Raw genomic sequence first — 70,965 nt, forward strand, 5'->3', positions numbered from 1 at the left:
GTGTTGTGCCATGCGCTTGTGAAGTGGCTGTTTGGTCTCTCCAATGTAGAGGTCAATGGTCAATGGTAACTTTATTGTCCCTGATGGGAAATTGATTCGCAGTATGTCAAAACAAACAACAAACATACAACCAACACATCACGTACACTCATTAAAAAAATAAAAAATAAATAAAAAATGCTGCACTGTACAGCAAACACCACATTGTTAAGTCTGTGTTTTGGCGTTTTGTCTTTCGGGTGAACCAGTTTCTGTCTGAGTGTGTTGCTGGGTCTGAAATGCACCGGGATGTCGTGCTTGGAGAAAACTCTCCTAAGTATTTCTGATACACCGGCTACATAGGGGATGACAATGTTGTTGCGTCTGTCCTTCTTATCCTCCCTCGCTGGTGTCTGGTCTTCTTTTCTGTGCCTCTTTGCTGACTTTAAGAACGCCCATTTAGGATAGCCGCACGTTTTGAGTGCTTCCTTTACATGTGTGTGTTCCTTCTTTTTTCCTTCAGGCTTAGAGGGAACATGTTCTGCCCGGTGGTGTAGGGTCCTAATTACTCCAAGTTCCTTAGAACTGAAGAAGCTTCTCGGATGAGAGGTGAAACGTCTTCAAGCAACTTAAAGAAGTCCAGACGCTTTTCTTTGCAAGCTCCTTTGACTACAATGACCTGGATGACTGAGAACCTTCACAGACTTAATAATCATATTTTTCTTTAATATTTTTCAGGTATTGGTGAGGTAGAGTAGTCTTTTTTCAGTTCGATTTCATTTAAAAAGCACCAAATCACAACAACAGTAACATCAAGCACTTGGCAATAATGGGAAGGAAAACTTAACAGAAAGAAACCTCGAGCACACCCAGGCTCAGTCAGCCAGGCTGGGGGTGAATAAGGGGGAATAAGACAGGACAAAGACACACGGTGGAAGAGAGCCAGAGATTAAGAATAACTAATAATTAAATGCAGAGAGGTGTGTAGACACAGAGTGAGTGAAAAATTCACAACCACTGGTGCCGTCGTTGATTGGGTATCAATTAATTGACCCCCTCTCCATATGAAAAATGGGGCCAGCCCAGGACTACCAAGGTGTACCTAATGAAGAGGCCAGTGAAGCGAGTGTAAGTCATTCCCTAGTTAAAATGCCAGTTACTCAATTATTGTTCAAAAGGTTGAGTGTGTAGACTACACAAACGGTAAAACAACATTACCCTGAAAGATTTTTGTGAGTTATTGGTTTCAGTGCTATCAAACTCCAACTTCACCATGAAAGATGCAGCGATGTGTTCCCCTGAGTAAGAGACGCTTTTTGTCTTTTCTCTGAGAATTCCTGTTCTTTCTCATCTTTCATTGATCTTCTTAAAATCAAAATTAGAATTAAATTTTAACATCTGCAGGAAGCTCCTGAGGATGTTTTACCAGTCGGTGGTTGCTGGAGTACTTTTCCATGCTGTGGTGTGCTGGGGGAGCAGCACAGTAAAGAAGGACTCATCCAGGCTGGAAAAACTGATCAGGGAGGCTGGCCCTGTGGTCGGCATGAAGCTGGACACTCTGGTGACAGTGGCAGAGAAAAGGACACTAAAAAACTGCTAGAATTATGGGCAATGCTGGGCATCCTCTGCACACAGTCATAAACAACCAGAGGAGTCTGTTCAGTGACAGGTTGCTTCAAAGACAAGAAACAACAGACTTAAAAACTCCTTTGTCCCACACGCCATCAGACTGTTCAACTCCTCTCTGGAGGGGAGGGGAGACAGGGGGACAAAGGAGGGGGGGACAACTAATCTGTACTAAGCTGTAGTGCCTCTTCACAGTGCAATACTTTTTGTTAATAACCAACGGTGTAATAGACTTCAATACTTGAAATGTGCAATTCCCTTGTATTCTTATTCCTATTTATTCTATTTATCCCTTTTGTATTCTCTTTATTTACACATGTCTCTGTATTTATATATGTGGACATATATAATATTCTGCTCACATTCTGTAACTTCTGTTGGTGCTGTGCTATTTGGAAACTGAATTTCCCAGAGGAATCCACCCGAGGGATTAATAAAGTTCTATTTTATTGTAAGCGCCAGACGTCTGCTTTATATTTTTATTTACGATTGAGTTCATGTTTGTTTTATAATTCATAGATTCATTACATAAGACATTTTTTCAGGATTAATAAATGTGAAAATATATGTGTTTACATAAAGTAATTTTAAGTCACTGTTTTGAGACTGGAACCTAAAAGGGGGTACCTCTCACTTTAAGTATGTAAGTGCAATCCGGTCATTCAGTCTGACGTCACTAGCCGTGTCTGGGCCTAAACTCTGCTGCAGGTCCATATATCAAACGATCACTCAGCATTACTGAGAGTTGAAAAACTGTCTAAAGTCTTTCATCTTTAATAAAATGATCAGCGTTCTGCTCTACCAGGTGTAACAATTGAGTTTAACATCCAGGCATCCATGAAAACGGAATTTATGACATTTAACGGAGTTAGAAGTTAGCAGGAAGTTAGCTCGCTAGCTTCTACCTAAATACAATATAGCATGTCCTGACTGCGGGGTTTTGGAAACAAATTAAAACATACAGCTCTGTTATCACTTCCAGCATAAATGAAGACAGAAAACTAAACAGCAGGGACGTTTGTAGGGTTACTGAACTTTGGCTAGCTGGTATATAATGATGTGCTAAGTGACCGCTAGCGACACAGCTATGTTAGCATAATATAAACAAGCTAACTTTTTTTCCACTCGATAAAAGTTAACGTGAGTGTTCTCGGTGGTCAGGAACAAATGTAATCGCATGGCAGGATGCTGTAAAAGGACCAAACTTCAGCCAGGAGAACAACTGAGATAATCCATCCACAATACGAGGTTAGTCATTCATATACTGCTGCATGGGCTGGGCTGTAGTTACATCCTAAGGTTTTAAAAACTGAGCTTAAATAAATGATTAGCGGTAATTAGGGCTGCCACAAACGATTATTTTGATAGTTGACTAGTCACCGATTATTTTTGCGATTATTCGACTAATCAGATCATCATCCATTGGACGTAAAACGTACAGCTTATTGCACCAGCAGCATCTGCTCTTATATAACTATCATTAGCTTACAGCTTTAAGTGTTTAAGGTATGTGCTAACTAAAAATAAAGACAAGATGATAGTTTGTTTCAGTGAAGTTTAATAAACTCCTTGCTATCTAAAATATAACAGGACACCAGAGTAGATTCTCCAGCATCTCACACTTCTGATGATCAGCTGTCTGCTTGACGTTTATTCAGCTGTGTAAAAACTATAACTTTAATCTCATCCAAACAGATTTACTCAGGAACAAATAAAATACTTTAAAAAAAAGCCAAACAATAACATTTTTAAGTTATCTAAGTGACTCATATGTTTAACCTGAGTAGCGAAAGACGGCAGTGGGTTTGAAAACGATTTGCCGGGAGTCCGTGTTCTCACGGCTCTAGTTAGCCTAGCCCCCGGCTAGCTATCGAGCTAGTGGGTAACAGACGTCTCCGAAAACGTCGGAGCGCTTTTGAAAATATGTGGTGTTTTGATAAACTGAGCAGATATTTGAGGTTTCCACAGCTACATTCCCGCCTGAAAATGTGTTAAACGCTTATTTTGTGACCCAGAAAGAATAATAAGAGTAATATTAAAACTAACTAGCTGCCGCCATTGTTGGAAACTGAGCTGGGCCGCGCTATGAATTCTGGGACACAGCTTCTTCTTTGGGGTTTAACGGCAGCTGGCATCCTTGTACATGCAGTGCTGCCATCTTCTGTTTCAATCCGTTATTACACTCTTAAATCCTGCTACTTATTCCTGCGTCTTTTGTGATCTTACAAAGCTTCAAACGAGACATCGACTATTACATCAGTCGTCGACGATTTTGATAGTCGACGTAATCGTGACTAGTCGACTAATCGTGGCAGCCCTAGCGGTAATAAAAGCCGAGGGAGGTCAACAGTGATCACTGACTGTTTTAGGAGCTTTTTGAGATTAAATAGAAGAAAATACAAAACATTAAACATGTTAACAACACAAAAGCCATATTAAACGCAGACTACTTTAGGCCCGGAAGTAGGATTCGTCACGTCATCACTTAACGATCGGATAGTAGCATGAAACCCTGTGTAAGAGGGAAGGGGCGGAGCATGGACAGAGAGGTTAGGAGTCTCACGGTTTTCTGACCGTGTGCACAGGTAGTTCTGGATAACTGTTACATCTTCAGTTTGTAATAAATAGTCTTCAAATCATAATGCAACTGGAAGCATTTCTTTTGGAAACCAGGAACACTCGTCAGCCATAGACTCCCTCTAAAACATCAGTAGTAGTGAGCAAGCTTCTTTATTTTAACGTGGCTCACATCCATGCATGTAAATATAAGACAGTATATATCACAATTTGGTTTAGACAGCCCCCTAGTTGTGAAGCTGAACTAACCCACATAACTCCTATCAACACAATCTTATCTCTCTCTTATCTAAAAAAAGTTTTTCCTAATTTTCAACCACAATCAGAATTTGCATTTTATTCTAATCATAAATCATCATCATAATCTGTCAGATTTGTACCACACGAAACAAATTTCATAACAAAATAATCGGTTTTAACAAAGCTGTGGACAGCTGGACGGTTTTCGCGCTCGCCTTTTTTGTTCCTGGTGGGCTCCCCTCTGTCTCCATGGTAACGCAGGCACCGCCATAGCGCGAGCGTTGTCTTGTTTTTGAGCAGTAGCAGTGCGGTGGGTCCAGAGAAACTGCTTTCTTCCACATTTAGCGATCAAACCTGACAAATGTGAGTTCACCGAAACTCTCCGCGCTCATGTTTGTTACCGAGAGCGCCGTGAACGCGCAGGAGGAGCTTCCGGTCGTTTGTTTCGTTGTAAAACGTCTGTAACGTTTCAGGCTTTTAAATGGTTTTATTAACGGCAGCATCTTCAGTTTAACAGGTAACTGCAGTTAAACTGTAATTGCCAAAACGGATTCATCAGGAATAAAAACGTTTCAGAGCTAACGACACAGAACGAGCTAAAGATGACAGAATAATGTGAAATAAATAAATACATTAAAGAAGTATTGTAAACAAGGAACCAGCCAGAATCCTTTAGAGGGAAACAAAAGAAAAGTAAATGAGATAGAATCAGAACAACAGACAGGGACATCACTCAAAGCTCAGAAACGGCCAGACTTTAATAACAGCGTTAGACTTCCTTCCATTAAATTGGTTTCTGAAGCACTCCAGATTGGTAAAAAGCACTGAGGACAAACCTGGAGCTGATGGGCGTGGCTGCAGACCCGATTTTAACAGGTGGAGAGGTTTAGGAGGAAAAGCGACAGAAACCTCTGAGATAATCCTGTGTGGTTGTAGTGCGCGTGGCTCTCTGATGGGGGTGGCTCCGGCAGCACCCTCGTGTCCACAAACGTAGAAGAGCTGAGCACAGGTTTCTGAAATGCTTGTGGACAAGCCGCGGTGCTTCTGGCAGCTGATTTTCTCTGAAACAGAAGATAACGCAAAGTTTTTCCTGTGTCCTGGTGAAACTTTAAGTCTCTGTGTTTTCCTCAGACACTCCCGAGGCTCCTCTGACTTCAGAAAAACACAATGCCGGTGAGGAACCTTAATCCATTACTTTTTGTCAGAGGACGGCAGGTGTGACGCCTCTTCAGCTCGACTGTGTTTGATGTTCAGTTGGTCTTCTTCTTCAGGTGTTGCCTGTTTGGAGGCTTGCAATCCCTCTACCTGCAGTGCTGATGATCACTGTGAGTCTGTACATGATCGTCCTAGGGATTGGGCTCTGGATCCGATACTGCCTCAAGGTTGGTGCTCTGTTCATGCTTCTTACAGACCAGAAAACTAAGAAATGGTTCCCTGTGAGGTACTTAGCTTTGGTTTGACCCTTGCAGGGACCCGTCTTTGCTCTATGGGCTGTGTTTTACCCACTGTGCTGTCAGCTTTGAACTTATAATAAAATTCTCTGCTGGATTCATGCAGGTATAGGAAAATATACATGAAATGTTTCTATTGTAAAGCTGGCAGTTATCATTTTACAGCTTATGAACACTTTTATATCTCAGTAGTTCTCAGAAACATGCCTGTGTCTGCTTGAGCTGCAGTAGTTAACCCTGTGGGTTTATTCAGGTTGTGGCTGTGCAGGCAGGCATGCACTTTTACTGTTCCCCTGATTCTGAGAGATGCAGTTTATAAAGTGTAACACAGACGACTGGACTCTGGAGAAGATCATCCGACCCAGCTGTGGAAGGGTTATTTATTCAGCATTTAAAGAAGCTTGTATTTGAGGTTACAGCGTGACGTCCGGGGTCTAGCAGGATTCTGACTGAGGTCATGTGACAGATTTTTGCATTTCTGTGTGCCTTTAAGGACTACTGTTCTTTAGAGTGCAGTGAATGCTGTGCAGACCTCTCTGTGTGCGAGCAGTGCATCAGACTGGGTGAAATGTGCGACTGCCGCCTGCCGGCTGTGGGACCATTCCTGGCTGAATCCTGCTCTCCGGCTTCTGTAAGTAAACCAGCAGCACTGGCGGTCACACGAGCTCCGGCACAGAAACCATCAGCTCACGTTTGGAAACACTCTCCTCAATGTTGGTGTAAAATGTGATAAAACACTCAGACACATTCAAACAATGATGCTGATGAGGTGGGCAGAAGGTTCATTTTACAGTGAATAATTATATAAAATAAATCAATGATAGTCATTAAAAGCAGAGCGATTAAAAACTGACGTAAATAAAATGAAGCCTCACTGTTCCTGTAGTGGTCACATCAGGTGCCACTACCCCTAAACCAAATGAGATTACTGGAGACAAACCAGCAACCCTTCACTTTCTCAAACCACTTTGGAGACACTAATCCTGGTGATCTCAGATGTTATCAGTAATGACATGGTGTATTGATAATGTCTGTGAACTGGGAAGCCAGTGACCCCATTCACAGTGAGGTGAACATTTGCTGCAGAGCTGTGTGTCAGCTGTCGCCAGAAAGGAAAGGTTCCTCAGCGGGTGCTGGACCGCCCCACCGTGACTGACAAAGGTTTGCAGATCATGTAAATGTTAAACAACACTGCATTTTCCATATCATGCTGCAACCCACAAAGAATTTGAATCAGCAGGCTGTTAAACCCACAGCTGACCTCTGAACTCTGTGCTGCTGTAGAAAAAGCTGCTTCTTGTTGTTGCCTTATGTGAAGAAAGTGAGCTTACATATGATCAAGATTGTCAGCTGTGTTAGCTGATCAAAGTGTATCATTAATGCAAAATGTATAGTTTGGTTTGCATTAATAAAATCAGGAGGTATGCATCACCACACGCCTCATGATCTAAGTGTTATTGTCAGGGTTATAATGGTAAATTAAAATAATGAATGTGTGTGGGTAAAACAACTTCCTGGCTGCAGGAGAAGTTCACCTGCTGGGACAGGTGAAGCTACACAAGCGTGCTTGTTGGTTTCTGCGGGTTCTTCAGGACACAGCAGGTGCTGCCGTTAAATCCTTGCCCAGAAAGTTAGTCTCCTGTCTGAGCTGCTGTGTTTTTCTTTCCTACAGTGCTCCAGGTGGGACTGTGCCTGTACCTGCCAGGTTCCTGACTGCGACACCTGCAACTGTTTATGCTTCGAGATCAGGATGAAGTAGGAGGCGAGGATGGAGGTGCTCATCCACCGAACTAATTTTATACTTGTTATAGCATTTACAGCGGAGATGGAGGTGGCTACACACAGAACCGGCCTTACACCTTCTCTTCTGAGTCATTCACTGACTTTTTCTCTTTGACTTTTTGAGACTGAACATTTTTCTTTCATTGCCAGAGAATGGGTTGCCTTGCCACTGATAGGCTAACCGGCAGCTGTATGCTGATATATTTCTTCTGTAAATGTGGCTCCATAATCACTATGGTTGGCTGGCCTTTTCTATACACTAATTTCCGCTAATTTAAGAGACTACCCACCACCACCATCACATATCCTCCTCTACATTTACTATAATTACTGCCTTTGGACCATCTGTGTGTTCATCTGAGTAGCTGCATCGATCTTACTCGGATCACACAGAGCTGACTGAATGGGCAGGTTTTCGCTTCCTTCCTGATCAGGGTCCGCCCTTGGTGGATTGTGATAATGTCGACTGTAGGTCTCTAAAACGGTGCTATTATCCCTGAGCAGCGGGTCTTGGATTAAAAGCATCAACGCCAAAAGAGACCTTGTGCCTTATGAAACGGCCTGAGGTCACGCCGAGCTGATGTCTGTTTTGCTGAAAGTTCCTTCAGTACCTTGTTTTTGACGAATGGTTTATTAAATCCACATTTACACCACAGAAGCTTCTTTTTGTTTTATCTCCTCCCACTAAAACCTCCCTCCTCGGGAAGTAGCTACAAAGTTACAGCTGAGTTTGCACACAGTGCCATATGTACATGAGCATGTTCAGGGATTGTACTCCTGTTTATGTTTCCAGGACTACTGCAAACAGGAAGGATTTCCACGTCATCTCAAAGCAATAAAACAGACACATTTTGTGTTTACCCCACAATTTTTTTTATTCTTTCATCCCTCATATCAAACATTTGTTTTCCACATGTAAATTCTTTATTTCATTTTATCTGTTTAGCAGATATTTGCTGACTTCTGCTCACTAACTAAGATTTGTCGTCAACCTCTCCATCAGGTGTTCCAGATGTTTGTGCTGATGATTCGTCCAGCAGAATGTATGATTTGATCCTCCACAGCTTCAACACTGAGCTTTCTTTAGATAACCTGTTAAGAATCAAGTCAAATTTTTGCAGGCACAGCTTTACGACTGAAAGTCTCAAGGTCGAGGCTTGTTCACATTCATTTGTGTCCGCGACATCATGTAAATCAGGTCAGACTCTCTACAGGAAGAGTTGGAGACAAAGGGAGAGGCTGAGGAGGTGGAAGATGGCAAATGTGTAGGCCTGAGCCGGACGACCCCCGCTGGTGTCAAACACACTATTTGAGTCATTTGTAGTGGTGGCCATAGTGGCGGTACAGGTGCTGCTGGTAGAGGTAGTGATGGGGGCATTGGTGGGGTTGGCAGTGGTGTTGGAAGCCGGAGCCAAGCGCATCTCAAGGGTCTCAGTCAGGAAGGAGTTAAAGGAGCTCACTCTGGTGAAGGTTATGACTGAGCTTCGTCTCCTCCTGGCAGAGGAGCTTGGAGCTGTTAACACGACCGCCTGGAACCAAGAGCCGCCCTGCTTACACATCAGTGGGCCGCCAGAATCACCCTGAACAAAGAGACGGGAAGGTTCAAATTTAAAATTCAGAATTATTTGGGTGCCAGGTTGTTCCCTCTAATAAAAAATGTAAAAAGGCTTAAAAATAACACAAAATAGAGAAGCTCTTTAAAATGAAATCTAATTGGCCCATAATGAAGACTGAAACTTCAAAGCTAGATCTGCTTTATGTTTGTACATGTTTCTAAAGATTGTAAGCACTCTGGAAACTCAAGATGATGAACTATCCAAATTCAACATGTGACTGTAATAAACAGCTAAATCCAAATTAAACAACATGTCAGCAGACAGTGTTATAAGAAGAAGAATCCAGTCATTTACCTGCTGCAGTGCAAACATGTCTGTACAGATGCTCTCACTCGATGATGAGTTCCCACAGTTTACCACTGAGGTCTGAAACTGCTGCATAACTTCCTCAGCTAACATCATGAAAGATAAGAAAATCCTGATGTTTGACTAAAGAAACTGTAAGTGCAGTGGTCCACATGTGTAATCTGAGAGATGGACTGGTGCAGAGTCTGGGCAGAACTCTGTCAGCCTTCATGTTGCTGACTCACCTCCTCCTCTTCCAGGACTCCAACCGGCCGCCCAGCACGCCAAGCCCTCGGCGAAGGTTCTCCCGTTGTCCAAGCAGATGGGCTGGATGTAGTCGGTCAGGGTGGGCTGGGCAGATAGACGGAGGATGGCTATGTTGGTCCCGGTCGTGTTGCTCAGAGTGATATTTGTCACATTCAACGTCACCTCAAAGGTTGGACATGTCTGTCTGCTGTGGCTCATCCTGTGCTGTTCCACTGGCTGACAGTTGGTGGCAGTAAAACAAAGTAAATGTAGAAATGTGCCAACAAAGTCTGAGACACAAATTGTATAAAAGGATTGATTTTGATTGAAATAGACTAATATATAGTTTCCAACTGGTTACACATAATCTTTCTTTCTTGTTTTGAATTGTCTCCACAGACTTAACCTTATAGAAGAATATGCTTATTCTAGATACTTGTGAGACAGCACACTTGTTTCCTGCATTAAAGTGATTATTTCTCTAAAACTGAACGGGTGTCTTTATGACCCACCTCCACTTCCTATGTTGCCCCAGCCGGTGACCCAGCTGTTAACACCGCTGTAGAAGGTGCTGTCTGAAGCTGCCAGGCAGACGGGAGAAATGTAGCTGCTGAAAGTCACAGATGAGGAGAGCTGCAGGAGGCAGATGTCGCTGTCATTGGTATCAGAGTTGTAGTCTGGATGTTTGATAAGCTTTTAATAACATTTAGGTTAATGTTTGCATTAGCACCATAAAGTGACAAATCAACCGTTTGGTGGAGCACTTTAAAAAAAAAAAAAATCAAACATTAAATTTCATTCATCTATCACATGTCAAAAAAATATGCCTTCCTAAAATGATTCTCAACCGTTTGGTTTAGCAGGTTGTTAAAGGGTTAAAGAGCCATACTCCCTTCTGCACAGTACCTTTGTCTCAGCAGGTTCTTTGGCTTGTTCTGGCCATCATGTGATCAGTGTATTTTTGGAAACTGTTATGTAAAAGATGATTTCCTGGAACAATGCTTTCATGTCTGTCGGCAAACTGGATCTACCATTAAAAGATTAGAATCAGAATAAGGAACAGTTAAGCACAGGTGAGTTCACAGGTATGCAGAAGTGCAGATTCATGTTTGTAGTGCCAGGAGAGGCCCTGAGGATGAAACAATTCCACTGGTTAAAGGAGACGATAGATGATAAACAAATGAGGTCAACAGAGATTGTATGAGACGTTGTTTACATAAGTAGGTTATTAAAGGCTGCCAAAAAAAAGGTTATTAAAGTGCAAGTGAAGAGCCGGCGCTTGCACACGCGGAGTTTGACACACCTGAAACACACAGCAAGTTTATTGAGATGAAAAAGTAACAACAAAGAATGTAACATACATAAGCAAGTTTCTTAGTAAGAATAAACTTGTTACGGTTTTGTATGTTCACTCGTTTTAGGGGGTTAGTGAGGTAGAGGAGTGTTTATCTGGAATGGAACACAAGGAGGGAAACAAGACGCAAGGGCTCACACAACATATATAAACAGACACACAGGGCAAAGACACAAGAGGGAATCTAATAATCAAGTGAGAAAACTCACAATTGTTATGCCCTTGAGTCAAAAGTCAGCGGTTGGTGTGTGTGCTGATTGAGCCACATAAGCAGAGTGATAAATAAGCTCAGAGTGAGACATCATTTCCACAAGAGATCTTTGTATCCTATGTGCGGAAATGGAGCGAGGGAGCGTCCTGTTCACTAACCTATCTTTGATGTACCCTTTCGTTTATGATGGGAAAAAGTGCTCCGGCAGTTATTAAATAGGGACTAGTTCATGTTCACGCTAAGAGTGCTCTACACGTTCGCACCTCGGAAAACGTTCGTCTTTGTGAGTATTGACATGTGTAGAGACAGTCGTTATGTGTGTTTACATGGAGCGAACTGTATGCTGATGTAATGTACATGTTAAGCTAGGCTAATCGGCAAGTTGTTATTAAGATGTGTGTTAACCAGCGATTCATTTTCATTTTTTCTCATGTTCTAGTTACATAAAAACAAGAAAGTCAAGCCTTGTGTGGAAGACCTCTTCTATTTGTTCGCTAGCTGTCTAACCTCACAGGGTCACGTGTCGTGAGGGCAGCATAGTAAAAAGACGGAGGAAAAGACGCCTACTCAGCGGGTTCAAACATACAGAGCTACTTTAAGCAACATGAGTCTACGCTCAGGAAGAAATTACCTAAAAGACTACGCTGCTGAAGAGCTAGACGAAGCAGCCGGTGGTGAACAGCAACCAGACGTTGCCACTCAACCAGCTACAACGCAGCAACGGTCTCAACCATTCGACACCAAGTCGCAGCAATCCAGAACATCGACAAGGCGTTCTCAACGGACATCCTCATCAACAGCTTCTGCAGCTGCAAGGGCCTACGCCAAAGCTCAAGCAGCACGAGCTCAACTGGCCTTCGCTGAAAAGGAAGCTAATGCAATGAAACAGAGAGCTGAACTGGATGCTCATCTACATGTCCTCCAGTGCCAAAAAGCAATAGCCGCAGCTGAAGCAGAGGCCTCAGCCTATGAAGAAGCAGAGATTCAGAGCGGGGAGCTCTACGGAGAACTTTGTGAGGAAGCTGAGCCCATCAGTACAGTGCACCGCACTAACGAATATGTTCAACAACAATGTGAGTTACTCTACCCAGACACTCAGCACGACTCAGCACAGCCTCCTAAAGGAAATTGCAATGAAGTAGATGCACAAGACAGTACACAAATAACTAATCCTTTTATAACCAACACTCAGACGAAAACACCACCTGTAAATAGAGAAAGGAAACAGGAGCAAACAGTGAACACTGGTGTAGTCGACACGTACTGGTCCAACTCCACAAAGCACACCCCCAACCTTAACAACTGCGTACCTGAATCAAGTGAAATGCAACAGTTTGCAAAATACCTAATTCGCAAAGAACTAGTCAGCACAGGTCTTTTGCAATTTGATGACAAACCTGAAAACTATTGGGCATGGAAAACCTCATTCATCAGCGCAACCAAAGACCTAAATTTGTCTCCAAGAGAGGAATTAGACTTGCTAACAAAATGGTTGGGTCCAACATCATCCGAACAGGCTAAGCGCATTCGTGCTGTACACACCCTCAATCCTGCTGCAGGTGCGAAGATGGTCTGGCAGCGCCTTGAAGAGTGCTACGGCTCACCTGAGGCTATTGAGGACGCACTCTTAAAAAAGGTAGAGGACTTTCCCAAACTCACAAACAAAGACAATGTTAAGCTGCAGGAACTTAGTGACATCTTATTGGAGCTTCAGTGTGCTAAACAAGATGGTGCGCTCCCAGGACTTGCTTACCTGGACACAGCTAGAGGAGTCAGGCAAATAGTGGAAAAACTTCCCTTCAACCTACAGGAAAAGTGGACAACTGTAGGAACACAGTACAAGGAGACTCATAGTGTGTCATTTCCTCCTTTCTCAGTTTTCACACAATTTGTCCAGCGGCAAGCGAAAATGAGGAATGACCCAAGCTTTGCTATGTCCAAGGCCAACACCCATGTCCCTTCTCCCACAGAAAAACTGAGGTCATATAGTCGCAAACCTACTGTGTCAGCACACAAAATGGACATTACGGCAGAGCCGGACCAGAATAATCTCAGTCCAAAGAAAATGGAGGAACCGGATCGCCAGTGCCCAATCCACAAAAAACCACATCCACTCAAAAAGTGTAAGCTCTTTAGAGACAAAACTATTGAAGAAAGACAAGCCTATCTCAAAGAGCACCACATATGCTACAGATGCTGTGGGTCTGTCCAACACATTGCAAAAAACTGTAAAGCAGTGGTTAAGTGTATCGAGTGTGACAGCCTTAAACACTTATCTGCAATGCATCCTGGTCCTACTCCTGCCCCTAAGAGTACTACACCAGGAAACAACGACAATGAAGAGCAAATCGAGAGCTCACCTTCAGTCGAGTCGAAGTGCACAGAGGTATGTGGCCAAGGTGATAGCCCACGTTCATGTTCTAAGATCAGTTTGGTCAAAGTGTATCCCGCAGGCCAAAAAGAGAGAGCTATAAAAATGTATGCAGTAATAGATGATCAGTCCAACAGGTCACTGGTTAAGTCAGAGTTTTTCAGCCTTTTCAAAATCAATGCCAAACCCACTCCATACACCTTAAAGACTTGCTCTGGCAGAGAACAAACCTCAGGTAGGAGAGCTGTAAACTTCTTCCTCGAGTCTTTGGATGGAGAAGTCAACATCCAGCTACCCCCTTTAATTGAATGTGACTCTGTGCCGGACAATAGATCTGAAATACCCTCTCCAGAGATTGCCCAGCATCACCCACATCTTCTTCCAGTGACAGATAACATCCCACCTGTCGACCACCACGCCCCAATCCTTTTACTCCTTGGAAGGGATGTCCTCAGGGTCCATAAGGTACGTGAGCAAATCAACGGACCCAATGATGCACCATACGCCCAAAGGCTAGACCTGGGTTGGGTTATTGTGGGGGAGGTGTGTCTAGGAAAAGTGCACAGTCAGTCAGAGGTCAATGTCTATAAAACACACACCTTAGATAATGGACGTGCATCCTATTTTGAGCCTTGCCCAAACACAATTCACGTTAAAGAGAATTATGGGGTCACTATGAATGCAACCTGCATCACAGACGATTTGGGACACTCTGTGTTTGTTAGATCTGAGGGTGATAACAAACAAGCCATGTCTATCGACGACAGAGCATTCCTGACAATAATGGACAGTGAAGTTTATCAAAACCAAGAGAACAGCTGGGTTGCACCTTTACCCTTTCGCTCACAGAGAAGGAGGCTCCCTGACAACAGAGAACAAGCCCTAAAACGCCTCTGCTCTCTCCGAAAGACTTTGGAAAAGAGACCAGAAATGAAAGATCACTACATCCAATTCATGCAGAAAATGTTGGATAACGACCAAGCCGAGCCTGCCCCTCCTCTGCCACTAAATAAAGAACATTGGTATCTGCCCACGTTTGGGGTATACCACCCACAGAAGCCACAACAAATACGAGTCGTGTTTGATTCAAGTGCAGAATGTGATGGAATTTCGCTCAATCAAGTGCTTCTTGGCGGACCTGATTTGAACAACTCCCTATTGGGAGTGCTGTTGCGCTTCCGCAAAGAGCCCATAGCCCTGACAGCCGATGTGCAGCAAATGTTTTACTGCTTCGTTGTGCGCGAAGACCACAGAGATTATCTGCGTTATCTGTGGTATGAGGACAATGACATTACAAAGAGCATAGTTGAGTTTAGAATGAAGGTCCACGTGTTTGGAAACAGCCCGTCACCCGCTGTTGCCATCTACTGCATGAGACAGGCAGCACAGCAGGGAGAACGAGAACACGGATCTGATGCAAGACAGTTTGTTGAGCGTCAGTTTTATGTTGACGATGGTCTCACATCAGTCGCCACGCCAGAGGAAGCAATCAACCTGCTCACAAGAACGCAAAACATGTTGGCAGAGTCTAACTTGCGCCTCCACAAGGTGGCATCAAACTGCAGTCAAGTCATGGAAGCTTTCCCTGTTGAGGATCGTGCAAAGGACCTGAAAGATTTAGACCTAGGAGTAGACCCTCTTCCAGTTCAGAGAAGCTTGGGACTCTGTTGGAACCTACAATCTGACAGCTTCACTTACCAGGTGTCAAATGAGAGCAAACCATTCACACGGAGGGGAGTATTGTCGACAGTTAATAGCCTCTATGACCCTTTGGGATTTGCTGCTCCCATAATAATGCAGGGCAAAGCATTACTCAGGGAACTGTCATCTGATGGAAAAGACTGGGACACACTCTTACCCCCTGAGAAACAGGAGAGGTGGGACTTATGGAAAGACTCTTTGCAAGCCCTTGAGAACCTCCAAATACCAAGGTGCTACAGCCCAGGTACGTTAAGCACAACGAAAGTGAAAGAACTTTGCATTTTCTGTGATGCCTCCACTGTCGCTATAGGTGCAGTAGTCTATCTGCGTACAGTTGACAGTGAAGGACAGTGTCATACTGGGTTTGTGATGGGGAAGTCTAAACTCGCACCCCGCCCCGCACACACTGTACCACGCCTGGAACTATGTGCTGCTGTGCTCGCAGTGGAAATGTTTGAGCTCATCAGAGACGAGTTAGACATTAAAGTAGACAATGTGACTTTTTACACAGACAGTAGGATTGTGTTGGGGTACATACACAACACCTCCAGACGATTCTACATGTATGTTGCCAACAGGGTTACGCGCATTAGAGCATCCACCCATCCGAGTCAATGGCATTATGTACCAAGTGAGTTAAATCCAGCTGACCAGGCCACTCGGTTCATTCCAGCAGCAGACCTGCAGAACAGTACCTGGTTCTCAGGTCCACCCTTTCTGTACTCTGACCCACACACAGAACCACACACTGGTCCTTTCACGCTCATCGAACCTGAAAAAGACAGAGAGATACATCCGGAAATAAAAGTAATGAAAACTACTGTAGCAGAGCCACAGTTGGGTTCTGACCGTTTCAAAAAGTACTCAAACTGGATCACTCTTTGCAGAGTCATAGCCAGACTCATTCATGTAGTTACATCCTTTGCACAAAAGACAAGTGGGCGAAGGGGATGGAAAGGTTTCAGTGAGACACCGAGCGTCCAAGAACTCACCCGAGCCCAAGCAGTCATTATTCGAGCCGTCCAACAAGAAGCTTACAAAGGGACGCTTGAAAACATTAAAGAAGGAAGGAAGGTCAGTGGCATATTTGATGCACTCAAAAAGCTCAATCCTGTAGTGGACAAAGACAGTCTCTTACGAGTCGGTGGACGTCTTTCCGCTGCCGATCTCACAGAGAATGAAAAGCACCCTCTGATTATCCCATCTACCAGCCACATCGCCATGCTAATTGTAACTCACTATCATGAACGAGTGGCTCATCAAGGAAGACACATAACTGAAGGAGCTATCCGTGGTGCTGGGTACTGGATAATTGGAGGGAAGCGGCTTGTGTCATCTGTCATTCATCGGTGTGTCACATGTCGCAAGTTGCGAGGCAAAATGCAGATCCAGAAAATGGCAGACTTGCCTGCAGACCGAGTCACCCCTGAACCACCCTTTACCACTGTAGGCCTAGATGTATTTGGGCCATGGACTATTGTGACGCGTCGTACAAGAGGTGGTTGTTCCCAGAACAAACGTTGGGCTGTGTTATTCACATGCATGTCAACTAGGGCTGTGCATATCGAACTGATAGAGACTATGTCTGCTGATAGTTTTATCAATGCATTAAGAAGGCTCTTCTCTATTCGGGGCCCGGCCAAGTTTCTGCGCTCGGACAGAGGCACGAATTTTGTGGGCGCTTGTAAGGAATTAGACCTAAACTCAGGAAACAAAGCAGTAGGAAAGTACCTGCAAGAGAGAGGGTGTGTTTGGACTTTCAATCCCCCTCATGCGTCTCATATGGGAGGCTCGTGGGAGCGCCTTATAGGCGTTGCCAGGCGCATTCTGGATGCAATGTTGTTACGAACTGAACAAACACGTCTTACTCATGAAGTGTTGTGCACCTTCATGGCCGAGGTGATGGCAATTATTAATGCAAGGCCTCTTGTTCCCATATCCACCGACCCTGACAGTCCTGCAGTACTCACTCCAGCAGTGCTACTAACGCAGAAGATGAGTGCTGTGTCCGCCCCACTTGGGAACTTCTCATCAGGGCAGCTGTTTGGGAAACAATGGAAACATGTTCAACTCCTCGCTGACACTTTTTGGAAAAGGTGGAAGGGAGAGTATTTATCCACCTTACAAGGTCGTGCAAAATGGACAGAGACTAGACCTAATGTCAAAATAGGAGATGTGGTCCTGCTAAAGGACCTCCAAGCCAGCAGGAACGAATGGCCCATGGGACTAATAGTAAAAACATTCCCCAGCAGCGACAAGAAGGTCCGAAAAGTGGAAGTGCGGACTGTAAAAGATGGGACTGTTAAAATGTTTCTCAGACCAGTTTCAGAGATTGTTGTTTTGCTTGCAGAGACTGAATGAATATTCTTCAATGCTAGATGATGTTTGAATATGTTGTATTGATGTTTATTGTGATATAATGTGTGTATATCAAGCGGGGAGTGTTATGCCCTTGAGTCAAAAGTCAGCGGTTGGTGTGTGTGCTGATTGAGCCACATAAGCAGAGTGATAAATAAGCTCAGAGTGAGACATCATTTCCACAAGAGATCTTTGTATCCTATGTGCGGAAATGGAGCGAGGGAGCGTCCTGTTCACTAACCTATCTTTGATGTACCCTTTCGTTTATGATGGGAAAAAGTGCTCCGGCAGTTATTAAATAGGGACTAGTTCATGTTCACGCTAAGAGTGCTCTACACGTTCGCACCTCGGAAAACGTTCGTCTTTGTGAGTATTGACATGTGTAGAGACAGTCGTTATGTGTGTTTACATGGAGCGAACTGTATGCTGATGTAATGTACATGTTAAGCTAGGCTAATCGGCAAGTTGTTATTAAGATGTGTGTTAACCAGCGATTCATTTTCATTTTTTCTCATGTTCTAGTTACATAAAAACAAGAAAGTCAAGCCTTGTGTGGAAGACCTCTTCTATTTGTTCGCTAGCTGTCTAACCTCACAGGGTCACGTGTCGTGAGGGCAGCATAACAATAAAATACCTAAGATCATAAATGAACCTGAACATAAGCTTCAGAGCCCTTGCTGCTCATGCCTGGTTCAAGCCTTGCTCTGAAACTATGCCTCCCCCGAGCCTGCCGGCAAATGTGGCCACACTGCCTCCAGCGACCCCGCCACCGTCATCCCCTCAAGGATGGAACTCATACCCGGGCCTCGCGAATCTCCCTGGGAATCTCCAAACCAGACACCCGGCAAGTCTTCAGGGTCCACCGCCTCACTTATGCCCATTGTTACGTTTCGGTGTTGTCAGTGTTTTGTTTTTTGCGTGACTGTCATGTATTTCCTGCTTTACTTTGAAAGTCTGTGTTATCTCAGTGTGTTCAGTTTACGTTTCCTTGTCTCGTCAGGTCTAATTTGCCCCAGCTGTGTTTCCCTCCTGTGGTCCATTCCCTGATTGCTCCTTCTATGTATTTAAGCCTTGTGTTTCAGTATGTCATGGTCGCGATCTCCCCCTGTGTTGTAAATAAATAGTTTGTTGTAAATAGCTGTGAATGGATTTGTCAATACTTTCGTTTTGGGATTTTGGTGGAGAGCCTTAGTGTTTTTTTTCTCGTGTGTCTTTTCCTTATTTTTATTTTCTTGCGTTGCACGCCGGTTGCCTAGGCCGGGGTGTAACACCATCGAGCAGATATTTCACGGCTGTAAATACTTGGAGATATGTGGATGTTACCAGTCATCATCGTTCCCCCAGTCAAGTACATTGAGAGAACACACCACTAGTATTTAATCAATCAATCAATCAATCAATCAATCAATCAAAGCTTTATTCGCCACGTGCAGGTTGCACACACACAACACAGACATTACATGGGGATACAGGTCAGAGATCGGTAGCGTTACAGAAAAACACTGAAATATACACTACAATGGGAAAGTACAAGAGGAAAAAAAGAGAGCTCTGCTCATGCTGGGCTCCTGGGAGGACAGCATGAGAACAGAAAACGAAAAAACTCCTCTGCACAAAGAAGCACATAAATGTCCACAGCACAACATTATGGAGCACGCGACCAGCCACAGGGTCGGGTGGGGGGTGAAGAGTAATCCGAAGCAAACACAGCAGCCATCCTGCCCAGCGCTACCATTCCAGCGCGGGCTCAGACTCGCCGTGTTCTCAGGAGGGAACAAGATTCGAAGGCATTTGGAAAGGGAGGGGGGATGAGTGTGTGCATATCACTGTATATGTATGTGTGTGTGTGTGTGTCCATAGTTCAGCTGAGACAGTGTCCTTCGCCCTGCCAGGCTAGGTAAAAACAGTCTTCCAGCCAACCCAGGTGGCCTTGCATGGAATGAGAAGGTACAGACTAAACAGTCGTTATCAGGGTGTTTTTGTTGGGCTCCAGCCTTGAGACCGCAGCTGGCGCCGAATGTATGGCACTTTTTCTATTTGTTCCAGAAATAAGCTCACGAAATTTAAAAAGGGAGATCACGTGAGATTGTCTCAAGTTAGAGGTGTGTTTGATAAACGCTATGAACAGACTTTCACGGATGAAATATTCACTATAGACCAATGCATACCTAGGGATCCTCCGGTTTGTAAAATCAAAGATTACGATGGGGAACTAATTATCTGTGGTTTTTACGAGCATGAGCCACAGAAAATCAATGTGGTTGTGGGTAAGCTGTATCATATAGAGAGCATTCTGACAAAACGTAAACAGAGGGGGCAAATGTATTTCCTGTCAAATGGGGAAACTGGCCTGAAAAGTTTAATAGCTGGATTAAAGCCAGTGACCTTAAAAACCTAAAATAAAAACCTTCCACCTCATTTCATGCTGGTGACATGACTCTCAGGTCTCAAGGCTTTTACGTAACACTACCTTCAAACGCTAGCCTAAATGTATTTAAAAATAACACGAGTAGCAGTTTCCGTGAGGATCTCGCCCAGTATCTCTATCTCGATGGGCCCTGGGAGGTGGCTGTCATTAAAATTTCCTATCCCTATACATGGTTCAATCTTCCAAATGATATGGCATACTTTGAATGGAGGAAAAAGAGTGATGCAGAGCAGAAGCCCGCTGATGTTGATAAGCAAAAAATATTTTTTTATGGTTTTTATGAGGATCCTAACATGCTGAGATCACAGATTGATGATGCCTGCCTTAGACGTATTGAATTTGATATTTTTCTCAAATATAACCCAATTCAGAAAAAGTCTGAATTTTCATCTGGTGGAATATATCATCTCAGAGTTTATCCCCCCCCCCTTGCATATATGCTTGGTGTCACACTAGGGGTCTGGTTAATTTTCGAGCGCAAGTTTGCCCTGTATCCCGCGGATATAACGGCTGGCTGTTACCATTTCTTTTGTTATTCTGACATTGTGACGCCATAGCTTGTTGGTGACATCTATTTGCTTCTGCTGCATGCTGTCAAAATACAGGGTACCTATGGAGATGTCGTTACACTGAGCTTTAACAAACCAGATTACATACCAGTGTCGGAACCATATCGAAAATATTCATATTGAAATCAAAACGGATCAGAAGGAAACTGTGAACTTTACCTACAATAAAACAATAGTTAAGCTACATTTCCGGCCTATTGAGGATCTGTCGTAATTCATAAACAATATGGATAATAATAGATTCATAAAATATTATGAATTTCAGGCTGGTAATGGCATGCCCGGGTTCTCAGGTGCTCCGCTTATTTCTGGGTGCGGGTTAGCATCTATTTTTTCAAAATTCTTCCAATTTGTAACTCCTTTCGTAAAGCGGGGTCTCAGCTGCCAAGAACATACAGTGGCTTACAAAAGTATTCGGCCCCCTTGAACTTTCCCACATTTTGTCACATTACAGCCACAAACATGAATCAATTTTATTGGAATTCCACGTGAAAGACCAACACAAAGTGGTGCACACGTGAGAAGTGGAACGAAAATCATACATGATTCCAAACATTTTCTACAAATAAATAACTGCAAAGTGGGGTGTGCGTAATTATTCAGCCCCCTTTGGTCTGAGTGCAGTCAGTTGCACATAGACGTTGCCTGATGAGTGCTAATGACTAAATAAAGTGCACCTGTGTGTAATCTAATGTCAGTACAAATACAGCTGCTCTGTGACGGCCTCAGAGGTTGTCTAAGAGAATATTGGGAGCAACAACACCATGAAGTCCAAAGAACACACCAGACAGGTCAGGGATAAAGTTATTGAGAAATTTAAGGCAGGCTTAGGCTACAAAAAGATTTCCCAAGCCTTGAACATCCACGATGGAGTGCCCATGTTAGCATGTACATGGTCTGTAATTCTGGCTCTGAGAAAGGCCCTGAGACGGACTTGACAGCCACTTCTAATTGTGATGATAATTCATCAAGTAGAATTTCACGTCCAATTTGATCCTCCACAGCTTCACCACTGAACTCTTAGATAACCAGTTACAAATAAACTCAAAGATTAGCAGACAAAGTTTTAAGCCTGTAAAGTCTCAAAGTCAAGCTTGTTCACATTCATCTGTGTCCATCACATCATGTGAATCAAGTTTGGGTTCTCTAAAGGCAGAGCTGGAGACAAAAGGCGAGGCTGAGGAGATGGATGAAGACAAAGATGAAGGAGTGAGCAGGACGACCCTCGCTGCTGTCAAACAAACAATTCGAGCGAGTTGTGGTGGCCATGGTGGTGGTGGTGACGGAGACATTGGTGGGGTTAGTGATGGTGGTGTTGGAGGCTGGAGACAAGAGTGTCCCCAGCGTCTTCGTCAGGAAGGAGTCAAAGGAGCTCACTCTGGTGAAGGTCATGACTGAGCTTCGTCTCCTCCTGGCAGAGGAGCTTGGAGCTGTTAACACGACCGCCTGGAACCAAGAGCCGCCCTGCTTACACATCAGCGGGCCGCCAGAATCACCCTGAACAAAGAGACGGGAATTCAATTTAAAATCAGAAAATCATATCTAATATTATTTGGTTGCCATGTTTTTCCCTCTAATAATGTTTTTTAAAGGTTTAAAACAAAGATACAGAGACACTCTTAAATTAAATCTAACTGGCCAAAAATGAAAACTGAAATTTCAGAGCTGGAACTTCTTACATGTTTCTAAAGATTGTAAGCACTCTGGAAACTCAAGATGATGAACTATCCAAATTCAACATGTGACTGTAATAAACAGCTAAATCCAAATTAAACAACATGTCAGCAGACAGTGTTATAAGAAGAAGAATCCAGTCATTTACCTGCTGCAGTGCAAACACGTCTGTACAGATGCTCTCACTCGATGATGAGTTCCCACAGTTTACCACCGAGGTCTGAAACTGCTGCATAACTTCCTCAGCTAACATCATGAAAGATAAGAAAATCCTGATGTTTGACTAAAGAAACTGTAAGTGCAGTGGTCCACATGTGTAATCTGAGAGATGGACTGGTGCAGAGTCTGGGCAGAACTCTGTCAGCCTTCATGTTGCTGACTCACCTCCTCCTCTTCCAGGACTCCAACCGGCCGCCCAGCACGCCAAGCCCTCGGCGAAGGTTCTCCCGTTGTCCAAGCAGATGGGCTGGATGTAGTCGGTCAGGGTGGGCTGGGCAGATAGACGGAGGATGGCTATGTTGGTCCCGGTCGTGTTGCTCAGAGTGATATTTGTCACATTCAGCGTCACCTCAAAGGGGTTGGATCCATTTAGCTTCAGACGCCCCAACACGACAGTCCACTCGGACGCTACAGGGGAGCTGTGGGAGGAACGAAGCACACAAACATAAACTTCATCAGCTTCAAACAAGATCTACACCTTTACACTCAACTTCATGGGACCCAAGTTTTACAGATTTGAACCTGGTGACATTCAGGCCTGGTTCTAATTAAAGAGGTATATATTTAACTTCATGAACTCCATGCAGAGCAGAGCAGCATCCATGACCACAGGTGTGACATTACCTCAAGAACAAGGCTGGGAGGGGTTAAAGTGTGGCTTGCCGATCCACCGTAACCACTGGCAAAACACCGGTTAGACATAGTTTGTTTGAGAAAGAAGTCTCCAGAAAATGCTGCCATGAAATGGACCACAACACGCTGAATCAGTTGTAAGAATGAGGACATGTTCAGTTTTAAAAAGATTTACGCCATATATATATATATATATATATATATATATATATATATATATATATATATATATATATATATATATATATATAGGTCCCTCATCCTATTCATGTAGCCCCTTCCGCCGGGGTTAGTTGGACAGCACCAGGGCCCGACATGGTTCATGCCTACTGGCTGAAGAAGCTGACTGCACTCCACGAGCGTCTGGCAGCACAAATGAACCAGCTGCTAGTTAACGAGAGACACCCGGAATGGCTAACTGAAGGCCGGACGGTCCTGATCCCCAAGGACCCCAAGAAGGGACCGGTCCCCTCCAACTACCGACCAATAACCTGCCTCAGTACTACATGGAAGCTCCTATCAGGCATCATATCGGCTAAGATGAACAGGCACATGGGTCAATACATGAGCGGGACACAGAAAGGAATTGGCAAGAATACCAGAGGCGCAAAACACCAGCTACTGGTAGACAGAACAATCAGCCGAGACTGCAAGACCAGACTGACCAACCTGTGCACTGCCTGGATTGACTACAAGAAGGCCTATGACTCAATGCCCCACAGCTGGATACTGGAATGCCTAGAATTGTACAAGATCAATGGGACCCTAAGAGCCTTCATCAGGAACTCAATGGGGATGTGGCGTACAACACTAGAGGCCAACTCCAAGCCCATAGCACAAGTCACCATCAAGTGCGGGATCTACCAAGGAGATGCTCTGTCCCCACTGCTGTTCTGCATAGGCCTGAACCCCCTCAGTGAGATCATTAACAAGACTGGCTACGGATACCGACTACGGAACGGAGCAGTTGTCAGCCACCTCCTGTACATGGATGACATCAAGCTGTATGCCAAGAGTGAACGAGACATCGATTCACTGATCCACACTACCAGGCTATACAGCAATGACATTGGAATGTCGTTCGGACTGGAGAAGTGTAGTCGGATGGTATCAAAGAGAGGGAAGGTAGTCAGAACTGAGGGGATTGAACTACCAGAAGGCAACATTGCAGACATAGAGGACAGTTACAAGTACCTGGGGATCCCGCAGGCAAATGGGAACCATGAAGAGGCCGCTAGAAAGGCTGCAACCACCAAGTACCTGCAGAGGGTCAGGCAAGTCCTGAGGAGTCAGCTGAATGGTAAGAACAAGATCCGGGCCATCAACACGTACGCCCTGCCCGTGATCAGGTACCCTGCTGGGGTAATAGGCTGGCCAAAGGAGGAGATAGAAGCCACTGACATAAAGACAAGAAAGCTCCTTACCATGCATGGAGGGTTTCACCCCAAGTCCAGCACCCTGAGGCTGTACGCTAAGCGGAAGGAAGGGGGCCGGGGACTGGTGAGTGTCAGCACCACAGTCCAGGATGAGACAACGAACATCCAAGAATACATTGGGAAGATGGCCCCAACTGACCGAGTGCTCAGTGAATACCTCAGGCAGCAGAAACCCAAGAAAGAGGAGGGAGACGAGGAACCATCATGGAAGGACAGGCCCCTGCACGGTATGTACCACCGGCAGATAGAGGAGGTGGCTGATATCCAGAAATCCTACCAGTGGCTGGACAAAGCTGGACTGAAAGACAGCACAGAGGCACTAATCATGGCAGCACAAGAACAAGCTCTGAGCACAAGATCCATAGAGGCTGGGGTCTATCACACCAGGCAAGACCCCAGGTGCAGGCTGTGTAAAGATGCCCCAGAGACAATCCAGCACATAACAGCAGGGTGCAAGATGCTAGCAGGCAAGGCATACATGGAACGCCATAACCAAGTGGCCGGCATAGTGTACAGGAACATCTGTGCCGAGTATAACCTGGAAGTCCCGAGGTCAAAATGGGAGATGCCCCCAAGGGTGGTGAAGAATGACCGAGCTAAGATCCTGTGGGACTTCCAGATACAGACGGACAAAATGGTGGTGGCTAACCAACCGGACATAGTGGTGGTAGACAAACAGAAGAAGACGGCCGTAGTGATTGATGTAGCGGTTCCCAATGACAGCAATATCAGGAAGAAGGAACACGAGAAGCTGGAGAAATACCAAGGGCTCAGAGAAGAGCTCGAGAGGATGTGGAGGGTGAAGGTAACGGTGGTCCCCGTGGTAATCGGAGCACTAGGTGCGGTGACTCCCAAGCTAGGCGAGTGGCTCCAGCAGATCCCGGGAACAACATCGGAAATCTCTGTCCAGAAGAGCGCAGTCCTGGGAACAGCTAAGATACTGCGCAGGACCCTCAAGCTCCCAGGCCTCTGGTAGAGGACCCGAGCTTGAAGGATAAACCGCCCGCAGGGGCGTGCTGGGTGTTTTTTTTTTTTTTATATATATATATATATATATATTAAATAAAATCTGTTGAATTAGATTTTGAATAAGTAAATGAGTCTACTGCTCACTATGAGCTCTATCAATCAATAGCATCATGAAAAATGTCTAATCCCCAGCAGATCTTTAAAAATTTTAACCAACATCCCACCAAAGTGTGTAATAGACACGTGCAGAAGCTGCAGTACTACCAGGGAGAGCACTGCCAAAAAGAGAAAAGTTATGAGCAACCAAGGAAGGTGTGTAGCTAGGTGGCTAATATGTATTTACATGTAAATGTGTCTGTTTAAATCCTTTCCTGTAATTATTTTCATGCTGGCTTGAAACAGCTTAGTGCGGTCGTGGCTCAAAGAGTTGGCAGTTCGTCTTCTAACCAGTCTGCCCCAGGGCAGCTGTGGCTACAACTGTAGCTGCCTCCACCAGTGTGTGAATGTGAGAGTGAATGAATAGTGGCATTGTAAAGCGCTTTAAGGGTGCCTCGAAAAGCGCTATATAAATGCAATCCATTATTATTATTATTATTAGTGCAACTTCTTAATGTGTGTCCTATTACACGCCTCACCAAGATACTGGGGTCATCTTTTATAAATGTACACTATGGTACCTAAACCATCTATGCAGTTTAAAGAATTAAATTACCAGGAAATGAAGTACACCACAGAAAAAAAATGTGGCCTATTAGGGCCAGAGTGCCATCATGACTGAAAAATCTAAACAGCCTTCAGATTTACTGAATATTTCCTAGTCCGAGGCAAATTAACTGTATGATCATCCGGCCAAACTACAGCTCCAACTCACCTTGAGAAACAGCTGGCGTCACTCAGCACAGAGTCCAAGGCTACCAGAGTCCCACCACACACGTGATTTCCATTTTTCTGCAGGCTCGCCATCCACGGCCACGAGCCCACAGACGCAAGCAAGGTTCCCCCGAAAATGTGTGAATTCCTCGGAGCTTGTCCACAGACTACAGCTGAGGACAAAACCAGAGGCAAACACAAAGAAATCTTAAAAACTTTAACCACATGAACCCATCAGTTCAAGTTCATGTAGTGTATAATAGACTCAAGGTTAGAATGTTTTCTTTAATAAAGTATTGTCATGATGGGTCCTCACGTTGGGCAGTGGTCAGATGCAGCGTGGTTGTTGGAAGTATTGTATTTGTAGGTGTGGCGGGGGTTGCTGGGGGGGTTGTGGTTGTTGGATGATTGGTGGTTGTTGGAAGTGTGGGGGTTGTAGTGGTGGTGGTGGTGGTGGTGTTAGTAGGTGTGGTGGTTGGCACTGGTGGCAGTCCTGTGCAGGAGACACTGAGGTCACTGTTGGTCCCAGTGGACGTGAACGTCATGAAGCCCGGCTGGTTGGAGGAGATCTTGCTGTTGATCCAAGTCTGGTACTGGGATACTCTGGCGTAGACTCCTGGAAAATTAGGCAAGGCGCAACCATTCCCAAAACTGACGACTCCCGCCTGAATCCAGCGACCGCTCTGCTTGATCACCATTGGACCTCCTGAATCCCCCTTTGAGAGCAGAAACATTTACTGTTAGCTGAGGAGAAGAAACTCTAGAAGGTGAAAATGTGCCAAACACAGGTAACAACAATCACCTGACAGGAGTCCTTTCCTCCTGCACTTAACCCGGCACAGATCATGTTGTCAGTGATTGATCCCACTCCATAGTTACAGTTACACTGCCTGTTTCCCACAACAGGAACCTCCACCTCCATCAGGTTTTGTGGAGAAGGAAGGGGCACTGAAGGGGTAAAAAAACAAAATCTGTTTAATAAACAGCGTGTGACAGATTAAAGGTAGAAACCTGAACAGTAAACAAAGCATCGTTCCACTTCCAGGCATTTATTCTGGTGGTGAATAAGTTTTAACTCAAAGGATTTCCAACTTTCAGTGGTCACATGACAGAAAGCTGTATATATTGAACCACCAGACAAATCTGATTAAATGTAAAAAAAAAAAAAGAGGCACAATCAGTTTTTAAAAGTGTTTTTGACGTTCTGTTCGTATCTCTATCTTTGATGCTTCAGACATTTCCCAAATAATTCAGTCCATGTTTCTTTTAGTGTTTATAAAGTCTGTTTCCCCTCCACGCGCACAGGTTTATCATCAAAAACGAAACTGCATGAGACCAGTTTCTTTTTTACAAACATTTCCTTTGAGGTTGGCTCAGAAACTTGGTGAATTTTTGACTTTTCGAGGACAGTGACGTCATCAGCGAGAGACCGGTGACCAGCATCGCGGAGCGTGACGTCCGAGCGGCACTGAGGAGAGTGAACACAAGGAAAGCGGCGGGGCCAGGCGGCAACACCGGCCGTCTGCTGCGCTGCTGTGCTGACCAGCTAGCAGGTGTGTTCACTTACATCTTCAACGAGTCCCTGGCGAAGTCTGTGGTCCCCACATGCTTCAAAAGATCCACCATCATCCCCTGTGCCCAAGAACAGCAACCCCTCATTTCTGAACGATTACCGGCCAGTTGCACTGACCTCGGTAGTAATGAAGGTGTTTGAGAGGCTGCTGAAGAACATCATCTCCTCCTCCATCCCAGACACCACAGATCCGCTGCAGTTCGCCTACAGATCCAACAGATCCACAGAGGATGCCATCGCCCACGTCCTACACACCACTCTCAGCCACGTGGACAAGAAACAGGGTAACTATGTGCAAATGCTGTTTGTTGATTACAGTTCAGCGTTTAACACAATAGTGCCCTGCAGACTGTTCACAAAGCTGAGGGATCTGGGACTTAACAGCCGTCTGTGTGCATGGGTGTTGGACTTCCTCACTGGCAGAACTCAGGTGGTGAGGGTGGGCAGGTGCTTCTCCAACAGCATCACCATCAACACAGGAGCACCTCAGGGATGTGTCCTCTCGCCACTGCTCTACTCCCTCTACACTTCAGACTGTGTGGCCACCCACGGCTCCAACACCATTGTGAAGTTTGCTGACGACACAGTGGTGTTGGGTGCCATCTCCAACAACGATGAGGCGGCCTACATGGATGAAGTGAAGAATCTGGCATCGTGGTGCCAGGACAACCACCTCCAGCTGAACGTCAGCAAGACCAAGGAGCTGGTGGTGGACTTCAGAAGGGGTCAGCACAGAGACTACAAGCCCATTATCATCAATGGAGCTCCAGTGGAGAGGGTGCAGTCCTTCAAGTATCTTGGTGTCCACATCTCCTCAGACCTGACATGGGCTGCCCACATTCAGGTCCAGACCAAAAAGGCTAGGCAGCGCCTGTATCACCTACGACAACTGAGGAAGTTCAGGGTCTCTCCAAAGATCCTCAGGATTTTCTATACAGGCGCTGTGGAGAGCATCCTCACACAGAACATGACATCGTGGTTCGGGAACAGCTGTGTGAAGGACCAAAAAGCTCTCCAGAGAGTGATCCGTACAGCAGAACGCTGCTGCAGGATTGCTCTCCCCCCACTTCAGGACACCTACACCAGGAGATGCCGGACTAGAGCAGCGCAGATACTGAAGGACCCGTCCCATCGTGGCAACAAACTGTTCCAACTTCTGCAATCTGGTAGAAGGTTCCGCATCTTCCGGGCAAGGACAGAGAGACTCAAGAGGAGCTTCTATCCCCAAGCCATCCGTGCCCTAAACACACACACCCGCCCTCTCACATCATCTATAACTGACTGAGTCAGGACTCTTCCAGACACTAAACCAAGGCACAATGTACATTTCAATTCCTTTAATTTTAAATATGTTGATATTGTCTATCCTGTAAAATAGTCAGATGTCTATTCATATTAATGTACAGAATTCACCTGCTTGCTGCTACTACTGCACATTCACCCAATGTATATACTACATATATATATATATATATATATATATACATTCTTCCTCTACACCCCCCCCCTAAAGTTTTTGCACATGTCGAGATGCGTGTCAGGCTACATTTCACTGTGTGTTATACTTGTATAACTATGCATGTGTCAAATAAAGAACCTTGAACCTTGAATAAATTCATAAATCATAGTTTCTGAAACATTTAGGCTTCTCTTCAGCAACAGAATCATAAAATAAGCAGACAAAGGCTCCTTTATGGATACTTTGGAGAAGCTGTTTGTTTCCTGTCATCCTCAGACAATATTAATCTGTTCTAACCAGTGACCCACCTCCCCTTCCAATGTTGCCCCAGCCGGTGACCCAGCTGTTAACACCGCTGTAGAAGATGCTGTCTGAAGCTGCCAGGCAGACGGGAGAAATGTAGCTGCTGAAAGTCACCGGTGAGGAGAGCTGCAGGAGGCAGACGTCGTTGTCGTTGGTACCAGAGTTGTAGTTTGGATGTTTGATGATCTGTGTTACTGTCCGAGACACTGCATTGGGATTAGATCCCTGTAGACTCTGAAGGCCCAGATTCACAGTCAGACCGGTTGGAGTACTGCTGAGATCATCAGGAGCGACACGAACAGTGCACAGTTGTTACAATTGTTATAGACGAGAAAACATATATAAAGTTTGACTTCCTGCCCTGTTAAATATTTATCCTGTTACCACCCTCAGCCCCCAGATTAGGACCCTCCATAATTTCCTTAAATCATGTTTAGAGTGCAGCTTCAGCCTCATTACTCACATTTCAAAGCAGTGAGCAGCAGTCAGCACCCACTGACTGTTAATGAGGGATCCTCCACAGAAGTGGGACCCAGATGTTTGCAGACTGACCTGCCAGGGCCAGCTGCCAACAGGGGCCACCTGTCCTCCTACAATCCTGGTGTTCAGAGACGCCTTACCACAAACTGAAGACCGACATTAAAACACAGAGTGAGCATTACTGTAGGAGCTGTAAACTCTCAGCACTACAAACTGCTGAGTGAGGACACAGTGATCCTGGAGTCTACAGTTCACTCACAAACTAATATTCATATGAAACTAAAGATTTATTACACATAAAACTAAATCATTACACAAAGAAGCTTTTTCTTACCATCCAGCTGTGACTCAGACTCTGAAACACAGAAAACAAACCATTTTAAAACAAAAGATCTCCATTCATTGTTCTGTGATTAGTTCACTGTCGTTAATAATAGTGGGAAAGTTGATTGTCTGTGGTTAGCTATAAGCATCCAGCAGAAGCTCCAGTAGTGGCTGTAGCAGTGAGTCAGTCCCCATGTTGGAGAATTTTAATGACATCATCTGACCAATAGCACGGCTGCTGTGAGGCGACTCTACTAACAGACCCTTTAAAATCTTGATTATGTGACCAGCTTTGTTTATGCTGCCACCTGTTAATTAATTGAATGTATTTTGGGAAATTTTCAACTTGTATACATATTCATATATATTTATATGTACTGTATGTGTTGTTTACTCCATTAGTTTTACATTTGTGGTATTTCTTCATTAACAGACGGATGACGGCACCCACTGGACTCCATTCCAATAATTCCAACTAATCATTGACCGAGCAAAGCAGTCAATGACGCCAGTGGGCAGCTTCATCCATCTGTTAAACGCAATCTTTGTAGGTATGTCTGTGAATGTTCTCAGTCATCCAGGTCATCATAGTCTAAGGAGCTTAGAAAGAAAAGCGTCTGGACTTCTTTGAGTTGCTTGAAGACGTTTCACCTTCATCCGAGAAGCGTCTTCAGTTCTAAGGTCAAATGGTGGAGAGTCCCAGATTTAAACCCAGTGGGAGTAACCCCCCACAGAGGGACAAAGGACCCCCTGATGATCCTCTACCAGTTGGAGCGTCCCCAGACGCCTTAACGCCCACTCACATCCTGGGCCATCTGACCTCAGGAAATCACATGATAGGGTGGGGCCAGGTTTCACAATGAGCTCACCCGAAACCCTGGCTGATTGGGACCCACACCCGTTTTTACACCTTAACTCATGTGATTAGGTAGAGGATCATCAGGGGGTCCTTTGTCCCTCTTTGGGGGGAAACTCCCACTGGGTTTAAATCTGGGACTCTCCACCATTTGACCTTAGAACTGAAGAAGCTTCTCGGATGAAGGTGAAACGTCTTCAAGCAACTTAAAGAAGTCCAGACGCTTTTCTTTCTAAGCTCCTTAGACTATCTTTGTAGGTAGTTTGTGTGTGTGTGTGTGTGTGTGTGTGCGGGGTTACCTTTTACACTGTTAATGTTTTCGTTCTATAGACTGGTTTTACCTCCATTTCTGAGAGGATCGTTATCGTGCTGTTTGTCTCGAAAGAGTTTCCTGATCTGTGTGTGTGTGTGTGTGTGTTGGTCTGGGCTGCACACACAGTATTTTCATCTTCCACCCTCCATCATTTCATAGAAAATGGTAAATGGTAAATGGCCTGTATTTATATAGCGCTTTACTAGTCCCTAAGGACCCCAAAGCGCTTTACATATCCAGTCATCCACCCAGTCACACACACATTCACACACTGGTGATGGCAAGCTACATTGTAGCCACAGCCACCCTGGGGCGCACTGACAGAGGTGAGGCTGCCGGACACTGGCGCCACCGGGCCCTCTGACCACCACCAGTAGGCAACGGGTGAAGTGTCTTGCCCAAGGACACAACGACCGAGACTGTCCAAGCCGGGGCTCGAACCGGCAACCTTCCGATTACAAGGCGAACTCCCAACTCTTGAGCCACGATCAAGAGTTCCTCACCGTAGTTTGGACACAAATGATGCGGCACCTTCTCAGAATCTAACGCACTTCCTGCACTGAGCTATGATGAATGAAACCTGTTATCACATCTTTAACTGTTAAAGATGTTATCACATCTTTAACTGGCACGACAAACTGCTGCGCATCGCCGTCACACTTTTCATTTAAAAAACGTCTCCAAAGCTCAGAGATCAAACATCCTTTTGAAACGTCTCAGTCGGTTAAGCTGCAGCTAATAATCCCATGAATGACTGAATTAAAGAAATAAGACAGCCAGCTTTCCCCTTAAATATATTTCCAATTAAATATTAAAGACACACATTTTTTAAATTTTAACTAAAGTGATACAACATTTCAGTCCACATTGTGCAGACTGAGATATGATCATGAAAGCAGATCTAAAATATTTACTAAATCTGACACTCGACACTTAATGTCACTAAATAATGACGGGGTAGCTTTAATTTTATTGACAAATATTTATAAAACAAACTTTTATTGTTGGAGGAAATTAAAAATAATCCTCTCTGTTTCTTTTTCAGATGCCATTAGTGTGATTCATGTAGTGAAGACAGCAGCTGCAGAAAGCGGTCATACGCACAGAGAGCAGTTTTAAAGTTATAAACAACCATCAAATAATCATTAATAAACATAAAGATTCAAACCTCTCATAAAGAAACTTTTATGAGAGGTTTGAATCACAGCCAAGTTTGAATGAAGCTTTATTGACCAGGACAGAAAGTAAAACTGCTACTGAAGAATCAGGAGAACATTTTTAAATAAAACATGTATTATATATGACATTTATATTATTATATCATGTGATCATGAGCTCTGAAACACGATATATGTACATGTACTGGAACTCAGTTATTGATCTGAAATGTTTAAGCTTAATCAGGTTAAGGTGATATCCTCCTTTGTCACACGTTTAGATCCTCATGAATAAATGATGTGTGTCAATCAAAGCTGACTGAATAAACCAACAAAAGTTAAGGTGAAATAAAGAAGTTAAAACCTCTCAGCTGCTTCCAAACCAAACAGATCATCACGTTTATCTGTGAACCTAAAATAAACCACCAGTCCTCCTTTTCCTGCAGTGTCACTTTAAAGTGAAGCGCTGTGCTCCTGAGTGTTTTCACCCTCTGAGTCGTTCCTGATGCAGGTGTGTGCAGAGAGCTCTTACCTTGGGTCAGGAGCATCAGCCCAGCAGCCAAACACATCACTTTGTAGAAAGCCATCGCTGTAAGATCCAAACCTCCAGACCTGCTGAGGCATAAATAACCTTCCTCTCTCCTCCTCCTCTCTGTCTGCGGTGCATCCCACACCAACACCTGTCTGACGACACGCCCAACATTGCAGCTCACCTGATTTTCCTCACATCAGACACAGTGAAAAAGCAAAGAAGCCAATGTGGGCGACGTGAGAGGGGTGACTCGGAATAAGAGGAATCATGATTTCACTCCAACAAAAAAACACACAACTTTTCTATTCCCAGTAACCTGATGGACCTCCTGCGTAGAGTCACGCACGGATTTATTCTTGGGTCAGAAACTATGGTCAGCACCTGAGTTTCTCCAGTGTCTGCGTGGCAGCCTTAATGCATTTTATCTGCATCCCCTGATTTCCTGAAGTCATTTTGCTTCAGCTGATCTTGAGAAGCTCAGTACTATTCAAATTCAAATTCAAATTCAAATTCAAATTTTATTTGTCACGTACACAGTCATACACAGTACGATATGTAGTGAAATGCTTGGACAACTGCTCGTGACCTAAAGAGAACAAAAAAGGAAAAGGCTATGAATAAGATAGGAAATAAATATGAAAAATTAAAAAGGGTAAATTTAACTAAGAAGGAATAAAATATAAATTAAGGTTAAAAATGAAATAACTGTACAACACAAATTAGAATGAAGGGTAAATTTAACTGGGAGAATAAGATAAAGATAAATATATAAATTAAAGTTGAAAATAAAATAACTGTACAACAAAATACAAAATACACAATACACAATATAGAACTATATAAGAATGTATGAAGAAATATAAATGTAAATAAATATATACACAATAACAGCAGCACAATCAGAAATACGATGTAAGCTAGCTGTTCATCAATGTACCAAAATTTTTGCTCATTAAATCAGGCTTTTGGCACAACTGAGGCTCTTTCAGGATTTTAAGATAACGTATCAATTTATAGAAAAGGAGTATTAAAAGTTGTGTTAGCTGGACTCTCAACACTGATGCTGTTTTAGACTGACATGTGAATAAAAGCTGTAATTGGTAACTCTACATTGCTCATAGATGTGAGTGTGACTGGTTGTCTGTCTCTATGTGTTAGTCCTGCAACAGCCTGAGACCTGTCCAGGTGTACCATGGAGCCCTGGGATAGGCCCCTGTCACCCTGAAAAGGATAAGATGGATGGAACATAAGCGTGTCCTCTACTTCTAAGAGGAAAAAAAAGAGGTGGACCAAGATTGGACTCTTGAGGGACCCCGCATGTGAGCAAAGTCACTGGTCATAAACCCATAAACTATAAACCTGTTGTCTTCTTCCTCCTGCTCCCTTTAGAGGTCACCACAGCAGATCATCTGCCTCCACCTCCTCCTGTCCTCCTATCCCAGCATCATCCTCTGTCACTCCACCCCGCCACATGTCCTCCTTCACTACATCCAAGATTCTTCGCTCACATCTATCTCTTCTCCTCCTGCCTGGCAGCTCCATCTTCATCGTCCTCTGTCCGGTATATCCCCCCTCCCTCCTCCTCTCAGATCATCTCAGCCTCTCTGACTCCCCCCTCCATGAGACATTTCATTTTGTGTCCTTTACAGTCCCAGATCACTATGAGACCTTCAGCTGACATGTACAGGAAGAACAATGGCAGAACATCAGCAGGTGAATCTCACCTGTCAACATTCCTGTGTAATGACATTAGTCTGATACTAATCTGTCACTCAGTGAACACCAACCTCACAGACATCTTTCACACACTGTGGAGCGTGCAGGTTTTTTCCCTGATGCTTCAGATAATAAAGATTCAGATTTCTTTCCAAATTTGCACAGCGGAGGAATTTGAATGATACTTTATTTTATCTAAAATCAGGTCTGAACACATCCACTCGCACAGTCTTTAACTACGTCACTCACGGAGAGAGTCCCTAAAATAGCCTCCAGGTTAATCCCGGGGCGCTCGTGTTAAAGTTAGTGTGAGAAACAACAGTCAAAAAAAATTCGGCATACACTCACCCTCTCATTCCAGTGAGCTACCCCGGGGCGATCGTGGCTCAAGAGTTGGGAGTTCGCCTTGTAATCGGAAGGTTGCCGGTTCGAGCCCCGGCTTGGACAGTCTCGGCCGTTGTGTCCTTGGGCAAAGACACTTCACCCGTTGCCTACTGGTGGTGGTCAGAGGGCCCGGTGGCGCCAGTGTCCGGCAGCCTCGCCTCTGTCAGTGCGCCCCAGGGTGGCTGTGGCTACAATGTAGCTGCCATCACCAGTGTGTGAATGTGTGTGTGAATGGGTGGATGACTGGATATGTAAAGCGCTTTGGGGTCCTTAGGGACTAGAAAAGCGCTATACAAATACAGGCCATTTACCATTTGCTCACCCACTGTGCTCTTCCACATGTGCTCTGCCCTCTTATCATCTTTTCTTTTTTCCTACCTCCGGTGGTGTCTGAGAGAAAAGGTGAGGAAGCACTTGAACTCATCCTTTTTTCTCATGGAGTAGATTTTGCGATAGAGCTTTTTCTCAGCAGCTTCTTTGGTTTGTTCTGGATGGAGACAGATCATGTGATAGGTGTAATTGATAAGGCCAAACAGTTCAGGGGCTGATCGTGTAGCCAGCGGTGGCGATGAAGCTGGTCCAAATGCCAACTTTGTGGGATGCAGCCGCATGTACATAACTGCAGACCATCGGGCAGTTTTGCAGGGCCCAGTGTACGGGGCTTGGCAGAGGCAGGACCGGGCGGTTCACTGACCTGTGGGGGAATGGCAGCCACAGGCGGTGGAGCTGGTGATGGTGGAACTGCAGGCGACGATGTGGAAACTGTTGATGGTAGAGTAGGAGGTGGTTGAACGGACTCAGAGCCAATAGCGGACACAAGGTTGTGCTGGAGCACACCTGAACTGAAAGATGTGAACAAACACTGGGCTTGCGCTGAACTGCTCTGTGATTGGAAGTCTGTGATCGGACCTTGGAGTGTCCATCCTAAGCAGGTTTTGACCACAGCAGAAGAGCCATATGGACCATGGCTAACTGGTGCAGTCGGCGTGATGAGGCGAGTATGATCTGAGCCTATGAGCAGTAGTCGAGCTGCTTTGTTAACAGCTGATAATGAGATGCCTTGAAGATGTTTGTAATTCCTTTGGAGAGAGAATACGGGTGTTTCTCTGGGTGTGCAGTGGAAGAGATCCTGAAACTTACAGAAAAAATCTGAATAGTTTCAACATGTTGACGGACAGGTCTAAGTGACAAATTCTCAGCTTTCCCAGTTAGGTGGCTGAGCTGCTGATGTCAGAAGCATGGTACGTTGGGAGCCATCATCAAATACTGCATATGTCATATGCCATTACACAGGAGCACTTTCACAACTTTTAATAGTACAGTAGGACAGTCAACAGTATATCAAAATACAACGTCCTCACTACAGGATTAATTTCAGTTCTAGGTCTCTGATTTACCTCGCACAGGATCTGTAGATGTCGTCCCATGCAGGTGACACATGCTTTCCTCAGATCACACTTTGCAGCCTGATGAGTCCTAGCACAATGCCAAAACCGTTTGTTCCTCTTTACCCGGTTTATTTTCTCATCCTTTGTCTTGTGAATAAACTCAGGACACTTACTGATGCGGTGTTCAGGTGAGCAGCAGCACATGTAGCCTTAATCGTTAGGATGGGTTGTGCTGCCTGTACAGGATCATCAGATGTATTTGCCCCATGTAATATTGTTGCAAGTGGAGAGGTGTACTTACAGGCAGCTCGTGGCTGGCTGAAGGACGAAACAGGACTGTCCTTTCTTGGTTGACACCTGCACTCCATTTGCAACCACGATAAGAAAGGTAAGTTATACGTCATTTCTCCTTGTTTCCTATAAACATGCCGTTTAAAGCGACTACAATGCTCTGCAGGCAACTGTTCAAGCAGGCGATCAACATAGGAGCCACAATTTAGTTCTGTCCGTCCTTGATCACCCGTGGTGCTAAGCAAACCAACTAGAGCTTGTACACGAAGACCAAAGTTATTTATTTCGAAGTTATTTCGGATTTCATCTTCTCCGGTTGCTGCTTTACAGGAGGGTGCTGCCTTTGTTCAGGAATGCAAATGAGAGGTTGAGCGGGGTCTTCATCTAGAGCACATGTGTCAAACTCAAGGCTCGTGGGCAACACACGGCCCGGCATTGTCATGGTCTGGTTGGGCACCTGCAGGTCTCAGACAGCGGCTCCTCCTCCTTTAGGCGGAGTCCGGTTGCCCCTCCCTGGCTGACCACCTGTGAGCAATCGTGCCAGCGGTATATCAGACCTGCGCTCTCAACCACTCATCGCCTGAGTATCTGCTATTCCCATGTTAGTTCAGTGGAGCATCCTAAACCTTGTCTTAACGCCGTGTGATGACTGACCTGTCTTTTCTTGTCCTCAGCGATAGCACCCGGAGTGGAGATCTTGTTCCCCTCGCTCCCGTCCTCCTGGACCTGGGCCGCCAGCTGCTTACACAACGTGGCCTGCCGGCCCACTGCTCACCTGCCTGCCTCCCCACGCCTCGACCGCTTCCGGGTTTTCCGCTCCACCTGTCCCCTCCATCTGAAACCAAGTAAGGCAATTCAATTCAACTGCGGAGGATTATTGGTTGTCTGCTGGATCCCTCTGATCGTGATCTCCTCTTGTTCCAGTGCCCCCGGCCCCTACCTAGTCCTGTTTCTACCTCCCCGCTGCCCCCACTGTTCAGCCGTCTCCTAGAGGTGTCTAGGTCGCCCTCATTATCACAGACGAATCCTACGCGCCACTAGTGTGGTGGCGTCGCTTTGTGTTTCACTTTTGTTTACCTGTGGGCGGAAATAAATCATTTGTTTTCTGTCACCTCGCTTCCGGGTTGGTTTCTGCGCCTGTGTCCATCCCTGTTCCCTCGTGCCGTTGAGCCGTGACAGGCATACATTCATATCCGGCCTGCGAGATCATTTTATATAGATTTTTTATTACTGTTATGTATGGCCCGGCAATATGCGGTGCTAATAACACACAAACAACAGATCCCATAATGCAGTGCTGCAGCCTTCTTTGCCGAACACTAGGCTACCTGGGAACATTCCCGCATCAATCAAGTCAAACTTCAGTTATTGCGAAGCTAGCTGCTCACAATGGCGAAGAGAAAAGTTGATTCTGAAAACAGAGCCTTTCAGCACCGGTGGGAGACTGAATATATGTTTACAGACATTGCTGGTAAACAGTTTACCAGCAGTTTACATTGCTGGTAAACTGGTAAATCACAAAGTGAAGCTGTTGTGAAAGCAAATTTTATTGTAGCAGAGGAGCCAAATCAGCCCGGTACCGCTCTGAAGAGCTGCATGATGAAGCTGTGTGACGTCTAGTGTCCAGACAAAACAAAAAGGGAGATCAGTTTGAGAACAGAAAAAAACACCTCTGCACATGAAAAAACTCTTAATACACCAAAGAAACACATGACAAGCAACAGGGGGGGTAAAGGGTGCAGCATCGGAAGGGAATAAGCGTCGAAGGCATTTGGAAAGGGAGGGGGGATGAGTGTGTGCATATCAGTGTATGTGTCTGTCTGTCTCATGTTTCCTGTTTTATTTTGAAGGAGTCGTGTGTTCTTTGTTCATTGTATTTAGTTTCACTTCCTTTGTCCTGTCATTAGGCTCATGTAAGTCAGCTGTTCCTCCATGTGTTCCCACTTCCCCTAATCACCTCCTGTGTATTTAAGTCCTCTGTTTTCAGTGTGTCATTGTCAGGTCGTTTGTTGTCCTTTGTGTCATGCTTCCAGGTTCTGTGCTCTAGGTATTTTTGTGTCCATGTTAGGGTTCATGTTTTGGGTTTCTATGTTATCTTAGCTCTCCCAGTTTAGGTTATTGTTTAGCTTCTCCTCTGCCTTTTGTTTTGTAATGTTTTCACCAGCCTTAATAAACAGCTCGCTTTCTGTTAACATTTAAGTTTTTGTTTCATGGTGTCCGCATTTTAGGTCCTTTTCATAATACATACAGTCTGCCTCTGCCAGACTGTGACAATGAGTTTTTTTGTGGAGTGACAAACTGGATCTGCCAGTAACAGATTAAAAGCACAATAGAGTTCAAGAGTTGAATGGGTGTATGCAAAAGTGCAAATTCATGTTGGCAGCACTGAAAGTAAGAAAACATCCACTGGTTAAATGAGATGATAGATGATTTGAAAAAAATCATGCTAAATGATCCTAGCACGACAGCTGGCAGGTTATTAAAGCCTCTGCACACGCTCAGTTTGACACAGCTGAAACAAGAAAAAAGGTTCTTGTTAAACTTGGTGCATTTTTCTGTTTAATAATTATTTTGGGGGGTAATACAAGCTGTGTCTCAGTTTCTGTGGAGAAATGTGAACACATGTGTTGAGCACTTTGAGTATTTCAACGACACATTGCTGCTTTGTGCTATGAAAACGCAACACACCTTTGTTATCACAGTACTGTACTTTACAGGCTCCAGCAGATCAGGATAACAGTGTTTATGACACTTTTAGGTACACCTGTTCAGCTGCCTGTTACGACAGACAGTCGCATGGTTGCAGTTCAATGCATTTAGGTATGCAGATATATGAAGATGACCTTCTGAGGTTGAAACTGAGCATCAGAATGAGGAAGAAAGGTGATTTAAATTTGAACGTGGCATTGTTGTTGGTGCCAGACGAGCTGAGTGTTTCAGAAACACGAGTCATCAGACTGGTTCAAGCTGTTGGGAAGGCAGCTGTAACACAAACAAGCACTCGTCAGTACCAAGGCGTGCAGATTGCACAGTACAGAAAACCTTGATGGGCATCTTTCACCTGATGTGTCTCATCGCCTCCACCGACATCTGCCCTCAGCCAAGCCATCACCTTCACTGTTGCCAGTTTCTGGCCTGCCAGTCTGTCCCTTGTTGGGATTTAAATATATAATCTGAATGCCTATTTGATGATTATATTGTTTTATGGATAAGAGAGGCCCAACTCTGAGTACAGTCTGTGCCAAAAAGTACTGACAGGAAACTGCATGCTTTTGCAGAGAAAATTCAATTCAATTTAATTCAATTCAATTTTATTTATATAGCGCCAAATCACAACAAAAGTCACCTCAAGGCGCTTCATAGATACAGAGAAAAACCCAACAATCATATGACCCTCTATGAGCAAGCACTTTGGCGACAGCGGGAAGGAAAAACTCCCTTTTAACAGGAAGAAACCTCCAGCAGAACCAGGCTCAGGGAGGGGCGGGGCCATCTGCTGTGATTGGTTGGGGTGAGAGAAGGAAGACAGGATAAAGACATGCTGTGGAAGAGAGACAGAGGTTAATAACAGATATGATTCAATGCAGAGAGGTCTGTTACAGGGAGTGCAGAATTATTAGGCAAGTTGTATTTTTGAGGAATAATGTTATTATTGAACAACAACCATGTTCTCAATGAACCCAAGAAACTCATTAATATCAAAGCTGAATGTTCTTGGAAGTAGTTTTTTAGTTTGTTTTTAGTTTTAGCTATTTTAGGGGGATATCTGTGTGTGCAGGTGACTATTACTGTGCACAATTATTAGGCAACTTAACAAAAAACAAATATATACCCATTTCAATGATTTATTTTTACCAGTGACACCAATATAACATCTCCACATTCACAAATATACATTTCTGACATTCAAAAACAAAACAAAAACAAATCAGCGACCAATATAGCCACCTTTCTTTGCAAGGACACTCAAAAGCCTGCCATCCATGGATTCTGTCAGTGTTTTGATCTGTTCACCATCAACATTGCGTGCAGCAGCAACCACAGCCTCCCAGACACTGTTCAGAGAGGTGTACTGTTTTCCCTCCTTGTAAATCTCACATTTGATGATGGACCACAGGTTCTCAATGGGGTTCAGATCAGGTGAACAAGGAGGCCATGTCATTAGTTTTTCTTCTTTTATACCCTTTCTTGCAACCACGCTGTGGAGTACTTGGACGCGTGTGATGGAGCATTGTCCTGCATGAAAATCATGTTTTTCTTGAAGGATGCAGACTTCTTCCTGTACCACTGCTTGAAGAAGGTGTCTTCCAGAAACTGGCAGTAGGACTGGGAGTTGAGCTTGACTCCATCCTCAACCCGAAAAGGCCCCACAAGCTCATCTTTGATGATACCAGCCCAAACCAGTACTCCACCTCCACCTTGCTGGTGTCTGAGTGGGACTGGAGCTCTCTGCCCTTTACCAATCCAGCCACGGGCCCATCCATCTGGCCCATCAAGACTCACTCTCATTTCATCAGTCCATAAAACCTTAGAAAAACCAGTCTTGAGATATTTCTTGGCCCAGTCTTGACGTTTCAGCTTGTGTGTCTTGTTCAGTGGTGGTCGTCTTTCAGCCTTTCTTACCTTGGCCATGTCTCTGAGTATTGCACACCTTGTGCTTTTGGGCACTCCAGTGATGTTGCAGCTCTGAAATATGGCCAAACTGGTGGCAAGTGGCATCTTGGCAGCTGCACGCTTGACTTTTCTCAGTTCATGGGCAGTTATTTTGCGCCTTGGTTTCTCCACACGCTTCTTGCGACCCTGTTGACTATTTTGAATGAAACGCTTGATTGTTCGATGATCACGCTTCAGAAGCTTTGCAATTTTGAGACTGCTGCATCCCTCTGCAAGATATCTCACTATTTTTGACTTTTCTGAGCCTGTCAAGTCCTTCTTTTGACCCATTTTGCCAAAGGAAAGGACGTTGCCTAATAATTATGCACACCTGATATAGGGTGTTGATGTCATTAGACCACACCCCTTCTCATTACAGAGATGCACATCACCTAATATGCTTAATTGGTAGTAGGCTTTCGAGCCTATACAGCTTGGCGTAAGACAACATGCATGAAGAGGATGATGTGGACAAAATACTCATTTGCCTAATAATTCTGCACTCCCTGTAATACATAGTGAGTGAGAAAGGTGACTGGAAAGGAAAAACTCAATGCATCATGGGAATCCCCCGGCAGCCTACGTCTATTGCAGCATAACTAAGGGAGGATTCAGGGTCACCTGGTCCAGCCCTAACTATATGCTTTAGCAAAAAGGAAAGTTTGAAGCCTAATCTTGAAAGTAGAGATAGTGTCTGTCTCCTGAATCCAAACTGGAAGCTGGTTCCACAGAAGAGGGGCCTGAAAACTGAAGGCTCTGCCTCCCATTCTACTTTTAAATACTCTAGGAACAACAAGTAGGCCTGCAGAGCGAGAGCGAAGTGCTCTAATAGGGTGATATGGTACTACAAGGTCATTAAGATAAGATGGGGCCTGATTATTTAAGACCTTTTATGTGAGGAGCGGGATTTTGAATTCTGGATTTAACAGGAAGCCAAAACAGGGGAAATCTGCTCTCTCTTTCTAGTCCCTGTCAGGACTCTTGCTGCAGCATTTTGGATTAGCTGAAGGCTTTTCAGGGAGTTTTTTTGGACATCCTGATAATAATGAATTACAGTCGTCCAGCCTGGAAGTAATAAATGCATGAACTAGTTTTTCAGCGTCACTCTGAGACAGGATATTTCTAACTTTAGAGATGTTGCACAAATGGAAGAAAGCAGTCTTACATATTTGTTTAATATGTGCGTTGAAGGACATATCCTGGTCAAAAATGACTCCAAGGTTCCTCACAGTGTTACTGGAGACCAAGGTAATGCCATCCAGAGTAAGAATCTGCTTAGATACCATATTTCTAAGCTTTTCAGGGCCGAGTACAATAACCTTAGTTTGATCTGAATTAAGAAGCAGAAAGTTAGCGGCCATCCAGGTCTTTATGTCTTTAAGACATTCCTGCAGTTTAACTCATTGGTGTGTGTTATCTGGCTTCATGGACAGATAGAGCTGGGTGTCATCTGCATAGCAGTGTAAATGTATGCTATGTCTTCTAATGATGCTGCCTAAGGGAAGCATGTATAATGTAAACAGAATTGGTCCTAGCACTGAACCCTGTGGAACTCCATAATTAACCTCAGTGTGTGAAGAGGACTCTCCATTTACATGCACAAACTGGAGTCTATTAGATAGATATGATACAAACCACTGCAGTGCAGTACCTGTAATACCTACAGCATGTTCTAATCGCTCTAATAGGATATTATGGTCAACAGTATCGAATGCTGCACTAAGGTCTAGCAGGACAAGCACAGAGATGAGTCCACTGTCAGAGGCCATAAGAAGATCATTTGTAACCTTCACTAAAGCTGTTTCTGTGCTGTGATGAGCTCTGAAACCTGACTGAAACTCTTCAAATAAGCCATTCCTCTGCAGATGATCTGTTAGCTGTTTGACAACTACTCTTTCAAGGATTTTTGATATGAAAGGAAGGTTGGAGATTGGCCTATAATTAGCTAAGACTGCTGGGTCTAGAGATGGCTTTTTGAGTAAAGGTTTAACTACAGCCAGCTTGAAGGCCTGTGGTACATAGCCGATTATTAGAGATAGGTTGATCATATTTAAGATCGAAGAATTAATTAATGGCAGGACTTCTTTGAGCAGTTTTGTAGGAATGGGGTCTAAAAGACACGTTGATGGTTTGGAGGAAGTAATTATTGAAGTTAACTCAGAAAGATCAATCTGAGAAAAAGAGTCTAACTTAACATCAATGGTACTAAGAGTAGCTGTAGATAATATTACATCTGTGGGATGATTATTGGTAATTTTTTCTCTAATGATAAAAAATTTATTTGTGAAGAAGTTCATGAAGTCATTACTAGTTAACGTTAAAGGGATGGTTGGCTCAAAAGAGCTCTGACTTTTTGTCAGCCTGGCTACAGAGCTGAAGAGAAACCTGGGGTTGTTCTTATTTTCTTCAATCAGTGATGAATAGTAAGATGTTCTGGCTTTGCGGAGGGCTTTCTTATAAAGCAACAAACTATTTCTCCAGGCTAAATGATGATCCTCTAAATTTGTGACACGCCATTTCCTCTCCAGATTACGAGTCATCTGCTTTAGGGTACGTGTTTGAGAATTATACCACGGAGTCAGGTACTTCTGATTAGAGACCTTAGTTTTCACAGGAGCTACAGTATCCAGAGTCGTACGTAGTGAGGAGGTGAAATTATTAACAAGATGATCGACCTCTGTTGGGGTAGCGTTCAGATAGCTGCTGATAGGTTTGTAGCTTGAACCCATCCGCTGGAACGTTAAGGACAATCTGCTACGCAGCAAAAAGCAAGACACAAGGCACCAAAGTTCTCTGGTTTACTCATGCATGAGGGAGACCTGGCTGGAGCCAAGCGTCGTTCCTCCACTTGACCACCATCAGACTCTCAGCCAGGCTCCCCATAGCACTCCTTTTATTGTGGTTACATGAATATGCATAGGGTCATTAACATATAGCATCTCACATAGGTATACATGTGAACAAAGAATACTGTGTGTGTGTATGTGTAGGTGTGTAGGTGTGTGTGTGTGTGTGTGTGTGTGTGTGTGTGTGTGTGTGTGTGTGTGTGTGTGTGTGTGTGTGTGTGTGTGTGTGGTACTGCTGATCAAAGGGTCATAAAAACACACAAGCAAACATCCTTGGTCAGGAAGAGGGTAGACCCCCCCCCCCCCCGTGAGGAGGTCCAGCAGTTCATCTAAACAAAAAGCACTTAGACTAGAACAGACGTAGCTACGTTAATCCTACCATAAAACAATAAGACAAGGTACGACCTCTTCCCATGCTCCCAGGATGTAGGTGTGCATTCCAGTATGGAATACACACCAAGCCTTTGTAGCCTGCTAAAGATCACACAACCTATCACTACACAATTGATTATACACCTCTAAGAATATATGGTTAAATATTTCCTAATACAAATGACAATAATAAAATCTAAACCCATCAGCTGCTCTGCTCTGTGTTGGTACAGGGCATTGAAGATGATAACAGTGGGTGGATTATATTCTTAAACTTAGTTACAGTGCTTTCAGAAAGACATCTACTTTGATAAAGTCTACTCCCCACTGCTGTGTAATCAATTATTGTAAATGTAAATGTTATCAGGAAATGATCAGACAGCAGAGGGTTTTCAGGAAACACTGTTAAATGTTCAGTTTCTATGCCATATGTTAAAACAAGATCTAGAGTGTGATTAAAGTGGTGGGTGGGTTCTTTTACATTTTGAGAGAAGCCAATTGAGTCTAATAACAGACTAAATGCCATGTTGAGGCTGTCATTTTTAGCATCTACATGGATGTTAAAATCACCCACAATAATTATTTTATCTGAGCTCAGAACTAAATTAGATATAAAGTCTGAGAAATCAGACAGAAACTCTGTGTAAGGTCCAGGTGGACGATAGATGATAACAAGTAAGACTGGTTTCTGACTTTCACAGCTGGGGTGGACGAGGCTAAGCATCAGGCTTTCAAATGAATTAAAAGTCTGTCTGGGTCTTTCATTAATTAATAGGCTGGTGTGAAAAATTGCTGCCACACCTCCCCCTCGGCCTGTGCTTCGAGGTTTCTGGTAGTTAGAATGACTCGGGGGTGCTGATTCATTTAAACTAACATAATCATCCTGCTGCAACCAGGTTTCTGTAAGGCAGAGTAAATTGATTTGTTGATCAATTATTAAGTCATGTACTAACAGAGACTTGGAGGAGAGAGACCTAATATTTAATAATCCACATTTCACTGTTTTACTCTTTGGTTCAGATGTGGATACTTTATTGTTCTTTCTTTGTAATTGTTTATGTTTAAGTTGTTTGTTGCTGGTTTTTAGTTTGTTTTTTGTCTGTTTGGAAGCTGACACAGTCTCTATGGAGATGGGTTTTTGGGGGGGTAGCAGGAGGAGAGAAGCTGCAGAGAGGCGTGTAAGACTGCAACTCTGCTTCCTGGTCCCAACTCTGGATAGTCATATTTTGGGGGGTTTAATAAATTTGTCCATATTTCTAGAAATGAGAGCTGCTCCATCCAAAGTGGGATGGATGCCGTCTCTCCTAACAAGACCAGGTTTCCTCCAGAAGGTTTGCCAATTATCTATGAAGCCCACATCGTTTCTGGGACACCACTCAGACAGCCAGCAGTTTAAGGAGAACATGCGGCTAAACATGTCACTCCTGGTCTGATTGGGGAGGGGACCAGAGAAAACTACAGAGTCCGACATTGTTTTGGCAAAGTTGCACACCGATTCAATATTGATTTTAGTGACCTCCGATTGGCGTAACCGGGTGTCATTACTGCCGACGTGAATTATGATTTTACTGAATTTACGTTTACCCTTAGCCAGCAGTTTTAAATTTCCTTCAATGTCGCCTGCTCTGGCCCCTGGAAGACAATTGACTATGGTTGCCGGTGTCTCCAGCTTCACATGTCTGAGAACAGAATCACCAATTACCAGAGTTTGACCCCCGGCGGGTGTGTCGCCAAGTGGGGAAAAACGGTTAGACACATGAACGGGTTGGTGGTGTACCTGGGGCTTCTGTTTAGGACTATGCTTCCTCCTCACCATCACCCAGCCGCCCTCTTTCCCCAGCTGCTTGGGGTCTGCCGGGGAACAGCTAGCGGGGCCTATGCTATCTTTGGCTGCACCAGCTACAGGGGCCTGGCTAGCTATGGGTGAATGAAGGGTGCGAAGCCGAGTCTCCAATTCAGTAATCCTGGCCTCCAGAGCTGCAAATATGCTACATTTGTTACAGATATCATTACTGCTAAAGGAGGCCGAGGAGTAACTAAACATCTGACACAATGAGCAAGAAAGTGCAGGAGGGACAGGGACAGAAGAGGCCATGCTGCTAACGAGTCGGCTACGAGCTAAGCTACGCTAGCGAAACAGTACAGAGACAGTGAGTGAATACTTTGGCTATAAATTAGGTAGTGAGTACACAGAAAGTGTGCTTCGGATGAAGCACGTGAAGATTATACTATGAAAGAAGAATGTATTTAAAAGTTGTTAATTAAATTGCTAAGCATAAGCTACTCAGAAACACCACTGTGTTTGAGCAGGAACAGGAAGTGATACTCTACCGCAGAGCCAGCGAACACCAAGAGTCAGTAATTAATTACTGATTACTTCCCCAAAAAAGTAATCCCGTTACTTTACTGATTACTTATTTTCAAAAGTAATTAATTACTTAGTTACTTAGTGACTTTTTAAAAATACAATTTACAACCTGAACAGGTGATAAAGCAATAGATCTTTCAGCCCAATTCTACTTTTTCTGCATAATCCATCATACAACATGTAATCAAATGGAAAAGTCTGTTTTTAAAACTTGTTTTATTAGTTTTAATCTTTTAACTTTATGCATCAAGCAAAAATTTTATTATATGCAACATTCTCTGACTGGAAGAAATTTGTTTAATATTTAAACCTATTTTCTGCACATTCAACCACATAAAAAAAAAATATATATATATATATATAAATATATATATATATATATATATATATATTTTTTTTTTTTTGTGTGTGTTTACACTCGCGCTTTCAAATAGATGCAAGTAAAACACAGCAGAAAATAAATAAAGTCAAAGACTCAGCGGTGCTGTTGCTCTATTTTCACCTGTAAAGCAGGAGTGGGGTAGGCGGAGGTTTACCCTGGTGCAGGTGTGCCGCGGTCAGTGGAAGAATCCGTGAGTTTCTCTGTGAGTTTCCCATTACGTCGTAGCTACTCAGTGCTTGTTTGGAAGTTTAGGGGTTTTTTTCGCTGTAAAAAGAAGTTTTCTTCCCACGCACAGCGGACACTAATGATTTTGTCACTTTTTATGGAATCAAACTCAAAGTAAGGTCAGTGCTTCCACGCTTTAAACGCTGCACGCTCATACTCTCTCTGCACTCGATATATATTCCATTGTTGATCTGCACACAGCTGTTGTCACTAACGTCGCACTCGCTTACGTCACTGTCGTGAGACATTCTCGCAAAAAAATCACGGCTTTAGTAACGCAGTAACGCAGCGTTCCTACGGGAAAGTAACAGTAATCCAATTACCGTTTTTGCAATAGTAATCCCTTACTTTACTCGTTACTTGAAAAAAGTAATCGGATTACAGTAACGCATAACGTGTTACTGCCCATCTCTGGTGCCTACACACAGCCTCTACATCACACTGTCAGGGTCTGTGGTTGATTAATAAGACGGAGTGGAGTAGAGGCATGTAAGACTGCAACTCTGCTTCCTGGTCCCAACTCTGGACAATCATGTTTTTGAGGGTTTAACAGGTCTGACCAGATTTCTAGAAATGAGAGCTGCGCCATCCAAAGTGGGATGGATGCCATGTCTGCTAACAAGACCAGGTTTTCCCCAGAAAAATTCCCCAATGATCTAAAAAAAAAAAACCCCAAAAAACATCCCACAATGAATATATGTATCGAAAACAAAGAAAGACATAGGGTTATATATATATATATATATATATATATATATATATATATATATATATATATATATATATGTGTGTGTTGGCCAGAGGGGCCGATGGCGCGATATGGCAGCCTCGCTTCTGTCAGTCTGCCCCAGGGCAGCTGTGGCTACAACTGTAGCTTGCCTCCACCAGTGTATGAATGTGAGAGTGAATGAATAGTGGTATTGTAAAGCGCTTTGGGTGCCTTGAAAAGCGCTATATAAATCCAATCCATTATTATTATTATTATTATATATATTAGGGGTGCAACGATATTCGTATCGATATTGAACTGTTCGATACAGTGCTCTCGGTTCGGTACGCATATGTATCGAACAAAACATTTGTAATTTATTTTATCAACTTTCCTTCTGACGATGCTGTCTGTGTTGAGTGCTCAGTGAATCTGCGTTCGACTACTCCGCCTAGGGTCGACAGTGCAGCCTAGGCGGAGTAGTCGAACGCAGATTCACTGAGCGCTCAACACAGACAGCATCGTCAGAAGGAAGAGCGCAGGGCAAGCTAGCGAGACAGAAGTTAAGCTCTCCTTACAACATGGACCTCCCCCACCCTCATTCAGATCTGGCGTTTGGAATTATTTTGGTTTTCATGTGACGTATGACCCTGAAGGTAAGCGAGTCATGGACTAAAGTAAAACAGTATGTTGGATGTGCCATGCAATGCTCAATTACATGGGTGGGAACTAGTGTGTTAGCGCAGTTAGCTCGTTAACGTGTTGGCCGTCTAGCCCCATGCACGGGGCGATCAGGGGTAGCTCGTTAACGGAGATTTGCCGTGTTGTGGCGTTAAGGTCATTTCAACGAGATTAACCTGAAAGCACTAGTGGGAACACAACGAATATGACTGCACATTTACGCCGACATCATCCTAGTGCAAAGACAAGTGGAAGCAGAAAAAAAACAAGCAAGCATGCTACTAACTTTAGCCGAGTCATTTAGACAGCTGTTTAATATGCTGCTGAGAATATAGCCCAGAAGAAGCGGATAGTATAGCTTTTATTTTGGAAAGAGACATTTCTCTGTAATAAACTCTCTTTTCCAAAGATGAGTGATTCCTCAATCAGATACCATTGAAACATAGAAATGTGCATTTGCTCGCAATATCGCTAGCCCAACGTCCCGGGGCTAGTGATTTTTTCAGTCGGGGTACCAAAATCTATCTCTGCCCTGCCCGTCGGGCTATTGTAGGAAGGAAAAATATATGTCAATGCTTTTGCATTCTTTCGGAAATGTAGCTGGGTAATTATGTCATTGGCATCGGTGAGCCACTGTCAATATGTGACATATTGAAGTCGCGTTTGAATTTGCGCTTGTTTTTTTGCTTTCACTTTGCAATCGCGCGAACTGTGTATAGAGAGCGACAGCACTGATCTGTGAGTGATGATAATTTGCGCACCAATTCCTCTGACATCGTCTTATTAATTGTTAGCTTACTATGCAAACATGACAAGTTAAATCTCCCGCAGCTTAAACATGTGAGAGGTTGATCGCGCAGAGAATCGCTGAGTGAGTGTGTGTGTAAAAGCAGCAGGATTTATATTTGACTACGATGACCTGGATGACTGAGAACCTTCACAGACAGATATATATTTTAGTTCTGCTGAGCCAAATAAGACAGGTCAGGGTGAAGAAGTGACAGCCAAAGAAAAGCTTACCACAAAACGGAGAAGTTATGACAAATCAGACTATAAGGCAAAAAGAAAGTGCAGCTTTATGGTTTCATGGACAAAATTATTTCTGTGGCTGCAATATGACGAGCTAAATAACCAGGGCTGCACATAAGTGGTCTGCAGGTGCGCATTCGCTGTCAAAATAAAAAACACGCACAAGGGTTAGGGTTAAATTTAAAAACTGTACTTTTGAGTTAAAATATATATTTATAATTTTAATAAATGACAAATTAAAAAGGCATGAACATTTTTTTGTATCGAAAAAATATCGAACCGTGACACCAAAGTATCGAACCGAACCGTGAATTTTGTGTATCGTTGCACCCCTAATATTTATTTATTTATTTATTTATTTATTTATTTTTTGCATTTACTGGATATTTATTGTTTTTCCTTCAAATTACACATTTGTTTTCCACTGCAGTTCAATAGTTTGAGTACTTAGCGTTGTGGCCCAGACACGAGGTAGACGAGGAACAGCCCGATCATCATCCTGCTCCTGAGAGCTCCAAAATATGTTTCTTTAAATCAGATTAATTACGACTGCAGGATATGCCATTAGCAGTATTTGTGTTACAATTTTGTTAGAATTACACAACACTCCTGAAAATGAATGAACGATTTAGAAACACCATTCACCGTTATTACCTCAAATATATAGATATGTATGTAACAAGTGCAGATAATGAACTGCTGGGATAAATTTTCATGTTCAGTGCAAGTTTAAAGGAATTCTTCATTTTTATACCAAAGTTTAGCTCCGACGCCTGGTGCCACCATCACATTAGAGCAGGAGTAAAGTGAACATAAATAATAAAGACATGGAGCTGGAAATCAGAAGAAAGATCTTCTTTACAGAATAAAAAATTATTAATCGGTTTTATTCATCACTCGAGCACATGGGCATTAGTTCGAATAAAAGACAACTTAAATTTGGTGGGAAAGTAAAACTGTTTGCAAAAAAGCAGCTACCTGTGCACAGGTACGTAGTTGTTCATGTTATTCATCTGCAAGTCGTCTGGCAAACATCTTGTCAAGTCTGGGGTACGTATATAATCATAAACAAGTGTACAGTACACACTATGGGTCAGAATTCATGATAAAAATGCTGCGCCTCAAAAATGATATGGCACGCATTACACAACTAGCTTAATTTTCTTGGTAGTGGTACACTAAAGTTACCCTTAGCTTACAGTAAACCTGCCCAAACATCACCACTGAGCTCTAGATAACCGATTGAGGCAGAATCAAGTCAAAGATTAGCAGGCACAGCTTTAAGCCTGTAAAGTCTTAGAGTCAAAGCTTGTTCACATTCATTTGTGTCCATCACATCATGTCGATCAAGTCAAACTCTCTACAGGAAGAGCTGGAGACAAACGGTGAGGCTGAGGAGATGGAAGAAGACAAAGATGAAGGAATGAGCAGGATGACCCCCGCTGCTTTGTGATACGGGGCGTGAGGTAGTTGTGGTGGTGTTAGAGGCTGGAGACAAGAGGGTCCCCAGCGTCTTCGTCAGAAAGGCATCAAAGGTGCTCACTCTGGTGAAGGTCATGACTGAGCTTCGTCTCCTCCTGGCAGAGGAGCTTGGATCTGTTAACACGACCGCCTGGAACCAAGAGCCGCCCTGCTTACACATCAGCGGGCCGCCAGAATCACCCTGAACATACGGAAAGGGTCAGTTATTATTATAATCTATAATATTCTACGTATGATGGTTAAAATGCCTTAATCGTAACCATTGAGTATAGGTTGCAATGGAAATATTAAGCCGTCTACACATAATTCACTGTGAGTTTTTGTTTCTCCCGCACGCTGTGAATGTATCATTAATATTATCAGTTGGTGGTTGTAGCTGAGATTCAGAGGTTTCTGTGGATACACACATGCCAATATTTATATAAAGAAACTTGACTGCACAGAGGTTTAAACTGCAGCTAAGCCCCTTTGCGCTTGGCCTCAAGACATATTACATTATTTATCGTGTTTCACAATATAGCCAAAAAATATCACAATATTATATTTTCCTTGTATTGCCCTAGTCAGAGCATTTCAGGATTCATTTTGTTTTGAAGGTGCTCTTCAAATCTGACCACTCAGCTTCCATATTGAAATGGGCACCTAATTTATGTATTTTCTAAACTATAGGTCATCGGGACATAAAATCTACATGTACACAGTCATCAGTCAGAGCTGCTAAAAACACTTTAAAATCTTCCAGCTAAAGGTTTAAACAATTTTAAAGAGTTTTATTCAGTTTCTGAACATTTGGAGAAATCAGAGAACTTTGTTTAAAGCTTTGCTTCTGAAAAGCAGCTAAATCCAAGATCCAGAATAAACAACATGTCAGCAGACAGTGTTATAAGAAGAAGAATCCAGTCATTTACCTGCTGCAGTGCAAACACGTCTGTACAGATGCTCTCACTCGATGATGAGTTCCCACAGTTTACCACCGAGGTCTGAAACTGCTGCATAACTTCCTCAGCTAACATCATGAAAGATAAGAAAATCCTGATGTTTGACTAAAGAAACTGTAAGTGCAGTGGTCCACATGTGTAATCTGAGAGATGGACTGGTGCAGAGTCTGGGCAGAACTCTGTCAGCCTTCATGTTGCTGACTCACCTCCTCCTCTTCCAGGACTCCAACCGGCCGCCCAGCACGCCAAGCCCTCGGCGAAGGTTCTCCCGTTGTCCAAGCAGATGGGCTGGATGTAGTCGGTCAGGGTGGGCTGGGCAGATAGACGGAGGATGGCTATGTTGGTCCCGGTCGTGTTGCTCAGAGTGATATTTGTCACATTCAGCGTCACCTCAAAGGGGTTGGATCCATTTAGCTTCAGACGCCCCAACACGACAGTCCACTCGGACGCTACAGGGGAGCTGTGGGAGGAACGAAGCACACATACATAAACTTCATCAGCTTCAAACAAGATCTACACCTTTACGCTCAACTTCATGGGACCCAAGTTTTACAGATTTGAACTCGTTATGTCAACCTGTAATGGCTGTGTTAAACCTCCCCACCTTTCTTCAAGCATAATTTGCAAACACAAGCTGGGGAGAAGATGAGCCATATAGAAGGGAGCATTCCTGACATCAGTGTCATCCATGCAGAACTGACATTAAGTCAGCATGAAATACTGACTTAAAGAAATGTAACTGAGGAGTGGGGCTGGAAGTGCAATACAAAGGTGCTTGCTGATTCGTAGCAACTGTGTATAGACTAGTGCTTAATGCATACTTTTGCTCTATTTTGGGCCTAAAACGTAGCCTATGCATGTGGCCCGCATCTATCGTTCATACTCATGTATGGTGGGTCTGAGTTGTTTGGTAATGTTGCTGCTGAAATACTAGCTCTTGATGGAGTTTGTTGATTCTCTTCCTGTAGATGTTGAAAGGGCACTGGGAAGAAAAAGTAACCAGAAATGCATAGGAGAAAACAAAGGTAGCAAACGAGCCAATCACAGTCATTCCAGTCTGAGTGAAAGCATAATCATATTTCTATGGAGGTGTACATCAGGTTATGCTGTAAAATATGATATACCTACAGACTACATTTAACACAGAAGTATAAGTGGTTCTTAGAGCAGGACATCATAAAACACTACCTGTATAATACACTATACCTGGCTAATTTTTCAGGAGACAGACACTATCTCTACTTTCCTCTTTGCTAAAGCATATAGTTAGGGCTGGACCAGGTGACCCTGAATCCTCCCTTAGTTATGCTGCAATAGACGTAGGCTGCCGGGGGATTCCCATGATGCATTGAGTTTTTCCTTTCCAGTCACCTTTCTCACTCACTATGTGTTAACAGACCTCTCTGCATTGAATCATATCTGTTATTAACCTCTGTCTCTCTTCCACAGCATGTCTTCATCCTGTCTTCCTTCTCTCACCCCAACCAATCACAGCAGATGGCCCCGCCCCTCCCTGAGCCTGGTTCAGCTGGAGGTTTCTTCCTGTTAAAAGGCAGTTTTTTCTTCCCAGTGTCATCAAAGTGCTGCTCATAGGGGGTCATATGATTGTTGGGTTTTTCTCTGTATGATATATACATATTATATATGTACAATATAAAGCGCCTTGAGGCGACTTTTGTTGTGATTTGGCGCTATATAAATAAAATTGAATTGAATTGAATTAATTTATACCATGGATTACTCCAGTGGTTCCCACACTTTTTGTACTAGGCCCCCGTGTGTTTTACAAGAAAACGATTAAAAAAATACAAGTGAACTGCAATAAATTACAGGTAGTAATAAAATAAACTACTAACTCTTTTACGCTATGTCCACACCTACATGGGTATTTTTGAAAATGCAGCTGTTTCATCCACACTCAAACTGTCATGGCATTTTGAGTTTCTTATGTTTTGGTTTGATTTTGTATTATGGGTTATTCTTTATCTCTGTCTTGTTGATTATTATTATTTATAGTCTGTGGTTCTTGTGCCCTCGCATTTAGTATTGCTTTAGTCTTGTGTTTAGTCTGCGTCTTTGTGAACTGTTTCCTGTATTGTTTACATGAGATGAATTACAGAATGGCAGATAGAGACAAAATACTGTTAATCTGACTATCTTTTTTAAGTTTTACACGCTTACATACACACACGCAGTTACTGTCCCTATATTTAGAAAGGCAGAGGCGTCACGGTGTGATTATTTTACGTGCAGTTGTTTTTTCCTGTGTAATAATGTTCAACGTCTTGATGCATCTCAATCATCCAGGAAAGTAAGTCTCCAAAAGTTGATTCTGTTCATCTGGACGTAGAGTTTTGTGGGAGAAATGTTTCGTCATCATCCAAGTGACTTCTTCAGTCTCAGCTGACTGCAGGTTTCCCCAAATCTTATAAACAGTACATTTGCATCATAAGTATGCAAATTCTCTCAAAGACCGCTAAGGCCTGAAGTGCAAGGCTTGTGAAATGGGACGGTCTAGCCTCTGTTGCGCTGCCCAGGTTGCCTAGCAACCATGATACTAACAGCTGGAAACGTGTCATACAGCTGTGTTTGACAGAAATGAAGGAGAAAATCTTTTGTTCATTTGTTTGTTTCTACATGAGCTTTGATCATTCTCTGTAGGATTAAGCTCAGCTATTGAACGGCGTATATTTTAAAGTAAAGGCTTTAAAACCAAGTTAGTACAAACGTCACTAATGTCACATGACTTTGCCGACATGTGGCCAACAGTAATGTTCAATGTTCTTCGTTATTAAACATTTGCACATAAATAAGTGACATAATATTCAGCACTTAGTTTACAAAGTTACTCTTTGGGCGCCCCTCATCCGCCGTTTTTTTTTCAGCAAAATTATCCACACCCACCGCTGCGCTATGCATTCTGGGATACATTGGGCTACGAAGTCTACACCGCCACAGCCTTAAAATTCAGGGAAATGAAGGACGCATTTGAGGGCCACATTTCGAGCAGCCTTTGAATTGGGACAGCCTTTGTCGCGTCGCTGTGACGTAATCGGCCTTAAAATGCGGCCTTTAAGGCTGCAGACCCTGAATTGGGATACAGCCTATGTGTGTGTGTGTGGTTGTGCTCCGGGCTACAGGCACGTCAGGCTGTTCCTTCAGTGGGCTGGCTTCAGCCATTATGCAAATGTTTATAAGATTTGGGGAAACCTGCAGTCAGCTGAGACTGAAGAAGTCACTTGGATGAGTGACGAAACGTTTCTCCCACAAAGCGCTACGTCCAGATGAACAGAATTAACTTTTGGAGAATAATGTTCAACATTGCAATCAATACATTTTTCAAAAAATGCCTCTCTGTGCAAAATGGCTTCAAAACATAAACAACTGTGGGATACTGTTTGTCCGTGATTTGAACCGGGGGAACAAATCGTGGCAGGATCAGCCTGATGTTATTTGTATCCCACTGTAACTTTACTGTATAAAGAGCTAACATCTCCAAAATGTCAGGAGTAGTTAGTCGTTACAAGAAGTGTTTGTGAACTAAAAATCAAAAATGTGGGATCCTGTTTGTCTGTGATTTGAAGAGCCCAACATGTGCTCCCGACGAAGGAAAAACAATTCTGCAGGGGAGACCTACCGTGGCACTTGTGCAGGTGAAGCCAAAGGAAAAATATGCTTCAGCAGATTTTCTAGTCTTTGGCTTAGAATGAAGTTGGTTTGGAAACATATTCAGCGATGCTTCATCTCCTGCTTTGCGTTTGTGTGGGCGCCCCGTCCAAAACCTGTCCATTATGCTAGCAGTGTCCAAGCGTTCTTTTTTTTCCTTTTCATACCGCCCCCCCCTGCAATGGCTCTGCCCCCCCCTATTCCCCCCCCCCCCCCCTTAGGGAGTGGGCCCCACAGTTTGGGAAGCTCTGGATTAGTCTATGCCAGGTAAAAAGTGTCACATTTAACGTGAAGCTGGATTTAAGTAAAAAGTGTTTAAAGTCTCCTCCGCCCCCTCGTAGGGTTTCCCATGGCAAATTGGTCCTGAGTGAGGGACCAGACAAAGAGCGATTCATAAGACCCTTATGAGGAAAACATCCAGGGAACAGTTTACCCTGCCCTGGAGCCAGGCCCCGGGAGGTTGCCCGAGGGCGAGCGTCTGGTGACGGGGCCTTAGTCCATGGGGCGCGGTTGGGCACAGCCCAAAAAAGGGACATTGGCGCATCTTCCTGCAGACCCACCACCCACAGGAGGCACCGTCAGGGTTGGGTGCAATGTGTGCCGGGCGCCGGCCAGGAGCAAAGGCCCTGGCGGTCCGATCCGCGGCTACCAAGAATGGCAATTGGGACATGGAATGTCTCCTCTCTGGTGGGGAAGAAGCCTGAGCTAGTGCGTGAGATTGAGAGGTACCAGATAGATATAGTCAGGCTCACCTCAATGCATGTCCTGGGCTCTGAAACCAGTCTCCTGGAGAGGGGCTGGACTCTGAACCTGAGCGGTGTTTTGTTATTGGACTTAACGAACACCATGTTCGAACATAAGAGTGTCCATAAGTGCACGTGGCACCAAGACACATCTGGTGGTAACCCCTGAACCAAATGGAGGACACCTGAGGTGAGGGGAGCCACCAAACTGAAGGCTTGGTTAGCCTGTGGAACTCTGGAGGCAGCTGATAGGTACCGACAGGCCAAGCAGAATGCGGCGCGGACAGTGGCAGAAGCAAAAACTCGGGTGTGGGAGGAGTTCGGAGAGGCCATGGAAAAAGATTTTTGGACTGCCTCGAAGAGATACTGGCAAACTGTCAAGCGACTCAGAAAGGGAAAGCGGTATTCTACCTGCACTGCGTATAGTGCAGGTGGAGTGCTGCTGACTTCGACTGAGAAAATCGTCAGGCGGTGGAAGGAATACTTCAAGGACCTCCTCAATCCCACTGGCACGTCTTCCGTGGCGGAAGCAGAGTCTGGGGACAAAGGGGATGACCCGCCAATCTCTGGGGGCGAGGTCACTGAGGCAGTTAACTTCTTGGTGGCAGAGCCCCTGGGGTGGACGAGGTCCGCCCCGAGTTCCTGAAGGCTCTGGATGTTGTAGGGCTGTCTTGGTTGAAACGTCTCAATGTTGCGTGGATATCAGTGGCAGTACCCCTTGACTGACACCCACTGGGGTGGTGGTCTCCATCTTTAAAAAAGGGGAACGGAGGGTGTGTTCCAACTCCAGGGGAATCATACTCCTCATCCTCCCTGGGAAAGTCTATGCCAGGGTGCTGGAGAGAAGAGTTCATCCATTAGTCGAACCTCAGCTACAGGAGGATCAATGCGGTTTTTGTCCTAGTTGTGGAACACTGGACCAGCTCTTTATCCTCTCGGCGCATGGGAGTTTGCCAAACCAGTCTACATGTGTTTTGTGGACTTGGAGAAGGCATTCGACCGTGTCCCTCGGGGTGTCCTGTGGGGAGTGCTCTGGGAGTATGGTGTGTCTGGCCCTTTGCTACGGGCCATTTGATCCCTATACGACCGTTGCAAGAGCTTGGTCTGCATAGCCGGCAATAAGTCTGACTCATTCCTGGTGGGTGATGGGCTCCGCCAGGGCTGCCCTTTGTCACCAATTCTGTTCATAATTTTTATGGACATCATCAGTTGTATCATAATCTAACCCATTGGTTCCCAAACCTTTTTGCTGGGCCCCACTTTGTTTTACGAGAAAACTGTTCGCGGCCCCCCACCACCTAAACATTATTATTTGTATCCCACTGTAACTTTACTGTATAAAGAGCTAACATGTCAGGAGTAGTCAGCAGTAGTAGTCTGGAACCAGAGTCAGGTTCCAGACTCTGGTTAGATCAGAGTCTTCAACCCCAGTGGCAACTCACCTTGAGAAACAGTTGGCGTTGCTCAGCACAGAGTCCAAGGCCACCAGAGTCCCACCACACACATGACTTCCATTCTTCTGCAGGCTCGCCATCCACGGCCATGAGCCAGCTGTCGCCATTGAGGTTCCTCCCAAAATGCCAGAATTCTTCGGAGCTTGTCCACAGAATATCGCTAAAGAGAAAAACCAGAGGCACACACAAAGAAATGTTAAAATCTTTAACTATCATTTCAGGTCAGCAAGTTTAGACTTTATGAAAGCACACAAGTTCATCCTAGGATGGTTTTAGAGGTAAAGAAGCTACTTGGGTGTGAGGTGAAACACTTTTAAAAAAACAAAACATTTTTATTTAATGTTAAAAAATAGCATCTATCACTGGAGAAAATGTGATTTTTGCCTGTGTATACTATCAGTTAAAGTTCTTAGAAAAAATGAATCCCAGTAGTTGGAGACTGACGGTGTTGGAGAGTAATGGAATACATGTACCGGCTTTACATATTTAAAATAAAAAATATGAGTAACTGTATTCCGTTACAGTTACCATTTAAAAAGGTGGTACTAAGAATACAGTTACATTGTTGAAATAAATGGATTACACAGCGGTCTTCTCCTGTTTCATATGTTAGGCTATGCCCTCTTTATTTTTGGTAATTCCACACCAGTGGAAACCTAAACAAAACACGCATTAAGAGGCTCTAATGCCTGGGTCTCAATCTCACGGCCCATGTCACCCCTACTTTACCTTTACTTTTAAGTATTATTCAAAAAAAGCTACGAGCCCAACATGAACCCGACGTATTAGCCAGAGGTCCCTTTACTACGGTTCAGAGCCGTGGACCATATTAGCATACTAGTTTTCTACACGAGATTGCTGCAAAAAGTGCAGCCTTACCTATTGTCCACCATGCTGTTACTCGTTTTATATTAAGATTTAAACATCTAGTTGGTGTTGGTGTGGTGAGTAACCTTCAGTAATAGTAATAAATCTCACAGCAATAGTACACTCATGTAGTTGACATGAGTGTACTATTGCTCTCTCTGCTAGGACTAAGCACTTCACTCTGTTTCAGTTTCAGTTGAAACTGCTTACAGAGCAGAAGTGCAACCGTTAGTGAGAGACTGCTAGCTACTAGCTTAGCATAAACAGGAGGAAAGAGTTGATTGTGGGCTTTAACAAAGGCTGACATCCCACATCGGAGGGTCAGCAGGACAAAATTCCCAGGCATCTACATCAATGAAGGGCTTTCCTGGACTCTGAAACCCACACACCTGGCCGAGAAGGGGCTAAGCACAGCAAGCACTTCCTCAGGAGGTTGAAGTAAGTGAGGAACTCTTCCTCATCCTTGCTGCCTTAGGAGGAATCACTTCCTTAGAAGGCTTTTACCGAAGCACTACTCAGAGCATCCTGATGAGCTGCATCGCACCCTGGTATAGTGGCATGACTGACAATAAGACTGCAACGCAGGGTGATGGCTGAGAGGATCGTCTCAGATGCAAAAACAAGGGCTTCTCCACTGTGAAGGCCCCCTCGCTTCCTTCGTTCATCAGGTTCTTAAATCAAAAAGGCCTCTTTGTGTTTTCTGGTTTTTATTTATTACATTGTCTGTGAAAAATTTCATTTCAATCCAGTGTCTTATAATATGACTGTTATATGACAAAGGAAACTTGTAAACTGAAGTAAACACAACTCGGTATCAGCTGGTTGGAATCAAATAAAATAGTGATCAGTACATTTCTGATTTTAGGTGTGGTGGTTGTTGTAGGATTTGTGGGTTTTGTATTGGTATCCGTGGTGGTAGCTACAAAGGTGATGGTTTTAGGGTTGGTGCTTAACATACGTTTGCTGGTGGTGGTTGGAGGGGTGGTGGTAGTAGGGGTGGTGGTTGGCACTGGTGGCAGTCCTGTGCAGGAGACACTGAGGTCGCTGTTGGTCCCAGTGGACGTGAACGTCATGAAGCCCGGCTGGTTGGAGGAGATCTTGCTGTTGATCCAGGTCTGGTACTGGGATACTCTGGCGTAGACTCCTGGAAAATTAGGCAAGGCGCAACCTTCCCCAAAACTGACGACTCCCGCCTGAATCCAGCGACCGCTCTGCTTGCTCACCATTGGACCTCCTGAATCCCCCTTTGAGAGCAGAAACATTTACTGTTAGCTGAGGAGAAGAAACTGTAGAAGGTGAAAATGTGCCAAACACAGGTAACAACAATCACCTGACAGGAGTCCTTTCCTCCTGCACTTAACCCGGCACAGATCATGTTGTCAGTGATTCTTCCCACTCCATAGTTACAGTTACACTGCCTGTTTCCCACAACAGGAACCTCCACCTCCATCAGGTTTTGTGGAGAAGGAAGGGGCACTGAAGGGACCCCCCAAAAAAGTCAGGTCAAAGAAACGTGATTGATTAAATGCACTCAAAGGATGGCTCTACCAAACTTAAAAACAAAGTGCAGTCATGTGTGCAAACAAAGACAGTGAGACATGTTTATCTGCTGTGGGTTCTCCTGTGCTGTTCCACTGGCTGACAGTTGGTGGCAGTAAAACACAAAGAAATGTGAAAAAGTGTCACAGTCCCAGGGTTCTTTACCGTAAAGGTTTATTATTAAAGTTTTTGTGGTTTACTGTATTTCTGTTTGTTAATATTATTTGTTTAGTTTGGAGTGTTTCTCTTTGTGTGTTGTGTGTATGTCTGATTCATTGTTAGCTACATCCTAGTGTATTTTGATAATGGTTTTTCTCTGAGACAGAAGTTTTACTTCCTTTGAATCGTTTTCTTGATTACTTTTAGATGTTCTCCCAGTTGTTTCCTCCCCCCATTTGTAGCCTCAGATCTCCTTTTTGTTGCATCATCACTCATGGTTGTGTGTTTCCTTGTTCCATATATCATTGTCATAATGTGTATGATAATGATATATATAACTTTTGCATTTGTTAAATTTTAATTCTCTGTGTTTCTTTCTTTTTTAATGCGTCTCCACAGACCTGGACCTTACATAAGAATTTTATTGCTCAATTTATTTCTAAAATGGTACATTATACTCATCATTACTTAAAAAACGATCAGGTGTCTTTATGACCCACCTCCACTTCCTATACTGCCCCAGCCGGTGACCCAGCTGTTAACACCGCTGTAGAAGATGCTGTCTGAAGCTGCCAGGCAGACGGGAGAAATGTAGTTGTTGAAATTCACCGGTGAGGAGAGCTGCAGGAGGCAGACGTCATTGTTGAAAGTTTGAGAGTTGTAGTTTGGATGTTTGATGATCTGTGTTACTGTCCGAGACACTGCATTGGGATTAGATCCCTGTAGACTCTGAAGGCCCAGATTCACAGTCAGACCGGTTGGAGTACTGCTGAGATCATCAGGAGCGACACGAACAGTGCACAGTTGTTACAATTGTTATAGACGAGAAAACATGCAGCTTCAGCCTCATCACTCACGTTTGAAAGCAGTGAGCAGCAGTCAGCACCCACTGACTGTTAATGAGGGATCCTCCACAGAAGTGGGACCCAGATCTTTGCAGACTGACCTGCCAGGGCCAGCTGCCAACAGGGGCCACCTGTCCTCCTACAATCCTGGTGTTCAGAGACGCCTTACCACAAACTGAAGACCGACATTAAAACACAGAGTGAGCATTACTGTAGGAGCTGTAAACTCTCAGCACTACAAACTGCTGAGTGAGGACACAGTGATCCTGGAGTCTACAGTTCACTCACAAACTAATATTCATATGAAACTAAAGATTTATTACACAAAGAGGCTTTTTCTTACCATCCAGCTGTGACTCAGACTCTGAAACACAGAAACAAACCATTTTAAAGCAAATAATCTCCATTCATTGTTCTGTGATTAGTTCACTGTCTGTAATAGTAGTGGGAAAGTCTGGTTTGCTAGAAGCAAGAGTGTTAAAAATTAAGCCAAGACTTGCAGTTCCTCTAACATCTACCAGAGTGTGCAATAGTGTTCATATACATAGAAGTGTGTGTGTGTGTGTGTGTCAGACTCAGAGGGAGGAGGGGTTTACTGTGTGACTCAGTAAGATGAAAACACTGACGAGCTGTTGATGATGGTCTCTCACACAGAGAAATACAGGACACACACTGTGTGTTGTACAACTAATCCTTCATGCTTGACCCCAACAGAGTCCTCGCCCTCCATAGTTACTCCATCGTTAATTAGAAAATGGTTTTCTGAGATATTTACTGAGACAGCCTGTTCTGCTTCTGGAGATTCACCTTCCTCATCAATGTTTTGCAATCATAGCGAGATGTGGCGCCATCTCAGGACGCGACCAACTTCCTGCTTATCGTCACGAAGGAAACCTGTCATCACACCTCAGATCATTTGCATTTATCTACAAAAATTCAGAGTTCAAACATCTTTTCAAAACATCTCCTCGGCCTTAATTAATCTCACAAATAGATAATCAGTAACAATCAGCCACAAGAACCTTTACTCCACCACTTCACTAAAAAATGTCAGATTTATGCTAAAAGCTCTACAAACCCGTCAGCTTTGTTTTGCACAGCATTGCAGCATGTTGTTCCATTGTTGTGCTCTCTCACCTTTAGTCTGTTTGTCCTCTGTCATTCTGCTTTTTTTCCATCTCCTTCCCCACCCTGCCAAACCGCCGAGGTAGGTGACTGCCGCACCCTGACCCTGGTCCTCTTAGTTTTTAACTTTACCGGCGTTTTAAAGACCCTACAGTGATCGTTATGGTCTTTACTTTGCAGTTCAAAGTGCCGTAAGGTTACTGTTGTTATTTGGTGTTCTATCAATACACCAAATCAATTTCTAAGTCTGAGTTTAATCTCTTCAACACTTCAATCTGTTAAAATCTTACTACAATTATTATACCTGATGGAGTGACTTCTTCCATTCATGTGTAATAAAAGCATCTTAAGATGACGTCAGGGTGTGAAACTGACAAATTTACTTCCTTTAGTCCACAGGTGTCGAACTCCAGGCCTCGAGGGCCGGTGTCCTGGAGGTTTTAGATGTGTCCTTGATCCAACACAGCTGATTTAAATGGCTAAATGACCTCCTCAACATGTCTTGAAGTTCTCCAGAGGCCTGGTAATGACCTAATCATGTGATTCAGGTGTGTTGACCCAGGGTGAGATCTGAAACCTGCAGGACACCGGGCCTCGAGGCCTGGAGTTCGACACCCCTGCTTTAGTCTCATGTCTTTGCCTGCAGTTCACATTGAAACTAGTTTATTATTGTTGCATCATCTCCAGAAGCATGGAGTTTAATTTGTGAGAGTATCTTCCAAACCACAAAGTTGAGAATACTTTCAAAGAAAAATCTTTACTAAAGACGTCATGTGACTGCAAGCTCTCTTCTAACTCCATTATCACATCCCAAAACACCCAATATGTACATGTGCTGTAATCAAATCATTCATGTGAATAATAAGCTGTACAGATCAGAATCTCATGTTATGAGAGGCTGTAATGGCTGTCGTGTAATTAATATCCTTAGTATCCCTATTGTTTAATTATATTGTTTTATGTACTTTAATCATGAAGGTTTGTAGAGCAAGACCACTTTTAACTCACAAACTAAGTGGTAAATGGTAAATGGCCTGCATTTGTATAGCGCTTTTCTAGTCTCTAAGGACCCCAAAGCGCTTCACACTACATTCAGTCATTCACACACACATCCACACACTGGTGATGGCAGCTACATTGTAGCCACAGCCACCCTGGGGCACACTGACAGAGGCGAGGCTGCCGGACACTGGCGCCACCGGGCCCTCTGACCACCACCAGTAGGCAAACATGGGGTTAGTATCTTGCCCAAGGATATTTGACATGCAGCCCGGAGGCAGCCTGGGATCGAACCACCAACCTTCTGATTAGTGGCTGACCTGCTCTGCCACCTGAGCTACAGACACCCAAGTGCTCACCCAGACTGAAAACAGGAAGTGTAGAGCTGTACAAGTATGTTAATAACTACAGGAAGCCAGATAGAAAAGAAGAACTTTGCCATATAAGCAATGTTTGTATCGAAACTGTGATGTGTAAAGTGCCAAAATAACACCTATATGAGACACAGTTTATGATTCTAATGTTAGAGATCCTGCAACTGGCGTCTGGGCTGTGCAGGGGTCTCTCTCTTCCAGATGATTGAATAAAAAGAAATATAAATGTTTTAACACACTATGAGTCGGTTTTCTCTGTTCTGTCATGGGGACAAAAGAATCGGGGTTAATACTGTACAGCACAAAGGCATCACAGTTCACTAGAACCACAACTAAGGCTGAAAAAATTTATTTCGCAGAACAAACAATAAAACTGAAAAATCTTCGAGTCCAAACACTTGGTTGACATCTACAGGTGACACTGAGCAAAGTATTTGTGCTGCAATACCAGCTCTGAACTTCTTAAATATTACCGCTGATTAATATCACCCATGTCACTGCAATTTTAAAAACTAACTGTGATATGAAACAAAAAAACATTAACATAAAATAAAGGTTAAAAAGTGATTAAAAGTTCAAATAAAATAAAGCAGCTCTAATAACTGTGACACAGACGCTGATTGATGGAGAGCAGTTCAGCCTCTCAGCTGCTTCCAAACCAAACAGATCGTCACATTAATCTGTGTTTAAGCTTTCATCACCAAGATAAAGATGAAGCTAAAGCACAACACCAGTCCTCCTTTTCCTGCTGTGTTACTTCCTGCAGTGTCACTTTAAAGTGAAGCGCTGTGCTCCTGAGTGTTTTGGCCCTCTGAGTCGTACCTGATGCAGGTGTGTGCAGAGAGCTCTTACCTTGGGTCAGGAGCATCAGCCCAGCAGCCAAACACATCACTTTGTAGAAAGCCATCGCTGTAAGATCCAAACCTCCAGACCTGCTGAAGCTTAAATAACCTTCCTCTCTCCTCCTCCTCTCTGTCTGCATTAAGCACACCTCTCTCTGACACGCCCAACACCTCACTGCAGCTCACCTGATCTCCCTCACAACAAACACGCTGTAACAGGAATTTCAGCTTTCAGGCATCAGTCTTGAACTTGTTTATTAATGATTTACTTTTTTTTAGATTAATTATCCATTGCACATGAGGAAACCAAAGCCCTGCTACAGACTGAAATATTTTTCCTTTACCTGAGGAGATACCTCAGATATCATTCGTTTGCAGTTTCATCAGAGAAAAATATCCCCTCAGCAGGATTTCATTTACAAAAGTCTGCAGGGAAAGTACGTCCAATTATAGGAAATCTTTCTTTTAAAAATAGGCTGAAGGCGCCTTTAGTCAACATCACAAACGTCACAAAAGGGTATTTTACTACATGACATATAATCTCTTTCATTGGCTGCTTTTCACCTCATTGGAAATTGTCTTCGTGGAAAGTTAGCCACCAAGAACCAATCTTAAAAGGAAACTAGAAGTAAAGGCTGCGGTATGCCAAAATACACAATAAGTGGCAACAGATCTGGTGATGACTCATCAATCAATCATGTATGTACAGAGGTCAGGAGAAAGGTACAACAGTGAGTGTTTATATCCAGAATTCAAAATCCTGCTCCTAACATACAAGGTCTTAAATAATCAGGCCCCATCTTATCTTAGTGACCTTGTAGTACCATATCACCCTATTAGAGCACTTCGCTCTCGCTCTGCAGGCCTACTTGTTGTTCCTAGAGTATTTAAAAGTAGAATGGGAGGCAGAGCCTTCAGTTTTCAAACTGGCTGGTGTCATGGCAGAGTGTATGTCAACCAGATGTGGGCCAGGTCTGGCAATGATGGCACTGTTTATGTTCCTATTTTAGTTAGAAGACCCAAATGCCATGTTGCAATACTGTACTGCTATGGTAGCCAATGTTTCAAATGCAGGTTTGACAGGTTTGTGAGTGTACACTTTATCCAAAACCTAGTGAGGGTTTACTCATCTTTGCCATTGGGTGGCTGTAGCTCAGGAGGTAGACCAGCTCACCAACTGGTCAGAAGGTTAGTGGTTCGATCCCTGGCTCTTTCAGTGTGAATCTGTATGAATGTAGTTAGGAAGCACTCAGTGTGATTGGGTGAATGTGGCATGTTGTATAGAGCACATTGAGTAATCCGGGAGACTAGAAAAGAAAGAAAACTAGAAACCTATATAAGAGTCAGTCCATTCAATGTCTGAACAGAGTTTTGTCATGTCACTTTTGCATGTTCCAGCACATGTTTTTATTACATGGCTTGATTAAGGTTCACATTTGGCTGATATCTGGGGCCAGAGCTGAAACTGTTCTGGGCCAGCAGTGCGTCTGCAACTGGCCCGTAGCCGCACACAACTTACACATGGTCCACATACCGCTAAGAATGACGGCCCTTTGGTGGCCCAGATCAGGTTTGCCAGAGGTAGTCCACATATGGGCCAGCACAGGACCACCAGTGTGTCTGCAACTGGGCTTGTGCCGTCAGTCTTTGCGGTATGTCGGCCATGTGTAAGCACATTGTGTGGGCCAGATCCGGGCCATGCCAATTTTAATCTGTAGGCTTTCCTTTTTGCTAAACCATATAGTTAGAGCTGGTGACCCTGAATCCTCCCTTAGTTATGCTGCAATAGGTGTAGGGGATTCCCATGATGCACTGTGTTTATACACTTCTGTGCATTGAAACATTACTTATTATTAATATCTGGCTCTTCTACAGCATGTCTTTATCCTGTCTTTCAAATGAAATACTATCGGTCATAGATCGGCCTCTCCGGAGTCCAGACCTCAAATTAGCTGAAGCTAGGGCTGCTCGATTATGGCAAAAATGATAATCACGATTATTTTCACTGAAATTGAGATCTCGATTATTTGACGATATTTATTTAACCCTTTAAGACCTACTATAGAACCAAGTCCGCCAGAGCTTATATTATTTTTTTTACATGTTGTAGTGCCATTTGTGGGAACATTTCAAGTTGATATACATCAATACAACTGTTATAGCCCATATTTTAATAATATGTATGCCTTAAGTCCATAGTAACTACATAAATTGCAAAAAAGTGCAATAAACTACAAAAGAATTGAAAATTGTTTTTGTTTTGTTTTACATATATTTCTACTTGGAGAAATTTAAGAGGTTTATCCCTCAAAACTTTAAATGCAAAAAATAGTTTACAACAACAGGAAACTTATTTTGAGTGTCTTCATAGTTTTATTTTAGAGATACAGCAATTTTTATATACTGCAGGAAAAACAAAAAACAATCCTATGATGCAAATTTGCAAAGAAAACAGCAGGTGCATCAAAATAAACTATTTCCAGCAGTGCAATTCGAGTTCTAAGCATCTCAGAAACTATTCAGAAAAGTCAAACATGACTTATAAAACACCAGTATTGGCTTTTAAGGCCTACAAGTAAAAAACTACATTTTCCGCAAAAATGACATCACTTCTGGTTTCGGGCAGGAAATGGCAGACATGCGATAGTTCACGCTGACCTCTGTTTCAAATGTAGGAAGTGTTACGAACAGCTGATCGGATCGGCAAAGCTGTTTCTGGAATATTATGTTTTTGTTGCTGCAAGCGCCTTTTATGCAGTTTTTGCAAAGCTTTATGTGGAAGGAAACCGTGACCGAGGACAAGCTGATGGCATCAGATGTAAGTACAACTCCTCCGGTTTCTTATGCAAAACAAATTATTGCGCTAGCTTACACGGTTCAGGTTCTACAGGGATTTAAAAATAGTTACACAAAACGGAGCGTGCTGCTCTGACCGGCTTTAAAGGGTTAACAATAAAAACGTATTGAATAGTGACTTTAAAAAATAATATAAAATAGTGTGCAAATACTGATAACAGTGCAAATGTTTGCAATATAAGAAACAAATGAAAAATATAAACATCTGTGTTTAGTGAACTTTGCAGTGTTGCTCTGTGGTGCAGCTACGACACCGTAGCAAAGTTTACACACTATGTCTACTTGATCCACGTCTGACTCCGCCAACCCATAATGTTTCCACACCACTGAAGTTTTTTAACTCTCTTTTCAACCAACGGCAGTCACTCTCCTCTCCAAATAACTTCTGCTTAGCTTCCCGAGCTTCCCTCAGGTCCTCTTAATTGTTGTGACGCGTGTTCAAAATGCAGAGAGGTGCGCTCGATTTGCCACACGGAGCAGCGCGAGAGTAAAGCACGAGGGAGGGGCTAATAATCGGCTCCGCCATTTTTAATGATCGTTGAAAGCCCAGATCGTAATCGAGATTAAAATTCGATTAATTGAGCAGCCCTAGCTGAAGCAGTGTGGCACCATCCTAACAGAGAACAGAACAAAATGCAGAAACATCCAAAGAGCACTGACTGTCCTTCAAGACACCTGGAAAACGGTTCCTGAGGGTCCTCACAGAGCTGACAGGGAGCTCAGAAACAACTTGGTCACACCAAATATTCACATCCATGTCACAACTGTACAAACTCTGCCTATAGTCTGTCATTAAATCATCTATAGCATCTATTTGACATTTTCCTCCATGATAAGAATTAAAAGGAGGTGGCTCAGAACTTTTGCACAGAACTGTACCCTTCAGTTTTTCCACAACCAGCTTTGCAAAGCCAGCAGACATGTCTGAAGGATCAGTGTGGTAATTGTATTTTTAATGGTACATTTCAAATACTCAACGCTGCTTCACTTGTAATGTGGTTTAATGACATGAGGACATTTCCAGTTAGGTTAAAACCAGCTGAGTTGATTCTTCATCCATCTTTTGTGTATTCACTCAGTGAAACAGTAAATAAACAGTGACGGCTGGCAGAACATTTAAGTACATGTCCCAAATACTTCCCGGGCCCTCAGGTGATCTGCACAAAAACAACAACCATTGCTGTGTCACCGGGTGAATCTCACCTGTCCACATTCCTGGAGACTGTCATGATCTCACAGAGCACACAGAGGTGTGGCGTGGATAAATAAAGACGAGGAGGTGAGTACATGACACAAATCAGTGGTGCAAATTGAAAACCTACTTCACCTGAAACATTAAAAAGTGCAAACTGTTGTGAGGTCGTTGTTGTCATTTATACCAGTGCAGGCCAGATTGTTGGAGATTATTTTACCTGATGTGTTGCTTTTGCACAATAAAGGGAGCATTTGTATAAAACATTTTAATATTGTAACCAGTTTGTTTGTGCAGGTGTGTGTAGTGCCACTGCCAATTATCTGCTACAAATAGTTGATTAACTTATTTTGGAAAAATATGATATGAAACTTTACCTCGTGTTTGATCACTACCGATCGACAATGTATTTGAAAAACTGTGGTTAATCATCCTGAATCGCTGAGACGCTACAATAGGTCATCCAACTGTCTTTGAAGGAAACATTTTAATTTTGAATTTCAGTCAAGCTGCATTTTTCAAAAAAAAAAAAAGTGTCAAAGGACTGAACTATTTTGCTCGTAGCATAGTAATATTAAATGCAAGGCACTCTATGCATAGCATGGGAATTGGGGCCTGAACCCCCCAAAAGGCTTACTCATAGTGTTCCCGTGTACAGCATTCAGGTTTTTCTGATGCTTCAGAAAATTTGAGAACAGTTATCAAATCAGATTTATGCAATGGAGGATTGTTTTTAATTAATAATGTCAAAATTTGAAGTAAGTAACCAAAGGTGGTAATATTCATCTACATTACAAGAACATCCAAACTGCACAGCTCATATATGAGGAAACTGTCCTACAAACTCAGTGGTTGAAAGTCCGTTGACACGCTCTTTAGAGCTGACTGACATTCTTACAGACATTTTTGTGTGTCTCCTTCAGTCGTCTGTGCCTCCATCCTTCCAGTCCACCGCCACCGTGCCCCTCCCTAACAAAAACTACATAACCTGCTGATCACTCTGCTCTTTAATCCTGATGGCAGGAATGGAAATCGGAAAAGTTTTTCCATCATACCCTTTTAACAGACGATGCAAATCATTAAGGAAGCAGCTTCTGTTTGTGCTGTAGGACTCACCCAGAGATAATAAATCACAGATATACCACACATCTGCTCTGTGAATGAAGCCAATGCATTTGCATCCTTCATTTTACTGCGCTGGCAGTGGGACTGACACTGTGGGGAGTGTCAACAATAAGCCTGCTGCTT

General features: G+C 43.7%; 4 protein-coding genes across 7 annotated transcripts; 1 reads left to right on the forward strand and 3 right to left on the reverse strand.

The window, feature by feature from the left end:
- Positions 1-8,366: 8,366 nt before the first annotated feature.
- LOC113020182 (chymotrypsin-like protease CTRL-1) lies at positions 8,367-10,658 on the reverse strand. The gene is made up of 4 exons (XM_026163938.1): positions 10,315-10,658; positions 9,802-10,039; positions 9,566-9,663; positions 8,367-9,235 (listed from the first exon to the last, which is right to left on the reverse strand). The coding sequence occupies exons 2-4, from the start codon at positions 10,019-10,021 to the stop codon at positions 8,864-8,866; spliced, it is 690 nt and encodes a 229-aa protein (XP_026019723.1). The 5' UTR covers positions 10,022-10,039; positions 10,315-10,658; the 3' UTR covers positions 8,367-8,863.
- A 698-nt stretch (positions 10,659-11,356) lies between these two features.
- LOC113020178 (uncharacterized) lies at positions 11,357-18,704 on the forward strand. Of its 2 annotated transcripts, none has more exons than XR_003272166.1 (2): positions 11,357-18,163; positions 18,320-18,704. XR_003272166.1 is itself a non-coding variant. In XM_026163932.1 (2 exons), exon 2 carries the CDS (start codon positions 11,972-11,974, stop codon positions 17,798-17,800), a length of 5,829 nt encoding a protein of 1,942 aa, XP_026019717.1. In that variant the 5' UTR covers positions 11,357-11,650; positions 11,807-11,971; the 3' UTR covers positions 17,801-18,704. The 2 variants fall into 2 exon arrangements, 1 of the variants encoding a protein (XP_026019717.1); XM_026163932.1 differs by having other exon boundaries at positions 11,357-11,650; positions 11,807-18,704.
- A 3,235-nt stretch (positions 18,705-21,939) lies between these two features.
- On the reverse strand, positions 21,940-33,647 carry LOC113021430 (transmembrane protease serine 9-like). Its single transcript, XM_026166093.1, has 10 exons — positions 33,593-33,647; positions 30,745-30,765; positions 30,483-30,556; positions 29,936-30,242; positions 27,398-27,543; positions 27,017-27,311; positions 26,597-26,768; positions 22,853-23,106; positions 22,617-22,714; positions 21,940-22,291 (listed from the first exon to the last, which is right to left on the reverse strand). The coding sequence occupies exons 1-10, from the start codon at positions 33,645-33,647 to the stop codon at positions 21,941-21,943; spliced, it is 1,773 nt and encodes a 590-aa protein (XP_026021878.1). The 3' UTR covers position 21,940.
- Positions 33,648-51,493: 17,846 nt separating this feature from the next.
- Positions 51,494-65,787, reverse strand: LOC113020186 (transmembrane protease serine 9-like). Of its 3 annotated transcripts, none has more exons than XM_026163944.1 (10): positions 65,680-65,787; positions 62,673-62,693; positions 62,342-62,504; positions 61,985-62,250; positions 61,117-61,262; positions 60,745-61,030; positions 58,908-59,079; positions 53,263-53,516; positions 53,027-53,124; positions 51,494-52,299 (listed from the first exon to the last, which is right to left on the reverse strand). In XM_026163944.1, the coding sequence occupies exons 1-10, from the start codon at positions 65,732-65,734 to the stop codon at positions 51,997-51,999; spliced, it is 1,764 nt and encodes a 587-aa protein (XP_026019729.1). In that variant the 5' UTR covers positions 65,735-65,787; the 3' UTR covers positions 51,494-51,996. The 3 variants fall into 3 exon arrangements, with proteins under 3 accessions (XP_026019729.1, XP_026019728.1, XP_026019730.1); XM_026163943.1 differs by having other exon boundaries at positions 61,985-62,253; XM_026163945.1 differs by lacking the exon at positions 65,680-65,787 and adding an exon at positions 63,759-63,881 and having other exon boundaries at positions 61,985-62,253.
- Positions 65,788-70,965: the final 5,178 nt, after the last annotated feature.

Source organism: Astatotilapia calliptera, chromosome 4 (assembly GCF_900246225.1).
Source record: "Astatotilapia calliptera chromosome 4, fAstCal1.2, whole genome shotgun sequence".
In the NCBI taxonomy this organism is placed as follows: Eukaryota; Metazoa; Chordata; class Actinopteri; order Cichliformes; family Cichlidae; genus Astatotilapia; species Astatotilapia calliptera.

Excerpts from the sequence above, each read along its gene's own strand:
- LOC113020182 (XM_026163938.1), bottom strand. The coding sequence starts at position 10,021 with ATGAGCCACAGCAGACAGACATGTCCAACCTTTGAGGTGACGTTGAAT. Across the intron at positions 9,664-9,801 it reads GAGTCCTGGAAGAGGAGGAG|CTGAGGAAGTTATGCAGCAG; the intron begins GTGAGTCAGCAA and ends TCATGATGTTAG. Across the intron at positions 9,236-9,565 it reads ACATGTTTGCACTGCAGCAG|GGTGATTCTGGCGGCCCACT; the intron begins GTAAATGACTGG and ends CTCTTTGTTCAG.
- LOC113020178 (XM_026163932.1), top strand. The coding sequence starts at position 11,972 with ATGAGTCTACGCTCAGGAAGAAATTACCTAAAAGACTACGCTGCTGAA.
- LOC113021430 (XM_026166093.1), bottom strand. The coding sequence starts at position 33,647 with ATGGCTTTCTACAAAGTGATGTGTTTGGCTGCTGGGCTGATGCTCCTG. Across the intron at positions 30,557-30,744 it reads GTCTGAGTCACAGCTGGATG|TTTGTGGTAAGGCGTCTCTG; the intron begins GTAAGAAAAAGC and ends GTCGGTCTTCAG. Across the intron at positions 22,715-22,852 it reads GAGTCCTGGAAGAGGAGGAG|CTGAGGAAGTTATGCAGCAG; the intron begins GTGAGTCAGCAA and ends TCATGATGTTAG.
- LOC113020186 (XM_026163943.1), bottom strand. The coding sequence starts at position 65,734 with ATGGCTTTCTACAAAGTGATGTGTTTGGCTGCTGGGCTGATGCTCCTG. Across the intron at positions 61,263-61,984 it reads GGGCAGTATAGGAAGTGGAG|TGCCCCTTCCTTCTCCACAA; the intron begins GTGGGTCATAAA and ends GGGTCCCTTCAG. Across the intron at positions 53,125-53,262 it reads GAGTCCTGGAAGAGGAGGAG|CTGAGGAAGTTATGCAGCAG; the intron begins GTGAGTCAGCAA and ends TCATGATGTTAG.